A 70,625-nucleotide genomic window follows, 5' to 3' on the forward strand; every position below is an offset into this window, starting at 1 on the left:
TCTTGCTTCTCAAATTTTATTTGTGTAAGAATCATCTGGACCTTTACTGGACATTCACTTTAAGAGTACAGATTCCTGGGTCCCAACTGCGGTAATTAGAAATTCTGATTGTGTCCGACGTGGATGAGGACCAGATAGTCGGCTTCCAGTCAAACCCAACATTAATCTGAAATTAGGTGGTCCATGGAACGCAGTTTGAGAAACAGATTTCCAGTTTAGGGCTAAAAATAATTATGCAGAATAGCCTCTGAATTAATATAGACCATGTCAGTATCTAAAAAAAGTATAAGGTTTATTAGCACGTGTTGACATAAAACCTTTTGTAGTTTTTGTATAATACTTATTGTCTGACTTTTAGTACAAGTGAACGAGAAGGATTCAAGATTTTATCAAGGACATTAATCTTTAAAAAATGAGAACTGGTAGTGTTTTTCAAACTCAGAAAAACATCAAAGAATATCTAAGTCAACGAAAGGAAACCGTATATTAGGTCATCACAAAAGAGCCCTAAAGCAAGGAGGGAAGAGGGTTATTCTAGGTCCTTGAAAAGGCAAGGAGTTAAAGAAACAAGGGTTTTTTTTTTTTCCATTTTTTTTCTTAAGAGGCCATTAAGCATTCTTTCTCTGGTCATCGCACATCTGCCCTGATGACTCAATAATCCAAGTTCCTTCCTGAGTCTGTGAAATCCCTTCTCCAGGACTCAGAGAAAGGCGGAGACATTTGGGCACCCGGGGCTGGAATCTGGTTCACGTTCCCTAGCCGGTGCTGGGTTTCTAACAGCAACACGCTCAAAGTTGTTTTCAGTCATATTTTATATCACATATCCCATAAGCAGCAGATAGATATTTTTGTCCTGTGTTTAAACCTCCCCGAATCAAGTAGGTAGGAACAAGTGACTGAAGTTGCACAGAAGTGGGGTGGGTGGCAATGAGGAGAAGGAACGTGACTCTTCTTACAGTCAAAATAAAACTTACACAGGTGGTTTCTGAGCGACAAAATCCTGACTTACGAAGAAATTTCCTTTCCTCTAAAATCATAACCGCCAACATATGCATACATGCGTATGTACAGCTGGCTTCTCACATATCCTGTCCACCACCTCGTGTCTATGCCCCGGTCACCAGTGTGGCAAATTGCCCAACGGATGGACCTCACCAACTTTCATCCTCATCTGGGGAAGCACCACCCTCCCCTTTGTAACTCAGACAACTACCTACTCGTACTCATGTATCTTTTCAACCTTACCTCCTTCTTCATTTTTCTATTTTCAAATCTTTTGAAAAAATCTCCCACCTTTCTCCTCGCTCTCCAGCCCCTCCACCACCTTCTATCCTCATGTTTTCATTTGCTTGTTCATTTGAAATGGCCTTAGTCATGGTTGGGAAGCAATAGAACAGGGCTGGTGACACATCAGTGCTGGAGAAAGAGGGAAGCAAAACATCTTGAAATGAGGTTGTCATGATAAAGAGCCAGTGCTCAGAAACCACAAAAATCTTTGAAATTGCACCGTCATCTTCTTCAGAATCTACAGTATCTCAATCTCATTACCTTCCTCTAATGAAATCTGCCTTTACCAACCTTTCTGCTGAGACACAACTTCTTATTAAACTTTATTTAGGTATGTTTAGCCTAGTTGCTGGTATTGCTTCCGTGTTTTCTCTCCTGCAACTATATAGCATTTCAGTGACATTATAAAACTTCTGCGGGGGTGACCCAGAAACCCAACAATATAACATTGTTCTAATCAGTTTTCGGGCTGAGAAATGATCTCGCAGGAATATTGAGCTCCATATGTGTCTGCATAGTGCTGGGCACGTATAGGCATTCCACAAGAAGAAGAAGTTATTTCATTGATTTGACAAATTGAGGACAAATGGGAATTGTATGTCACTGAAGCACTCTGTCCCTGAAAGATGTGTTTATGGCAAGAAGCAATGTCACCACTGTGTATGATTATGATTTTCCAGAAAAGCCTCTGCAATTCATCGTCTTTTTTTCTCATCTTAACTCCTCCAGCCGGGAGATGATACCCTTTGCCTCTGCCTAGACGCAACCCACCTGTCCTCCAGGGTGCCCTTCCAGAATGCCTCCCCTGCCGGCTCCAGCCCACAGAACTTTCCATGGTAGGGGCTGCCACTTTCTACATTTTCACTATGTGCCAGGACTATGCTGAGTGCTCAAAAGGCCTTACTTGCCTCCTTCAATTCTCATTTCCTAGGAGGTGAACACTGTCATTATCCCCATTTTGTTAGAGAGGAAATTGAAGTGGACAGAAGTAAAGTAACACATCTAGAAAGTGGCAGAAGTACCCCAAATCGGGATCCACACCTTCTTCCTTGAGCACCTGATCACGCTGCCCTGTCTGCACCGTCTGCCCGGTATGCTTGATGTGCGGTAGATAACGCACACACACACAGCATCAGATTTGATTGTTTCCCTTTTCCAGTGTGTTTAGCTCTTTTGCTCTCTTGGCCTATATACTCTTCCATAGTCAGCGTTAAGGGCAAGGGTCTTTGGCCTGATTCTGCAACTTCTGTGTGCCTCCCTGAGCCCCAGTTCCGGTAGTGAGGATCAAAAGAAAACAATCCTCAGACCGGGGTCGCCCATGGTGACAGTGCAAACAGCTTCATGTGTTAATGCTGTTCTGACACTAAATCCACGGTGTGGCTAAGAGGTTTCCTAAAAATTCTGCTGGGATTCCAGTCTGCTCTGCCATCCATGCTTGCCCCTTGGACTTGACTTAGCCAACACCCTCTCTCTCTCTCCAACTCATCAGCAAACTTGAACGCTTCATGTCTTTTCTCTACTCTCCAAAGTACAAGGACTTTTGCCCCTGAGTGGACCTGGCAGTGGTCTAATCACTGCTGCCAGGGAAACGTGGAGTGGGCTACGAATAATTGTTCATTCTGCTCTGAACTCTCCCTCTGACCTCCTCCTTACTCTTGCCTTTAGGCAAATCCTACTCCTAGCCTCAGTTTCCTCATCTATCACAAGAGAGGATAAACTAACTGGCCTCTAAGTCTCCAGCCTATAGCTAAGGCTCTTAGAGGTCTTTTTTTAAACGAGGAAATCCCAAGCACTAAGCTGTTGTCCCCGGCATTATTTACTGCTCCTCACACCTTCCATGATTGTGTTTTTCTGAAAGTGCGTGTGTATGAGTGTTTGTGTGTGTCTGTGTTGTATGTGTGTCTTTGTGTAAGTGTGAGTGTGTATATGTGTGTGGGTTTGCCTGTGACCGAATGAGGGTGTTTGTATGCATCTGTGTGTGACTGCATATGGGTGTGTTTATGTGCATCTTTGCGTAATTATATACGAGTGTGTATACGAATATTTTTGTTTTGTATGTATCTGTGTGTGTGTGTGTGTGTGTGTGTGGACATTCGCACAGGGTTGAAGCCGCTCAAACCTAAGTGACAGGGAAAGAGAGAGAAGGTCCAGTCACCTGTACCTCTGGGGAGACCCACCCACGCAGGGCCCACCCGAGGCGGGTGAGCTAGGCTCCCTACTAGGGTGCCGCCCTCCCGCGGAGAGAGCCAGAGCCTGGAGGCCGCCTAGCGGGCGGGGCGGGGATATGGGCGGGGCGAAGCAGGGCGGTGGGCGGGGATGTGGGCGGGGCGAGACCGGGCGGCGGGCGGGGGTGTGGGCGGGGCGAGGCCGGGCGGTGGGAGGAGATGTAGGCGGGGCGAGGCCGGGCGGTGGGTGGGGCGGGCGGCGGCGGCGGCTCCGGGCATGCTCCGCCGCGGCGGCTGCAAGCGGGGCGGGTCGCGCTGGTCCCCGGCCGGCCCGAGCGGTGGCGGCGGCGGCGGCGGCGGCGGCGCGGGGCAGCATGAGGGAGCCGCTCGGTAAGTCCCGGTGTGTCTCGCCCCTCCTGACTCCCGCCGCCCATTTGGCCCGTTCCCACGGCGCTACGCGGGCCTCGCCCCCAGCCTCCCGCGCGCGCCCCCAACTTCTCCAGCCCGGACGTTGCTCCGGTGCGAGCCTCCCCCGGCGTTGGGGGGCGTCCGCACCCCCGCCCCGGGCGTCCCACACGGTGCCCGGCCCGGCCGCCGCGGGCCGCACGCCCGCAGCCTCGGGGTGAGGGAGCGTTCGCTTTTGCTGGGAGGGGGCGTCCGCGCCCCTCAGGTGCCCAGCCCGGGTGCGGGACTCGCGGGTCCCGCGCCGAGGGCCGCGGCTGGCGTTAGCGCTCGCTCGGCCCCTTTCGCGGGGAGGGCCCGGAACGGCGGGGGTCGCTGCCTCGGCTCTCGGCGTCCTCCCCGCCGGCCCGGCTCCGGCCAGCCCGCTCTTTCGCCTGCGCGCCCCGACTTCGCGGACAGCACCCCAGGAACTGACAGCCGCTGCTCAGAGTCTCCGAGGTCCTCGGTTCCCACGGTGGCCCCCTACCCGCCCCCCCCCCGCCCCCCCCCCCCGGCAGTCCGGACCTGCCCGCGGGACGTTGGGAGCTCGTTGCCGCGCCCGGCGCTCCCTGCTCGGGTCTCCGCCCGGCCTTCCGCGCCCACCGCTTTGCCGGGTCAGGACCCGGGATTAGGGCGCTAATCGCCGCTGCTTCCCAGCAACTGCCCGGGGCTGCCTGGCCTCCCCGGCTGCTGGTGGTTAAGTTGGGGGTGGAGGGGGGGATAGAAAAGGGTGGGAGAAAGGAAAGAGCCCCGCCTGAGAGTGCTGTAAATCTCGTTAATCAGCTCGTTTATGGGATCTGGAGCCTGCCTGCCTGCGCCGGGTCTTCGCACTTGGATCTCCTGAGTACCCCCACCCCACCCCCGTCGCCATCAGTTCACCCTAGAATGCCCGGGTTTGCCTAGATGCCCTGACCGCAGTGAGGTTCAGCACCGCTCTTGGTCCTTGTCACTGGAGGTAGCAGCCCAGCCCCCTTGGGTTCCTCTGGGGTTTTGAGAAAGGAGCTGTGATTTCACTACTGGAAAAAAGAAAAATGAGAACTCCTCGCCAGCGCGACCTGGTCATGCCCCATTCCTTGCTCATCCGTGCTCTCTAGGAGCAGAGGACTTTGGGGAAATAGCTTAGGCAGATCACCCTCCCTTTCCCCCTCCCAACACACACACCCTGCCACCCTCACGGCCATCCCCGGCATCTCCTCCCTCTACCCCCATGCTCACCTCTCCCTCCCTTAGTCTAGTTGCCTGGCCTGTCTTAGGGAGACGGATGGTGTAATGTGGACCACACAATTTCAAGGGTGTGTGTGTGTGTGTGTGTGTGTGTGTGTGTGTGTGTGTGTTGCATCTTCAGGTCTTCCTTCTCTGGCTTTTTGTCTTTTCAGATTTGCAAAGAACAGACATCTAGGGATTTGAGATGAGGGTTGGAAGATGGGGTGGGAGGGGTCAGGCTGCCCGAAATACTTAGGCAAAAATGGCAGACTCAGTATTCAAAACTGAGTGGTCACAGGCTATGCAGGTAAAACTTCAGGAAAACAGTGCCTTGAGTCAGGCAGTTTTAGAAGTTAAGATGACTGGATTATGGCCCTTTGGCAAGGCAAGCGTGTATAGTGTTTTGGAACTCATATGCGGATTCTATTTCAGGAGAATTGTGATGGTTTTCATGTGAAATTGGGAATTTGGTAAATTCATGTGGTTTTTCATAATGTTGTGTGGGTTTGAACTTTCTATTTACCTTGCTATTAGGTGTCTAATTCTTAGCCACCAACTAAACAGGCATCCTGCAGGTCCCTAACTATTACTCTGGGGAGGCAACTTGTAGCAAACAGTTTTCACTCCCACAAGAGTGGGTGAGCAAATATTTGTTGAACAGAGGCCTTAATCTGCTGGGCCTTCCTCCTGGCAAACTTCACCCTGTGCTCCAGAGAATGGAAGGTCAGGCCCTTGGCAGGCCCAAGAGATTTAAGGGGATTGGGTGGGCGGAGAAAGCCTGTGCCAGGAAAAAGAGAAAAAAAAAAACAAACCAAAATTTTTTTGTCTTTCTACCTCCTTGGGTTATAACTTAAAGTGCCTGAGTGTTCACATGCTCCGGAGGACTTGACAAGCTAATCAGAGTTAGCTAATAACGCATCTGAGTCGTCACAGACTCCAGAGGCATATGGCTTCTTGTTCAATAGCTATAAAATGTAACTGGAGGGGCGCCTGGGTGGCGCAGTCGGTTGGGCGTCCGACTTCAGCCAGGTCACGATCTCGCGCTCCGTGAGTTCGAGCCCCGCGTCGGGCTCTGGGCTGATGGCTCAGAGCCTGGAGCCTGTTTCCGATTCTGTGTCTCCCTCTCTCTCTGCCCCTCCCCCGTTCATGCTCTGTCTCTCTCTGTCCCAAAAATGGATAAACGTTGAAAAAAAAAAATTTAAAAAAAAAATGTAACTGGAGATTGGAGGTACACAAGGAGAGTAAATAAGGACCGGTTTTCCATTTAAAAAAAAAAACACCCAAATCTGAAAAGATCCTTGGACTATAATTTTTTTTAAATGCAGCTTAAAAATAAACTAGAAATGCTATCAGTAAAGACAGCCCAGAAGTCTGTGGTTCCGCCAAGTTCCCATTGTCCTTGTTGGAGAGTCCTGTAGTTTGGGAGGACAGTAAACACCAGTCGTGCTGTAGGAGTCCAGAATTTCTCCCTTAATGAGCTTGGCGGGATTTCACGCTAATTAATCTAGAGAGAGTTTAGAACACAGAGTGTTGCGTTGAAACAATTGTTCTGTTGTGGTTTTGATTTTGATAAGCGAAGACTATGCCTCTGAAATCCTTTAGGTCTATCGTTGATCCCATTACCGCTGTTTCTTTTTATTTATTTATTTACTTACTTTTTTGGTAACAGATGTTGTTTTTCACCTTTTGGATGGGAAGGGTTCTCTCACTCATTAAAACCTTGCTGCTGTGTTTTGTTACAAGAGCTTACCAACTTAAGGAGTGCTGAGGGACACTTACTTGGTAAGGCCAGCAGCCTGGGGCGGGGCGGGGGGGGGGGGCAGATGGGTCTCCAGTACTTTGATATATCCTTTAACCACTAACATTCATGTAAAAAATACAGGAACTGCCCTGATACTGAAACGTCAGTTATCTTGATTTAAATTTGTGGTATCTTGTTTAGAATTTGGACTGTTACCTTTACTTTCTTTAAATATATTCTCCAAAAACTTTCTATAGATAATATAGTTGGGCACAGGCAGCCTAAACTAGTAAAGATTAATTATTAGACCATGAAATATCCTTGTAAGTTGCTGCTTGTTGGTGATCTCTCTGTAGCTTACCTGTAAGCTTGTTTCTTCTGTACGTAAATGAAAGAATGAAGAGACACCAAGATACATTTCGAAGAAGAAGAAGAAAAAAAAAAAAGGAGAGTGAGAAAGCAACTGCATGTATACAAAGAATAGGAGAGATAGAAACCGAACTGTTGGTGGTTATCTCTTGGGCACAGTGGGGTTACTGGGAACTCTTTTTTCTTCAACACTGAATTTTGCAGCGTTTACTTCTAGAATAACTTTACATGACTTTTGCAATTAGAAAATAATTTATGAGTTTTATGAAATGATTTAAACTTTAACATTATTATAAAACCTTGGCTCTTGTGTTCTCAAGATATTTTCAAAGAAAACTAGTGTGTTCTAAGTTTAATAGACTATTCCAGGAATCTTTACATGTGGAGTTTGACATGCATGTTGGTAGTGGGATTAAATTCTAGTCTATTGTAAGTTTTATGGTTATTTTCGCAAATAGCCAGAAATTCCAGAAGATTTAAAAAATCTTATCCAATTTCACTCCTTTTCTTAATGACTACTAATCTTTCAGAAATGTTAATGAGGTACTTAGGGTCTCATAAAAAGGGGGTGGGGTCACCAAAGCAATAATTGTGTGACCGAACATAGAGGTGAAAGAGAAGACGGGAGCTTGTGTGTGTGTGTGTGTGTGTGTGTGTGTGTGTGTGTGTGTTCACTCAGGTCTTGGGGGAAAAGACAAAAAAGAAGTTAGAAGAGATAATATTTATGAAAAAAATAAAGTGCATAACATTTGGTACTTTGTTTCCCTTGTCTCTCTCTGTTTTGGAATCAGTGCCTTAACACCGACCCAACCCAGCAAGATTAGCATTCCAGAAGTCCTTTTGATCTGAGACCCAAGTTTTCCACCTCCTTTTTTTTTTTTTTTTTTTTTTTGTCACCCTAAAGAAACTTAACTCAGGAATGGTTGCCATACTGAAATTATTACTTCACAGATTAAATATGCTTTTTATGTGGAGAAGATTTTAACAACTTGAGTGCCCCGACAAGAGCTGGTCATCACAGTATTGTGGTATGGTAACAACAGCGTGTGAGCACTTCACCGCGCCAGAGCTTACACTGAAACTGTTGAGTTCTTTCTTTCACTAAGATGGAAAAGAGAAATGGCAATCCTATTGTTCATAATAAAGTACATAGAAAGCAGTAAATATCCATGTGTCAGTTAGCAACGTGCTTCATCCTGCTGTTAGGTCTTAGCTATTTACCTCTTGTTTAAAGAAAGTACTTTGTTATATATTAATCATAACATTAGACTGAAAAGTTGTCAGTGGAAGAAGTATTTACAGTGAACTGCCAACAACTTGAGGGACTAATTACATCTTAAATATGGAATGTCAGTGAACACAACTGAGAAGTTTTAGGTTTTCTAGAAGAGTAACAATGTCTAATCAAGACCTTTAGAATGCTGTTTTGTAATCTTGTATTAGATTTTTATCAGCAGAACATGTAACTTTAGGCTTCCTGGAAACAGGTTAAGAAACTCTGTAGCAGATAAGACCCATGTGCCATATACTAGACCCTTAGAACCTTATGTAATGTATTGCTCATTTATTTTTTTCTTCAGTGTTTCTTTTCATTGAGCCTTCCAAATACGTAATATATTTTCACAGATACATTTTCCTAATCCTACCTAAGAAACTGTTCTTAATTGTTCTTCTTTCTATCTGTCCATCTATCCATCTATCTATCAATCAAGTAAACCCTACCCCTAACGTGGGGCTCGAACTCAACAAGCCCAGGATCAAGAGTCACATGCTCTACTGACTGAGCCAGCCAGGCACCCCTAAGTTGTTTTTTTTTTTCTGATGGTGAGATCATATCAAGTTAAAGTACATGAAAGTGTCAGCATGTGGCCATTTTTTCCTTGAAAACGGCATTACTTCATATGGCTCTACCAAATGCATTTCATGACAGGTCACTGTAAAATACAGTAAAATATAAATAAGAACATTAAAAAAAAAAAAAAGCAAACCAGAATAAAACACCACTGTTGACATTTTGATATGTTTCCTTTTGGTGATTTTTCTCCTGTGTGTGTGTGTGTGTGTGTGTGTGTGTGAAATTGCTATTGCACTGAATGTAGGGTTTGTATCCTGTTTTTCTGTTTAACGTGGTACCATGAGCATTTCCCTGTGCCATTGTATATCTGAAAACATAATTTTATACATGTGTGTACATATTCTAGTCTACTGTGTGGATGCATCAGGGTTTTGTTTTGTTTTTTTAACCATATCTCAAGTGGACATTTATTTGGCCTAATTTTTTGTCATCATAATTGAAACTCAGGTAAGTCTCTTTATAGAAGACTTTGTGGGTATCTCTGATTATTTCATTAGGATGGATCCCAGGAAATGAGATTATTAGACTTTCAGGTTTTTGAAGATTTTATAACATATCACTTTTAAGAAAGGAAATACCCATTTACACACAGATACTTCCCCCCTCCCCATTCATACACCCCCACAAATAGGAGAACCCTTACAGCTTACCATGCCCGTACCGACAAATACTGCCTTCTGGAAACTTTGATAATTTGACCAGTGAATAATGGCATTTGGGTTTAATTTACGTATCTTTGATTACTGGTGAGAGTGATCATTTGTTTTACATTAAAAAAAAATTTTTTTTACATTTATTTTTGATAGAGACAGAGCACAAGTGGGGGAGGGGCAGAGAGAAAGAGGAGGAGACACAGAATCCAAAGCAGGCTCCAGGCTCCGAGCTGTCAGCACAGAGCCCGACGCAGGGCTCGAACTCACAAGCCGTGAGATCATGACCTGAGCCGAAGTCGGACACTTAACCGACTGAGCCACCCAGGTTTCCCAATTTGTTTTACATTTTTAATTGGGTATTTGTCTTTTTCCTTTATTTTCAGTGCATGTTCTAGGCAAACTTTAAAAGGAAGAAGAGTTTTGGTTGATCTCATGAGCTTATTAATAGTTTTATTTCATTGTGGTGGGGAGCCTTACAACTGTAAATACGAGAACAAAAACTATTTTTATTTTTAAGGCTGTAGAGGGAGGAGGAACTGGTACCTGTTATGAAATAACATCCATTTGCCAACGTCTATCCTGGTGATGAGCCCCTAATCGACATACTACAACCTAGACCATTGCATCTGCAAGGGAGGGTGTTGGCTGGCCTTGTGTCTTTATGTTCTTTAGTGCAGCCCAGTGCCTAGCACATTCAGTGTAAAACAAGTGTCCTGACCAACCTACGTTGGAATAAGTGTGCAACACCTGCCCTCCGGGACCCCTGGGTGGAGAGTTGCTGGATGGTGTACTCCATGGCCTCAGCCCCCACCCTCTCCTCTTCCTCTTCTTCGTGTGTGACCATTTTGCTCAGCTCTCTTGGTTGGCCTCTATGGGTGCTAATGGGGCCAAGGTCAGAGGTTCTGTCTTCGTGTGACCTATTTAGCTTTGTTCCGTGTCATGGCCACAAGCTGTACCCTTTTTACTGTGGCCAGCTGACTTAGAAACACATGCTGCTCATCACAAGGGTGAATAGGCTAGAGAGACAGACAGATTTCTAGAACGAGAAGGACTCCGAAGAACCTTCAGAGAAGACTGAAGCCCAAAGATGTTCCCTTCTTTTGTGCAGTGTCTCACGCTCAATTCAACACAACAGATACATATTGAACAACATGGAGAAACAGAAATTCATCCCTACAATGAAGGGGTGGACAGCTCTCTGCTTAAATGCTAATGGCTAATATTGAATAGAACTTAGAAATCTACCACAAAATAAGATTAAGTGGTCTCATTCCGGTTTTTTGGACAGGACAAATAATCTGATAAAAATCCACTCAAAAATGATTTGGAGAAAAAAATTTATGGGACTGGGTTGGCTAAATTAAAATCAAATTACCTGTCATCTTCTCCAACTGATAAGTTATTTCTGATTTCCGCATTTCTCTTAAATGACCATTATCTTAGTCACCAAGTAAGACATTGCACTTGTTTTCTTGAAAATTACTTGTATTACTCCTTTTCCCCCATCTCCTCTGCTACCAGCCTTGCATGTTACAAGAGAAGAGACATAACTGCTCGTCTGCACGTCTGTCTGTGTTCTAACCACTTTAGTTGTCCACTTTCCCACCATACTGATTGTCAGGCACACTTTCCCCTGCTCGCCCAGACGCTTTTGTGGTTTCCCCTTGCCCAGATGAAGCCCAAATTCTATCAGTGTTGTAGATAAGAGTGACTATTTCTAGATCGATAGTTTTTGTTTTAGAATTTAGGTGGCTTTTTTTTCCTTGGAGGTTACTCACTCCTCTCCCATTTACCATAGCTGTAGTTTGTCTGCTTCTCCAATTCACACAACAGGTTTCACGATAGCTCTGTAGGAGCCTGAATCCAAAAATGACCAAAGAGGGCTCCTGAAGGTCACAGAGCAATGACGTGATCTATGTGTGAATGAGTCCTATTCCTGGGCATTGAAAATTAATACAAACACTGCCATCGAAACCTTACAGTCAAGTGAGGCATCAGGCCTTGTGGCTGTGTGTGAGTATGTACATATGTGTGTGTGCCCTGGTGTGTATCGGGAAAGAATCCTGTAGAAGAGCCATCTTAACCCAAGAGAAGAAAGGAGATTTTTTTTTTTCCTTTTAAGTATAGTTTTGCACTTAAAAACTTGTTTTTAATGTTTATTTATTTTTGACAGAGCGTGAGTGGGGGAGGGGCAGACAGAGGGAGACAGAGAATCTGAAACAGGCTCCAGGCTCCGAGCTGTCAGCCCAGAGCCCAACGCGGGGCTTGAACTCACAGACCGTGAGGTCATGGCCTGAGCCGAAGTCGGATGCTCAACCGACTGAGCCGCCCAGGCGCCCCTAGTTTTGCACTTTAATGTCACCATGCCTTTCATTTTTCCTTGTTTATATTTATACAGTATTTGGTAAATTAGGAAACTTCTATTGTCATCAAGGAAGGAAATTTAGATGGGTAAGCCTAAAATAGTAGTGAGGGCTTTGAAGCTAGACAGACCTGTGTTTGAACCTCCGATCTGCGCTTACAGGCTCAGGCCCTCAGCCTCAGTGTTCTTGTCTGCAAAATGGAGACATCTGTAGCTACCTTAGGAAGTTTGCTGGGAGCATAAAATGAAATAAAGTGTGCTTTCTCTCTGAACATGTTTGTTCTTATGTTAAATGTTTCATCTGTGTGAATGCTATTTAGATATTCACAGAATGAAAAAAATAAATATTTAAAGTGAGCTCATTTGTCTCTTGTGTCCTGGCCCAGCTGGTGCCAAAAGTCCCCTCCTTCCCTGAGATCTGTCCAGGCACCTGCACTGTCCTGATCCCTCTTCCTAGATGAACAAGGTAATGAACCAAAGTAGGGAAGGAAAACATTTCTTAAATGAACTGGCTGGACAATCACACTTACAGGGTGATCTTACAGTGCAGATCTACCTTGAGGTGGATTTCAGTCTTCCTTCCAGAAGCTTCCTTGACCCCTTGAGACTGGGTTAGGGTCTCTTCTGCCTATTTTCCTGCTGTCTGTACAGCAGGATAGTAAGATTCTCAAGGGCAAAGTATGTGTCTTATTCATTATACTTTGAGTGTCTGGTGGTTTCTAAGCACTCAGGAATTGTGCTTCAATGTTTTGGGCTCTCCAAAGTACCACTTACTCTTCTAAGTGACTTGGATGGAGATCGAAATATCCATTCCCAAAAGATGAGATATGTGGGTGATATAAAGCAGGTTTGGCCTTGGAAATCAAAAGTCAGATCCCAAGGGATACAAGAGGAATTAGGAAATGGTCTAAACTTCATGGCGAAAATTAACTAATATGAAGTCTTTCCATAAGGCAAGTAGTAACCCTTCAGAGACAAACTAGAACCACGGTAGCATGATAAATCCACAATCTTGGATTTACGTGGTGATTTATACTTTTATATATCTTTATTTGGTCCTCAAACAGTCTAGTGGCACGGGCAGATGGGAGCATTGCCATTTCGCAGATCAGGAAACTGAGGTTTGGTATAGTTAGTGACTTATTCCAGGGGTCATAGCTGGGGCTGGGTGCCAGCGGCATTAGCGCTAGGATTAAAAGGATCACCCCTGATACTTTGTTACTTGAGCCATACCCATACCTTTCGAAGTTGTTAAATCCAATGCTATAATAATTTACATTTATGGCAAATTTTGCTGTGTATTTGTAGTTACAGCCACCCTGTGAGTCGGTGGGTGGGTGATCAAGTTAAATACTGTTGATTTAGAATGCTGGGATCTCAGGATCAGAAAGAGACTTTAAAAGGGACAGCTTTTTTCCAGTTCATTGGATGCCTGTCTCCTCAGCAAGCCAGCTCCTCTAACGGTGGCCGCTGTGACTGACGTGTGATGGGGCGCTTGCTACCTCTTGAGGCAGCCCATTCCGTCTGAAGTAGATGAGGATGCTAAAGACAGTAAGCAGAAGGTGACAGGGATTGGAAAACCCATGTAACTGTTCCCAGATCTGTCTCAGGTGGTGTTTAGCATGGGTGGAAATGAGGTGGAGGCCCAGGGGAAGAGTCGGGATGAGAAGGTGAAGAGTGTCAGCCCAAGGAGAGAAGTCCTCGGGGATCGGGTGGTGGCTGGGACCGCCCATTTGGGTTGTGGGGCTTGCGGGTCATGCCCGTTGCTCTTTGTTCTCCCGCACGGCTCTAGGCCCGGTGTCCTGAAGCTGGCGTGCGTTGTAATCCCGCTCCGCAGAGGCAGCTGGCCTCCGTGAGGCAACACAAGTCCGGAGTTTCCAATAACCAGTATGCTTTTGACCTCACACCTGTAAGTTCGAGTTATGGCTCTTACCTTTTGAATCTTTTTGGAAAGAGGTTTATGGGTCGGCCTGGGTCGTCATGCCACTTGAGGGTTTGTTAAACACAATGTCCACGCAGACGTGACCATACCGGACCAACCAGACCATCTCCTTCCCCATTAGGAAGAGGGGCCGCGTGCGTGTTTGGTGAGGGCCCTCTCTCCTTGCACACTGGCAGGGGGCTGTGCCGTGGGCGCTGCCTGCCCCCCCGTGTCCTGCATGGTACACTTGGCTTTTAAAGAGCCTGACACGGTAAGAGAAACTGAGTGTAATCAGACCTACATTCCAGGGCTTACTGTAGTGCCGACTGTATGTGCGACATGAAGCCAGTCAGTGGGGGGGACCCTCCCCGATCTATGGGGGCCCTCCCTGATCTAAATGCTACAATGAGATACTTGCACCCCAGATCTATATACCAATTCCCTCTCTCATACACGCACATGCAGTTTATCTAGTGAACTCCTAATCATTCGTCAAAACCCAGCTCAAATGTCCTTTTCTCCTTTTGTGCATTCATTCCACAGTTATTTATTGAGAGCAGGCTATGTGCTAGATGCCGGGGGTATAGCACCGCACAGAACAGGGAGCCGCCTTCGTGGCCTTGCCTCTGTGTTCCCGTAGCCCTCCCTGTGTTTGTAATGGGATCACTTTCCCCTGTGGACCGTAGTCCAGTGACTTGCAGTGGAATCCAAGAACACATGCTCGCCTCTCTGGTCCTTCCCTTCCTGTGAACAGCCCAAGTGGTACAACCCCTGCGAGCCGTGCAGCAGGAGCGTCAGGAATGGCTTCTGCTACAGTAACCGCCAGGGCCTGTCAGCCTTCCATAAGACGTGGGGGCCTCGTGGGAAGTGATCGACTTCCCGAGTTCGATGCTCTCTGCGCTGATGGCCGGGACTTTTCTGCCACCGTAACGGAGCATGTGGTGAAGAGCGAGGACGCGCCCGGTCAGCAAAATTGTGGGACGGGCCCCCGTAAGAATTCCCCCGACAGGAAGCACATGTGTCTCCCTTTCACCTGCACACAGGCCGGCAGGCATTTCCTGGCCATTGTTCGCGGGGGCTGCCACGGCGCCGTTTCCGTCCACCAGAGAAGTGGGGCCGGCTCTGGCCTAGCTCTTGCAGGCCTGGCCCGCGGCCCAACCTCCGGGGCCGCAGGGCTGCTCCCCACTAGCCGGAAGCCACGGGAAAGAAGATTCCCCTGGGTAAAAACAAACACGGCCCCGCCTGTTTTACACCTGTGCTCATAGGTAGGTTCCTTCTGTTCCCCCGTGGTCCTGCTGCCCTGGGCCGGTTGACTTGGGGAAGTTGCCCAAGTAGAATTCATCTACCACAGTGGGATTGGGCAGTGGCTCCAAGATGGAAGAGCTGCCCCAGGATTTGTTGGCGAGAAATCTGAGTCTTAAAATTTTCACGTCACAGGGGCGCCTGGGTGGCTCAGTCGGTGAAGTGCCCGACTTGGGCTCAGGTCGTGATCTCGCCGTCCGTGAGTTCGAGCCCCGCGTCGGGCTCAGAGCCTGGAGCCTGCTTCGGATTCTGTGTCTCCCTCTTTCTTTCTGCCCCTTCCCCACTCATGCTCTCTCTCTCTCTCTCAAAAAAAAAAGACAAACATAAAAAAAATTAAAAACAATTTCACGTTGGAAGGGAGAAGTTGGGGATTGTGGAGCGTGCTGGGTGTGCGGGCTTGGCCAGCCGGGCCCGTGGTCTCTCACGATGCGCCCAGAGACCTGGGCTCTGCTCGCAGCAGCCCGGTGTGGCCGCCCCCCAGAGCCCCCAGAGCGCCAGGGTGGATCACAGCTCTGTGCTGATGAGAGATCCGGCTCTGCCCTTTGAGAGCAAAAGGTATGGCTGCAAGATGACAAGTATAATAAGGTAAAGCCGGACACTGGCAGTTTCTCATTTTAGAAACTCAACGTGGTAATTGCAGCTTCCGCATCTGTATTTATTTTGCCTTCACTGCTCGTGCCCGTTGTTTTTGGATGCCCGGGGCAAGGGAATGGTGGACACTGTTAGTCATTTCATTGCTTCAACGCTAGTCCAGACTCTTCTGCAAGAGGCAGCCGGCACAGGGTGGGGTCCCCAGGTTTCCCTCCTCATCCTGCAGAGCCCGTGCCACGTGCACCATCCCCAGTGAGTTAGACGGGACAGAATTTTAGGGGGAGCGATCCCCATTCCTTCATTCGTTCCCAACTGGGGACGAGTTTGGTGGGAGCGAGGGGAGGAGGACGTGTCAGCCGCAGCTCCGGGGAGAGTCGGGCACCCCTCACGAACCCTCTCTGTTGTCCCTTCAGGGTGGGTCCTGCCAACGCGACGGTCCCGGCGGCCGAGCTCCCATGAAGCCAGCGCATTATGTACAGCGTAGAGGACCTCCTGATTTCTCATGGATACAAGCTGTCAAGAGGCATCCCGGCGCCACACGACGGTGACCGCGAGGGCCGCCGGCACGCCAGGCCCCGCACGCGAGCTGGCCAGGGCCTGCTGAATGGGTGCGAGGATGGCCCCGCGGGTCCCCCCCCCAGTAAGCCGTCCCTGGGGAAGGGCCACGTGAGCGCCTCGGAAGACAGCCACCACCTACGGAGAGCCCTCGGGGAGCCCCAGAGCGCTTCTGCTTCTAGAGCTCGTGAGGCGGGGTAAGCTCCCACAAGAGCCCGCCGTTTTCTTTTGTCTCGGGGACTTGGCGGCAGGTGTGCAAGACCGATCCTTCAGAGAGAGGTGGGGAAGGGTGAGAGGGGCGCTTCGTTCCATGGGTTGGGGGGGGGTGCAGGGTTCGCCGCACTGAGCACAGGGCCTGGCCACGGGAGGCCTTCGATGAACAGTGGTCAGCAGGTGAATTCTGTCATGGGAAACCCACGGCATTTTAATACCCACCCTCTGTTTTCCCTTAGAATCTCCTCACGTTGCCTTCGCTAGGAATCATTTAAAAACCCTGGAGAAGCTAGTTTCTGTCAGGCACACATTCCTAGTGCACCAGGCTTCCTTAGTAATTAGTATGTTTCAATATTGCGTACATTACAGAGTTGGAATAGGTGTATGTCCCCCTCCGTGTATGAAGAAGAAAACCTTTCTTCTTGTACATTTGTGTAATTTCGTTGGCTTCCAACCCATCTTTCCCTTGCACACACTGGCCCTAATGTGGGTATCCCATCTGAATACAGCTGCAATCTGTGGGTGTTTTCCTACAACAAAGAAGAGGGCGGGTTGGCTGGGGGGCCGGCGGGGGGGTAAAAAAGAGGGAATTTGGGCAGCTTGCCACAGAGCCGCATGAGAGGGGAGCCCTGTAGCCCTCATGCACCTAGAGGAGTTTCCACCTCATGCACCTAGGGTTTCCACCTAGAGGAGACCCTTGTCATCACTTCATAAAAGTGCGTTTGTCTCCAGGGCTGCGTTAGGACCAGGCTCAGTCTGGAGGAGGAGGGTTCTGCCTCTGTAGAGCAGGTTATGTAATTGTGCATAACCGGCAAGAAAGGGACCAAAGCAACCAGTGGAAGCAGAGGCCTATCTTCAAGGGAAACAAACAAACAAAAAGCCAAGCAAACTTAAAAGGGGAGTGAGTTCGGTCTAAAGGGAAAGAAGCAGGCTTCCATGGTGAAAACTCACCTTTTCCCAGAAAGGATTTTCCATGTGGGTTGACGGCTTTCAGGTGAAGAAGGGAGAGGGTTCATTCTTAAAATTTAGAGCGTTCAGCCCCGTCGTTATCGAGTAAAAGCCAAGGTGATTGCCTTCCACGTGCGCGGTGCAGTGAAAGCAGGCTTATGTTGCCACGTCAGAACCATTTCTCTGGTTAGGGGCAAGGGTTAGTGGCCAGGTTCAGGACGACACCCACAATGGAAAGGGACGTAAAACTGCTTTTATTTAACCTTGCCCTTCAGACTCACACTTGTGTCCACTACTGTCTTGGGCCTAAGTCTCTTTTTGGCCACGTTCCCTGAAAAACACGCCCGCCCTGGATTTTGGAAGAGGCTGCTTTCGGATGAGTTGGCTGAGAATTAGAGAATTAGTGTAATTACCACTACACAAACTTGTGCTGGACTTTGTCCTGCCCTCTGTTGCTTCTAGCTCTGTGCTGAGTATATCTGTACCTTCCACCTTGGATTTCGGGGCCCTGAGGCTGTACCTTGTCTCCCCTTCTTGTGTGTTTCCTACGGAGTTTGTTATGGTTGCTGGATACACAGTGTGTTTAATATGTGCTCGTGGATTCAGTTCTTTCTTCCACTGTTGAGGGGCAGAAGTCCTCAACTTGTAACGAGGTAAAGACTGGGGCAGTGGAATCCCTACAAATGGCCCTTGGAGGCTGTGTGGGGGCTCCCTCAATCTCAGAGGGCTGGATCAGAGATCAGAGTTGGGTCCCACAGTGGGAGGCAGTAAAATCCCCTCTAGAATGCTGTGTGGGCCATGTGGCCCCCACGCTCGTCTACAACTTGCTCAGGACTTTCTAGCCCCTTTGTGCTAACAGGTTTTTGGGGACCCCAGGCACTCACAGCCCAGCCCCTAGGTAGGTAGGCATAATCGGATCTGTAGGCAGTCTTTCTTTCTGTCATGAAAAGTGCTCAGTTCAGTGGCTTCGTGTAGCACTGGGATGTCTTCATACAGACGACCGTGTTCTCGGCAGATCTGGCCATGTCCCCCCAGTTCTGAGGGGGGCTGATTACCTTCTGAGATGTATCTTAGCTGTCAGACTGAAGGTTGCCTTGTAGGGTAAAAACAGAATATGCATACGTGTTCGCAGAAATCCATGCCAGTGCCCAAAGCCTCCGAGACCAGCTGCAAGCCTTCCTGGGTTGAAGTGAAAAGATGTTTTCTTTCTTTAGTAGCTTATAGAGACCTGAAAACAGGAGGCAAACAGAAAAGCAAACAGAAAGGTAGGCAGGAGAATGCGTTTTCAGGAGAAAAAAAAAAAGTGCCTTGAGAGGAAATAAAGAGGTGCTAATCGTTAAAGCCTGAAAACTGAAGAAAAAGCAAACCCAACAATACTTTGGCTTCTGTGAACTCTGAATCTGGATGAGCAAATGGTGCTTTGCCAAATCCTAGCCTCCAGGCTGCCGACCAGGGCAGCTGTGGTCCTGCTGCATGCCCGTCCCACACGGCGACTCTTCTGGGCTGGGCTCCAGGTCTGGAGGGGCAGGGGGGCCCGGGAAGGGCAGGTGGGGCCCCCAACTCCACGCCATCAGGGTGGCTGGGAAGCATCACGAGGGTACCCTCTTGCACTCTCTTAGGAGGGTTGAGGTTTGCCTTAGAGAGTATCCCCCCCACCCCAGGCCAGTCCTCAGGGCCTCATGGACTTCCCAGAGAAGGCGGTGGTCAAAGTGGTTTCCAAGGCCACGGGGGCCAAAGAAGCCTGGTTTGTTTTATTCTGTTAGGAGAGCACGTTAGCAGAGTCATATTTTATAGCCAAAGGACATGAAGCCCAGAGGTCCTCGGTGACTCTGTAAGGGCCACTCGGAAGGAAGCCTGGCTTGGGCCCCAGGCTCCGGGCTGCCAGGCAGGCCAGCGTCTGCTGCTCCATAGCGGTGTCGGGCCCGGATCAGCTCTCCCCAGGTGGGGCCTGTCCCTGCTTGAGAGGGGCCTGCATTTCTCCAAGCTCCTTTCACAGCTGCCTTGTGGCGGACTGGCCTCTCTCACTTCCTTGTCCTCCGCCCTCTCTATGGGCACGAGGGGATGTGCGGGGATGTGCGGTGGCTCCTAGGGCACAGCTGTGTCCCTTTCCTGTCTGGGGAGCTGCCTAAGGAATGCATCCTGTCGTATCTAATCTAATCTAATCTAATCTAATCTAATCTCCTAGATTAGATACGTGTGCACAACGTGGCTTCTCTCTGTGATATTGTCTGTCATCTGGGGTGTGGCTTAAACATCAAGACTGCCTTGGGAGCATGATCGCGCTTCTTCCTTTCCCTCGCGAATTAACATCATCTTACAACAGAGTTTCTTATGTAAGGGCTGGTTATAGCCAGTAACATGAAGAAAAAAGAAAAAAAGAAAAACCACAAATATGGAGCCTTGACTAGATTTCCAAACATGCAGGATGCATGTTTCCCAACTTGGCCGAAGAGGCTGTGCTTTGAGCTTGCACTGTTACCGCAACAAGTGACACGGAGATCCCGACACGGGCAGAGCATGACAGTTGTGTCATGTGGGGAGCTGAAGGAGCTGCTGGCTTGCTGAGAAGCTCTTGTACTCAGGTGGTGCAGACGGGCCCAAGAGTCACTTCCTGCTGGTACACACGTATCCGAATTAGTGAGGAGAGAGCTCCCTTCCAAAGCTACGTGCAGGGTGTTGCACTGGGTCCTTGACCCCCTTCGCCTGCAGCGTCACCCCCCATCTCCGTATGGCCCTGCAGGCCTCCTTCTCCACGCCTGACCTGCCTGCCCTGTGCCTTCTCGTGCTTTCAGGGTGCCAAGCGCGCGGGGCCACCGTGTGTTCCCCAGCACTAAGCCCTGCCTAGAAGCACCCGGGGCCCTCCTCCCACTCCCCTTGGAAGCCCCACCCATCAGTTTGGTGGCTTCTTCAGCTCTCCCAGTCGGAATGACTGGCTCCCCGGTGCTCCTCCAGGGTTGCCACCAGCTTCCTGAAAGCTGACCTCATTTCTGATTCACCTCTGGTTTTGCTAAAGCCTATTAAGGAATTTTGCACTTATTAAAACACTCAGAAAAACTTCTTTTGATAAATTGGATGAAACCTAGTGCTTTCCACGCCAAGGCAGTTGTGGAAGTGCTGAGCATTTCGGAACATTGGGATAAAGCGGGATGGGAAACGGAGGAGGTTTTTCCAGCGGGAGGACCTGTGTGAGGCTGGGGGTGGGGAGGAAGGTTCCACTGTGACAGGGAGGGGCACTGGCTTTCCGCGCCGGGCAGCTGAGGTAGCAGTTTTGACGGCTTTGTCCACATGCCAACTCCTGGGGGATGAACAGGGAGGGAGGGAGAAGGAAATGCGAGTCACAGACTCGGCCAAACTCCCACTAGGCCGAACGGCCTCGGTGGTAAAATTCCCCTCCTTTGTAGATTCTGTGGGTGCAAGAATCTACAATCTAGCCCACTTGAGTGAGACGGGGCAAGTTTTCGTGAGGCCGTACTGGGGCGGCTCAGGGCCCACAGCAGGGAGGAAATGGAGCCTGGCTGGGCCTTGCCGAGGTGGGAATGAGAAAACTAGGAGCCAAGGCTGGTAGTCAGGTGACTTCTCTCAGGGTTGTGAGTTGTTCCCCTGGGGGGCGCTTTCACACTGGGTCCCACCTTGTCTCCTGTCTCTGCATCTCCCCGCGCTTCTGCTCCCTCCTTTGCAGACCGGACTCTTCCCTTCACTGATGGTCCCTGCTTTCCAGTAACTGGCTCACAGTGACTTTTGTTCCGCTCTTGCCTCTATGTGACGGTTTAGCTCCAGACGGCCCTGGTGACTGCCACCCATGTCTCTTACGTTTTTGAGACAAGGAATCAGTATTTGGCCTTGGTTGGCACATCTCAGCCCTGTCCCATCCATGGGGACAGGGAGCAGGGGCTGATTAGGGGAAGGCAGGGTGGACGGGGAGGAGGGGATAACCAAATGTGGATGTCTGACCTTTACCTGCCCTCGATGATGGGGCTACGGATGAGGGAGGTGAGTGCTGACCGTGTACCCCAAACCTGTTCTCTCTTCACAGGCCATTCATTTAGTAACTCTAGAGATTTGGCATTTCCCCCTTAAGTCGGGTACTCCAGAGACCTTCCCCTAATGCTAAACCACTCCTGAGTGGTCTCAGTTGGCAGATTGTGACGATGGAGATGCCGCAGGCTTTGCACGGACGTCACTCCCGTGGTACAGGAAGAACCTCACAGGCAGCGTCAGGTGTCCCTGCAGAACTGATAGGTTCATAGCTGGAAAACCAGGAATGTCCTAAAACTGCACAGACTGTCAGCATTCCACTTATCAAATGACTTGGTGCCAGATTTTTCTTGTATCCTAATTTTTGCCATCTAACCAATGACAGATACTTCTAGAGCACGTCCTACGTGGCATCTCTGTCCTCCCTCTGGCAATATGGAAAGGATGCTTCTGAAAGCTTACATTTACATCGGTGTTCAGAGACCATAAAGAGAAATATTCTCTAGTTCGTCAGTTTGCACGCACTTTAGCTATTTGTGCACCTACTGTGTTCCAAGCCTCGCTTGCCAACACACGCACACGCGTGCGCACACCCGGGCACAGACACGCGCACGCACGCCCGCACCTGCCAAGATTAAGGAGAGAATAGAGGAAGTGGGCACGGGAGAAAGGCTGGCCGTTATCTATACGTGGAGGAAACTGCGTGCTTAAAATGTAAGTAGCCATAATTGAATAATACTTAGCTACCTTTAAAATATGTAAAAGACTGTTATCAGGCATTCACGGTTTCCTTACTGTGTTTCCTCTGAGAGACTATAATCAGAGGAAGCTGTAAAATAACTTAACGTAGCAGAAGTTTGGATCTGAAAGCCATACCATAATAGGTTCTTCTCTGCTCAGCCCCAGGAATTCTGGTAAAGATGTTTGTCAGTTAACCCTGAGAATAACTTGTAATTCTCTCTTGTCATCAGCAGCAGTCATAACCGTGTAGAGACATAGCAATCTAGAAGAGCCTCTGATGTGGCGGTCGGGGGCCTCATCTCGGGAGGTTTATATTTGATTAGCAAACGTCCGTTCTAGATGGTGCTCCTGGGTATGGCAAACAGTCACTTTTCAGAGGCTTTCTAAGCTGCTGTCCAATCATATCCTGCTTATAATGGTTTCCCAAGAAGGAATGCTTCAAGTTTAACGTCTGTTTCTATATCTCTCTTTGTCTTTATGAAATTACATTTCCACAAACGTTATTTGTCTTTTAGCTGCTTGCTTCGCATCCTAATTATTAGGTGTTGTTGTTTTGACCTCTTCACAGAGAAAAGTGCCAGCCGTTTGAGCTGGTGAGCTCATGAACACACGTGAAGAGGCAGACCCCTGGTTTTTCCCATGGTCTTTTCAAGAACAAACCCTTCTTCTGGGGTGCTTTGTTCTTGTTGTTAGGCAGTGCAACCTTTCGGAAGTGCCTGGAGCCGGCCCCCTCTCCTGCAGACACTCTCAGGGTGCTTTCCCGTCCGCAGTTCTTCCCAATAAAAAGCAGGAGAGGAGACTTGTGGAAGAACAGAGACGAGGATGAGGAGGTGCCTCTAGAAGAAATGGGAAGACTCCAGAAGCACAGTCTAGAACTTCATTTGTCTTGGTAGCTGGGCCTCCATCGAGAGAATTGTGAGTTGCGTTTCTTCGTCAGGTGGAGAACCGGGTTCGTAAGGAAGCCAGGACATTTCCAAGTGAGAGGCACTGGATGGTAAGGATGTGAAACCTGGGTCCAAGAAAGCACTGAAGTTGGGTCTTCAGTTCTGGTTCACTTTGTTTCAGAGATGATGATGCCTCTGAGTTCTTGACGAAGAACAAAGAGCCTTAGACCAGAGTCTAGCTGAGGTACTGACAAGTACTTGATGTACATGACTGTGGGATCAGTGTCCTTATCTGTCTGCACAGAGAGCCGACTGCTTCCTCCTAGCTCCTTCTGGCTCCGGTTTACCTTCCTTGGTGGCTGCCTCCCTCACTCTTCACTGTCGTAAGCTTCGCTTCTGAGGCACAGAGTGCTCCATAGACCGCCACGTGAGCGTGGGGGTGCCGACAGACTCGTGAAAGGGAAGTGAGGAACTCGGAGTGGTTTGTTTCATTTCATTGTCGATGGCGGCAGTGTGTGGATTGCGCCAGTGAAGACATTTTACCTTGGTGAAAGAATATCCCTGTTAAAGAGAAAATAGGAAAATACTGAGCCAGTCTGCTTCACCTATTGGAGTTATGTGCAAAAAAAGGGATCAGAGCTTGCTCTTCCTGCTTTGTTGTAATAAACTAAATATTGGTTTTGTTCGACATCATCATTGTGGAAACGGGTGTAGCTTCTTCCTTAGAGACCAGCCATCACCGGAGGGGCAGAGTCTTGTTATGACAGTCAGCTATATCATTATTTCCTGTTATTGTGAAGGCCCATTGATTACAACTTCAAAAAAGACAATACGGGCCGAAAATAATCATCACATAAGACAAACACTCAGTTCTTTCTCTCTTTCCTTTGTGCCCCTTACCTCCTTCCTTGATGTGAGGAAAAGAATTTCAAAATTATCTACTCTGCTGAGAATTTATTTTAATTGGGTTAATAATAGTAGTGATTGTTTAAAAAAAAAACCAAGGTCTTATTGTGTGTCAGGCACTCTGCTAAACAGTTTAAATGCATTATCTCATTAAGCCCTCCCAACAAACCCAAAAAGGAAGGAACTACTCCCGTCCCTTGAGTATAAATGAAGAATGAGAGGCAAAAGCCAAGCGAAGTATCTTGCCGAAGGCTCTGATTGGAAAGCCCGCGCCCGGGCCGGGGGCTCACGCTCCCTGGCGGCTTGCCTCACTCTCCCCATTGGCGTACTGAGAAGTCCAAAGCCACCGACGCTCCCGTCAGCCCTGTCGACTCCGAGTAGCCCTCCCTGGGGGGCAGGCACGGGTACACTGGGCTCCCTCCGGCCTGACTGCAGGCCCCATCTCTTTCCCCTCTGCTCTGCCTAAGCCCTGTCTTCCGGAAGCTCAGACACGCATCAGAAGGTGATTAGGAACCAGCAGTAAATGCAGCCTACCATTCTTGCTGAGACTGAATTTTTGCTAAATAGTGATATGCACCCATAGTGTTTCCAGAACAGCCTCGTCTTTCCTGACTGATCTTTACGGTAACCTTCGTAGGTTAGGCTTAATCTTCTCCTGACTCCTATTTCCCCTTTCCAAAATTACCTTTTTATTACCCTGTGTCAGAGGGTTACTTACCCAGTATAGTGTATCGAATATACCAAGGCACACTGAAAAATAAAATTGCAGGCTTCCGGGCCCAGAGAGCATTAAGAGCAAATTCTGTAGCAGCAGATGGCTGACCCTCTCACGGAAACATGGCAAACACCTCACACGGGGCTGGTGAATATGAGTCACTCTGAAGAGATGCCCCAACGCCTCTGCCAATCTCCAAAGAGAAGAGCTTCTCCCTTGAGGAGTATGAGGCTCCTTAAATGACCCGTTCCACCTTTATGCTCAGACTGTGCATCTGGACTAGGGCATGGCTTTTGAAGGGACAGAATTGGCACAGCTGTCCCCTGGTCCAGGACATGCCCACTGGTGTGGGAAGGCGGTCGGCCATACTGGCATCTGCTAGGCCAGCGGGCGGGCTTGCTAACTGGAAGAAATCACTGGACCAGGAGACCACTTGGGTGGAACCTCCCACCCTCCATGCAGGCCTCCGAGGGAAGCCCAGTTGGCTAGACTTTGGGGGCTGCTCATGGGGAACCAGGTTCGGGATTTTGTTCACGGAGGAGGGAGGGCATCTCTCCCACGCCCTCCCGTATCGACACAGAGCTAGGCTGTAGTGTGCCTGGATGGTAACAAGTTGGTGCAGCTGAGGACCGTGGGGTCAGAAGGTTATCCTGGAACGTGTGAAACCATGGTTGAAAGTCATGTCAGAGGGGCGACCTGGTGGTTCGGTTGCTTAAGCGTCCAACTCTTGATTTTGGCTCAGGTCACGATCTCACGGTCTGTGAGTTCGAGCGCCGCGTCGGGCACTGTGCTGGCAGCCTGGAGCCTGCTTGGGATTCTCTTTCTTGCTCTCTCTCTGCCCCTCCCCAACTTGTGTGCATGCTCTCTCTCTCTCTCTCTCTCTCTCTCTCAAAATGAATAAATAAACTTACAAAAAGTCATGTCAAATATTGCCAATCTATGTAGGCTTTTACTTTTTTTAAAAGAAGGACAGTATTTTCTGTTGTGGTTGAAAAGGAGTCCTGAGAGCACTAATAGAAATGTCTCCGGAGGTTTTTCATCATTAGCTTTTATTACTTCAGTGAATGGGTTTGCCTGTTTTCCTTTAGACATGTTGTTTTTCACATGTTCACATTTCAGATATGTCCCAAGCAGTTTCTTATCAGTTGTTTCGTTGCTATCATGTCTCTTTTCTGTGATAAGGCATGGAGCTGTTAGCAAGTGTAACTTCTGTCTCACCTCGGTCCTGTTTTCCCAGGGGCTCTGTATAAAGACCCTGCTTGTCTCGTTGAACTTGTCCACACAATTTATTTGAGCTCTCACATTCCTCTTTGTTTTTCTTATCTTTTTCCCACCCTGTATTAATGTGTTCAGCATGTTTTTGTAAAACGTCCCATTGTTAACTTTTTTAAGATGTAAATTATTAGGTCTCATTTTTTTAAAAAGACAAATTTGATCTCATCTTATTTCCTCAAAGGTATTAGAAAACATATTCTTGGCCTTGAAGCCATGTGAGGGAGGACACAATTGAGCCAGGAATGGACATCATGCATGGTAGCCAGTAGATATCCAGGCTGATAACTTGTCCGAGGGAGAAATTTACAAAACTGCCACCATGTGGGGTCCACTCACGCCTGTCAGACTCAGGCTTATACTGGGTACAGAATAGATGTTTGTTAAATAAGGTCTTTAGCACTATATCCTATGGCTTAATTTTAAAATAGATTATTTAAGGGGCACCTGGGTGGCTCCGTCTGTTAAGCATCCAACTTCAGCTCAGGTCATGATCTTGCGGTCTGTGAGTTTGAGCCCTGCATCGGGCTCTGTGCTGACCGCTCCAAGCCTGGAGCCTGCTTCGGATTCTGTGTCTCCCTCTGTCTCTCCGCCCCACCCCCTCCCCCCCAAAAAATAAGCAATTAAAAAAACAGATTATAAAAGATTTCCCAGATGACCTGTGTTTACCTTAAATTGGGATTTTGGTGTATTGTACAAAGGAAGAAAGGTTAATCCAGAATGCTTAGCCATTTGGGTTAGTCAGGGCAGATTTGACAAAGGTTATAGAGTGTAACCTTTTTAGGTGGGCAGGGAAGAAAACAGACTGCATTACTTGTGTAGGTAGTTAGGGTCTGATTATATTCTTGCCCTATTTATGTCATTTTTTATTTGTCTTCTGATGGTGCTCATGGCACTTACATAGACAAATAGCACCTCGGGAGTCCAGCTACCTCTTGGCACTTAAGCACGCCACATGTTTACTGAGAAACCAGAATTTCCATTGGGAAAATGGGCAAAAGCAACAGTGTGGATTTTTCCCCTAAAGTCGGTGTCCCGGCAACATGTTTATGGGACTGTAAGTATCATGTGTGAGTGGTGCTGATTAAAGCCATTAAAGCCATGTGGTATCCACTCCCCGTCAGCTGAGGAATCAAGGCAGGAGAGGGGATTCTGAAGCAAGGCATTAGCCACACGCATCAATTATTCGTTTTACTCTCTCTTAATCGGGGCTGTGACAACTGTCACGCCAGAAGCGGTTCATCCCCTAGCGTTTCTTGGCACATCTGTGATGGACGGGCGGTCATGGAGGAGTTCGTAAGGGAAGGGCCCGTGGCCTCTGGGGTTCAGGAGGGTGGTTCCTTGGCTCACCAGGGTGGGGACAGGAGATGTGCACGCAGGGCTGAGGGTGGTGGCTTCCACGGGAACCATCATTATGGAACCCGACCCGAGAGGTGTTCTGTTACGCATTCAAAGCCTGAGTGCTCAAAACGTGATTTTGATAACAACGAAAGCCTCGAAGACGTTGACCTTCAGCCACGCCCAGGGTTAACACAGCTGTCACTACGTGTAAGAAGTAAAGGCAGAAGCACTTAGGCTGCGCAGTGGCAAATGCTTTACCTCAAATTGATCTGAAATCTTTTCTACTTTTTCAACCCTTTCATTCAGTGGCTGCTTAAAACGTTATCTGGGAGTGGGAGTGGGGGCAGGACTTGAAGAGCGACCCTCACTTACTAAGGCAAGGAAGTAATTCCAAGACACTACTGCTACTACTATTAATAATGATGGCATGCCTTGGAGATATTTTGGGTTGGGTTATGGAGTTTTTGGTTTTCTGATGCATATTAAAGCAACGTGTACACCATACTATAGTCTATTAAGTGTGCAACAGTGTTACATTTGAAAAAGCAGAGTATATACCTTAATTTAAAATATTACTAGGGGCGCCTGGGTGGATCAGTCAGTTGAGCGTCCAAGTTTTGATTTGGGCTCAGGTCAAGTTCCCAGGGTCGTGGGACTGAGCCCCGTGTCAGGCTCTGTGCTGAGCATGGAATCCACTTAAGATTCTCTCTCTTTCCCCCTCTACCCCACTCATGCTCTCTCTCCACAATAAAAAAAAAAGCAAAAAAACATATTGCTGAATTGGGGTGCCTGGCTGGCTCTGTCAGTAGAACATACAACTTAAAAAAATTTTTTTTTAATGTTTATTTCTGAGAGAGAGAGAAAGAGTGCAAGGGAGGAGGGGCAGAGATATATGGAGACACAGAATCCGAAGCAGGCTCCAGGCTCTGAGCTGTCAGCACAGATCCCAACATGGGGCTCGAACTCATGAACCACGAGATCATGACCTGAGCCAAAGTCAGACGTCCAACCGACTGAGCCACCCAGGCACCCCCAGAACATGTAACTTTTTATCTCAGGGTTGTGAGCTCGAGCCTCATGTTGGGTGTAGAGATTACTTAAAGAAAATAAAATAAAGCATTAAAATATTGCTGAAAATGCTGACCATCATCTGAGCTTTCAGTGAATCGTCCTTTTGCTGGTGGAGGGTCTTGCCTCGAGGTTGATGGCTGCTGACTGATCAGGGCGCTGGCTGCTGAAGGCAGGGGTGGCTGTAGTTTCTAGAAATAAGACAACAGTGAAGTTTGCCACATTATTGACTCTTTCTTTCGCAATTGGTCTGTAAGATGCGATACTGTTTGATAGCACTCGACCCGCAGTGGAACTTCTTTCACTATTGGACTGAATCCGCCCAGACCCTGCCTCTGCCTTATCAGCTGAATTTATGGCATATTCTCCATGTTTTGCTGTCATTTCAACAGTCTTCACCAGGAGTAGACCCCATCTCAGGAAACCACTTTCTCTACTCATCCATAGGAAGCAACTTCTCATCCATTGAGCTTTGATCACAAGGTGGCAGCAATTCAGCCCCATCTTCAGGCTCCGCTTGTAATTCCAGTTCTCCTGTTGTTTCCAGCCCATCTGCAGGGACTTCCTCCACTCAAGGCTTGAATGCTCAATTTGTAAAAAAAAAACAAAAACAAAAAACGTAGTATCTGTGAAGCACGATAAAGCGAGGTATGCCCGTGATCGTAATGATGGATGTTTACTATGCATTTACCATCCGTATTTACCATCCTGGCTCCCGCAGAGCGGCAGCCTCCTCCTGTGTGTTGGGCGTGGTCCCCCTTCAGCCAGTCCCCACCGTTGTCCCCTCCAAGGCCTTCCCCTGCTGTCGCCCGGACTCCTCCCTGTTCACACCGTCCTCTCTCTACCACCTGTCGGCTGCAAAGTGGGCTGTGTTGTAGAAGTCGTTTGGAACCACAAATGACACCTAAGCACATGGAAAAAAAAAAAAAGGTAACCTCACAAGTAATCAAGGAAATGCAAATTAAAACCAATCAGGAGTTACTTGCACTTCTATAATAAGGAAACAAATTGACTGGAAAAACCAGAGATGGAAAAAATCAGCAAGACTGGTGCCCTGCACTGCAGGTGGGAGAGTAAATTGGAACCGAGGGCAGATCTGACGATATAGACAACATAATGCCCCCAACCCACTAATTCCTTTTCTAAGGATTTATTCTACGTAACCTGAGACACGCTCAGTGTTTGTGAATGACAGTGTTTCTCAAAGCATTTAGAATATAATCTACGTAGATGCCCAGCAGTGGTTAAGTGAGTCATGTGCATATGACACAATACTCTTCAACTGTTAAAATTATGCACTTGAGGAATTTTTCATTACATTAGGAGAAGTAAAACGGAGTGGCTAACTGAATGGGCTTCATGGAGGGTCACACTTCCTGGGTTTGAATCTTTCCCTGTTACTTACAAGCTGTACCACTTGAGAGAGCTGTCAAAAGCTCTCTGTGCCTCGGTTTCCTTATCTGTAAAAGGGAGAGAGAACAGTGGTTATAAAATTTAAAGGAAATAATTCGTCACACAGGGCCAGAACTTACAGCGTAAGCGCCCAAGTGCATGTGAATGTTACATTACTTCTGTACCTCAGTTTCCTCCTCTGTCAATGGGAATGACATCAGTTCCTATCTCCCGAGGGGTGCGGGTGCGCAAATGTACTGAAAGCACTAAGCATGGGCTGAGCACAGAGTAACCGCCACGCAAGTGACAGCTGCTGTTTGCGCTGTGAGTGCAGGGAAAGGTTCGCAGAAAACCAGATCCCTCGTAGAGAACCAAGACTACTTGAGAACCCACATCTTCACCCACACAAAGACTGGAAGATATATATCAAGATAACTATCTCTGGGGGGAAAGATTCCATGGCGGTTTTGTTTTTTGTTCTTTCCTCTATTTTTCTGAATTTTCAACAACAGCTACATATTACTTTTATAATTTACAAAACGAATAGCAGTTTTGGAGCTGGAACATTGTCCGTGTAGCCCATGGTTAATCAGAGTAGGGGAGTGTGCCAAAGATTCCTTCCAGTTGATGGTTTTTCTGTGTTAGGGTCCTGGTCTCTGGTCACTTGTACACAGAGCTGACTGTCGTAGACAGTGTAACAGTTGTTTGGATTTTGTTTTCTCCAGCTGCATTAGAGCAGTGATTCCAAACTCTGGCTGATGCTACTAGAATCGCTTGAGGAGATTTTGAAATATACTGGTGGCTGCTGGCTGGTCTGATTAGATCAAGATATTTGGGGGGGGTGGGCCTTAGGCATTAGCATTTCGCAAAGGCTCTCAAGGACATTTCTGCTGTGCAGCCTGGTGATGGGGGGCGACCTAGAAGTAGGCTGGCGTTTGCCACACCCTGTCCCACCTGGCAGGGGGTTCTGCCACATGGACAGAGCCCCCCTTCTTCTGGTCAGAGTCGGCCCGAGCCGTATTCCCACATCGCCTAAGTTAAGACTCGCCTGGAGGGCTCATTACAAAAATGTGGGCACCTGGACTCTAATCCACACCTACTGAATCTGAACTTCGACAGGAGTGACGTGGTCGTGTGTGTATTTCCTGAGCCCACTGGGTGATTCTTGCCATCAGGAAAGTGTGGGAACCCGGCTGCAGTCCTGGTTCCATCTCAGCTGCACACTGGGAATATCAGGGGCGCCTAGAAACGTGCCGATGCTGGGTGTCCCTCCTGCCTCCACAATTCTGACGCAGTGGAGCTGGGACACTGTCTGGGCCTCGGGACTTGTGAAGTCATGGTTCCCAACAACTAGCAGTGATGGTTCTCACAGTGGGGTGCTGGGGCCCCATCGCTTGGGCACATGTTAGAAATGCACATTGGGGAGGGGCACCTGAGTGGCTCAGTCAGTTAAGCGTCCAGCTCTTGATTTTGGCTCGGGTCATGATCTCACGGTTTGTGGGATCGAGCCCCACGTTGAGCTCAGCACTGACAGCATGGAGCCTGCTTGGGATTCTCTCCCCTCCACTCTCTCTGTGCCCCCAACCTCAAAAAAAAAAAAAAAAAATCAAAACTTTAAAAAAAAAGAAATGCAAATTGTAGAGTTCCCCGCCCCCCCCCCCCCCGAAGCTGCTGAAGCAGAAACTGGGGATAGGACACAGCAGTCTGTGTCCTTAGCAGCCCTCTCATGATTCCTGCTCATGCTGACGAACCACCACTCTAGGGTGGGGCTGTGAGAAGCAGGTTCCCAGACCGACTCCTGAGAGAACTCAGTGGTCTGGCCTCCGTGGGGTGTGGACTCCCAGTGGCCCATGACCACACTTGAGAAATACTACTTGCGAGTTTACCCTTGCTCCCTTGGGCATTTCAAACTTGTAAGGGCCTTGACATCTGTCAAGTACCACCAGTGGCCTGATGCTCTTGTGGGAAGCCTGCTGCTAAGACTCCTAGGCCCTCGGTGGCAAAACACGTGGCTGCCTTCCAACCATAATTAGTTGGGACGTGTTTTCTTTAAAGTCAGTAAGTGCTCTGGTTAGGAATACACTTTTCAGAAGTACTGACCTGAGTTTGACTCAGAAGCAGACACATCCACATTTCTTCCGTGTGGTTCTTCCCCTGGTATAACTTCCACGCCTCTCTGTTTTGTAGGTTTTATCATCAGCCCGTGCTGAGGTGGTCCTCTCAGCCCCAGACCGCTCACGACCACGCCTACTGGAGAAGAAAAGGACAGGAGGTCGGTGGCTTGCTGGGGCCAAGGGCCCGAGAAGACCCAGAGGTCAGAGGGATGGCCCAAGCCCACAGTCTGCCCGTTCACATGAGGGAGGGCCCATGGGAAGTTGGAGGAAGGACAGAGAACGTGATGAAGAAGGCAGTTTGGGAAGAAGAGCTGAGAATGGCAGGACCTGCCAAGTGGCAGAATATAAGCCTGGAGAGCTGGAACCAGCCAAGGAAATTAGGGAGGCAAATGTCTGATGGTGATGGGGAGAGACTGTTTCAAGATCTGTACCCATTCGTGCAAGGAGAACATGTGCTGAATTCCCAAAGCAAAGGGAAATCCCAGTCATTGCCCAGGGTTCTTTCCCCCGAGGGCCTGAGTTGCATGGAAATTCCCATTCCATTAAATGACGGACATTTTCCAGGTGTTCCTAAAATGCCATTTTATCCCCCAAATTGTGCGCCAAATTTGGAATCCAAAAGGAACCCCGAGAAGGGGGGTTCCTCGGTCCCTTTCCCCCGGCCTAAGTTTGGGAGACCCCTCAAGCCTCCACCTTACGACTCCCACCAACACTCCAGGGCGGGCGTGGAGGCCAGTGACTCTCTGGACAGTCAGCAGGTGGACTTGTGCGTCTCCTACTTGACCAAATCCAGCGAGCCCCGGCTGGAGCTGTGCGCGCCCGACTCTAGTTTGGAGCCTCCCGTGTACGTGCCTCCGCCATCGTACAGGTCGCCGCCCCAGCACATCGCAAACCCCTACGTGGAGGACACAGTGCCTGGGCCCGTGTGTGGTCCCCGTCAGCAGCAGCATCCGTTGGAGCCGGCCGGTCCCCCTGGCACCGGGAATGAGTATGGTGTAAGCCCACGCTCTCCTCGCGGGGTCCCTCAGCAGCCCCGGCCGACCACCGCGTATGACGGCTCCGTTCTGTATATTCCCTTTGACGACCCACGGATACGGCATTTTAAACTGGCCCGCCCCCGGGGTTTCTGTCAAGAAACAACAGCCAACGAGAAGTCCTACAACTCTAGTCCCAGCACTGCCCCGGCCCCCGCTCATGGAAACGGTCAACACGATGGTGCCGTTTTGAGCCCACAGAGTGTGAGAACCTCGCCGGGGGGTGTGAGCGGCCCGGCCGCTGCTGATCCCAGTCCCTGGTGGCTGTGGGACCAGCTCCCCAGGGATGCGGAAAATGGCGCTCCTGACCAAAGAGCCCACGGTGCCGTGGGGGGACAGTGGCCTGCCCTGGACGGCGGCCGGGGCGGGCACACGGAAGGCCTCGTCTCCCCCCCAAGCCCACAGGGCGAGAGTACCTGTGAAACTCGAACCAAGCTCAAGAAGTTCGAAACTGGGATTCGGACCAAGAAAAGTTCAAAGAAGAAAATGAACGAGACAATATTTTGTTTGGTTTCCATCCCAGTTAAATCAGAATCACATCTGCCAGATATAGATACGAACAACAATGACTTAAAACAGGGCACTGATAAAAGGAATGGGCTTGATAAGAGCGCAGCTTTGCAGGAACAAAGTCTGCTGAGCATGTCTTCCACCGACCTGGAGCTGCAGGCACTCACAGGAAGCATGGTGGGGAGAACAGAGTTCCAGAAACAAGATCGGGGGGAACCAGAAGAAGGCAAACAAACAAATGACCTCAGATTCATCCACCCTGCACAACACAGAGGGCTCAAGTATTCTGGCTCGTGGCCAGGGCACCAGTACAGAGATCAGCAAACCCAAACCACTTTTGCAGAGGAGTCCAGAAGCGCGCTGCCCCTCCCCGGTCAGAAGCCGGGAGGCTCACCAAAAGCAGTGCTGACTCCAAAATACTCAGACCCTCTCGTCTCTGAGGCTCACGCGCCCACGGAGTTAGCTCCCGGCGACCGAAACCAGAGGCCAAGTGCTCATCACCCGAAAGGCCAGATGTCCCTCAGCCCCTCCAGCAACAGTGCTTTCTCAAGGACTTCCTCCTGCGTAAGCCAGGCACCTGTTTCAAAAGCCGGGCCCAGTCAGGCCTGCGCCGAGGGCCGTGGCCGCAGAGCCAGCCCCGTGCCCAGGGGCGACGTGGTGAAGGGGGAGACCACCGGCCCGTGCAACAGCAAACAGCTGTTTGGTCAGTTTCTCCTGAAGCCAGTCAGCCGCCGTCCCTGGGATTTGATTAGCCAGCTAGAGAGTTTTAACAAGGAGCTTCAGGAAGAGGAAGAGAGCAGTCCTAGCGGCAGCGACAGCGACAGCAGCAGCGAGGACAGTGACACAGAGTGGCAGCCCGAAGGCCGTGCTGAGGCCACGGGCAAGCACTGGGGCTGTGGGGGAGACGGCCAGGCGTGGAAGGTTGAGGAGCCCGGGGCCAGGCCGGGAAGAGCCAAGAGTAAGTCCGAAAGCTGGAGTGAGGGGCAGAAGCCTGGCTGGCCTGGCACCCGTGCTCAGTGCCCGGGCCCCACGGAGGTGGAAGGAGGCCGGGGGGCGGCGGTGGCGGCACACGGAGGCCTGATCGCCGACGAGGGAAACCAGGAGGTGGAGCGCGCCCTGAACACCGAGCCAGCCGTCAGCCCAGGTCCTGTGAAGAGAGCGGCTTCCTCCAGGTCAGGTGACACAAAACCAGTGCCCTCGTCGGATCCAGCCTCGCTGAGGCAGCCCCCGGGAAGCCAGGCACTGCCCCGTGTTCCCATTTCTGCCGAGCTGAGCCCAGCGACCCCTCGGAAGGCCGGTGGCGAGGAGGGGAGGAGCCTGCCGGTCCCGCTCGCTCTCGCCAGCAAACCCCGAGGGCTCTCGGCGCCGGACTTGAGGTCTGTGGGACTGACGCGGGCACAGGAGCAGAGCGCCGGGAAGTCAGATGCGTCTTCAGGTGAAGCCAGTGCGATAGAAATCCCCCCAAATGAGTCCCTTCAAGCAAGGGCTGCGAGGATCCTGGGCATCGAGGTGGCCGTGGAGTCCCTGCTGCCAGGCACCAGGAGAACGGGACAGGACCAGCACCCCGAGCCTGACGGAGGTGGCCGCGGGCCCGAGGCCCCCAGGGAGGAGCCTGGGTCCGGTTCACAGCTGGATGACCCCGCAGCGTCCCCTGACGCCTTTTACGGCAGGAGAAAGTGCGGCTGGACCCAAAGCCCTCTCTTTGTAGGGGAAAGGGACAGCGCCCGTCGCGCTGCCCTGGCCGCTGAGCCCTCGGGTGCGGACGGGACTGTCCCCAGCAAGGCCCCCAGCCCCGAGCCTCAGTACAGTCCCCAAGAGTCCAGGTCCTTCAATCCCAAGGACATGGGGACAAAACCACCCTTCAAGTCCACCCTGTTCCATTTTATAGAAAGGACCCCAAATATGCCAGGCTCAGAAAAGAGGCTCAGAAGCACTTCCAAAGTGATTGAAAGTTTACAAGAAAAACTGGCTTCGCCCCCTAGGAGAGCAGACCCCAGCCGCTTGATGAGGATGAAGGAGGTGAGCTCCGTGTCCCGGATGAGGCTCCTGACCTCCCAGAGCGCTGACTCCACGGAGGAGGCCGAGGAACCGAAGGCCGAGAGGGACGCCGGGATGCAGCCCGGAGGCCCGGTGTCTCTGAATGCCGGGGACCTGGCTCGGAAGGCCGGGCTCCCGCTCGTGGTCTCCAAGGGCGCCCTCCCGCCGGAAGAAGACGGTCGTCCAATGGCACACGGGGAGAAGAAGACCGTCCATCAGGATTTCTGGTGCCCAGGTGAGGAGTCAGTGTGCAGGCAGGCGTTACAGAGTATTAGTGTGGTGCTCTGAGCGTGTCACGCCAGGCTGGTGGATGATGCCAGTCCTGCGCTGGTGAAGCTGATACTGTGCATTGTTGCCCCGAAAGATTCTCCACTGTCCAAAGAATTATCCGGAGGCTTTCCTTAAAAATCAAGATCCGGTAGTGTATCGTAAATGGTTGTATATTTACGGAAATTCCTTATGCAAACAGCTATATATAGGTATCTATGCAGACGTATTTTGGGCCCCGTACCGTGCAGAGGTAAATCAGTAAAGTACTCGAACTGTGCTGCTGTACCGCGAAGAATCTTGTAGGAGGCGACAGTGTGTGCTCTGCACCCTCCCCGAAAACAAGCGCTCCCCCCAGACCCCCCACATGCTCTTTGTACCAACCTAATCATATGATTATGTAAACTACGCAGCCCAGGATGCTGTCTTACATTGTACCTTCCAAAATCCTTTGACCCTCATTTTATGTTTTTGCTACCGGCCATTTATGAAACTTTAAAAAGCTTTAGTAAACAAAAGGAGCACTTTGCACTGTGTCAACACCCTAAACAGGGGGGCTCTGTTGGTTAAGTGTCCGACTTCGGCTCACATGATGATCTCACAGTTCGTGGGTTCAAGGCCCACGTCGGACTCTCTGCCGTCAGCACAGAGCCACTTCGGATCCTCTGTCTCCCTCTGTCTCTACCCTTCCCCTTTTCACGTTCTCTCTCTCCAAATAATTAAATACTAAAAAAAAAAAAAAAAAAAAAAAAAAAAAAAGTTCACCCACCAGCCATGTCCCATAAGGTCCCCTATGGTCTTATGCACTAAAGCCCAGGACAGAGAACTTAGGCAGCAGGGCCTGGCACGCCTCTGGGCCCTCTCCCTTCTGTCCCCTTCACACCTTCAGAGCTGCTCTGGTTCAAACCACAAGGCGGGTTCCCAGTGGTGGCAACGTGGATTTTCCCCAAACACAGTCTCAGCCTCAGCTCTGACACAAACAGGGATCTCTGTTTCTGGCGTTTTCTTCAGGGCTGGGGAATTATCAATTATGTATCCTAGAACTGATTCGAAGAAGAGTTGTACATGTCAGAAGGCCCACATGCAAACCGCAGACAGAAGAGACCATGAATCATTCACACCTTTTTACAGCGAGGCGAATCCGTTCCCTTGTGTGCGGGACAGCAGGGACCCTGGGTCCCAGGCCCACCTCCGGAGCCCAGCCCTCTAGTCTTCCTGAACACCCCCTTTCTCTGCTTCCTGTGGTGAAATCCAAGGATTTAAAAGTCAGTGGACAAGCTCGCTTGTTTTCAGCTAGAAAAATCCAGAATTTTTGTTTCATGAAATGCCTACTTGGCACTTTAAAAATTTTCCCACAAATGCAGTATGATTCTTAGGAGTGTTAGATGGTGTTGCTTGGTTCCTTATACAAAATACATTATTGAAACAAGCCATTTGTCAGGGCTCTGTCAGATCATCTGACTTAACAAAGTTGGTCTTTTCTGAGAAAGAGAACACTAGGATGTGGAACCGTTGCCATAGGGCGGAAAAAGCGTTACACGGCCCATGTTTTAAGCTGTTGGGATTTATTAGGTTTCTCCTCCTCTCTTGGTCCCCCCGCCCCCACCTCCCCAAATATGCCCACTTGCTTTTCAGTACGAGTTAAAATGAGTTTCTTTATCAGTCCTGTCTCATCCTGAGAATTGTAAGAATTTTAAAATAAGACAAATCCAGGGCTCCTGGGTGGCTCAGTGGGTTAAGCGTCCGACTCTTGATTTCGGCTCAGGTCGTGATCTCATAGTTCGTGAGATCGAGCCCCACATCAGGCTCTGCACTGACATCATGGAGCCTGCTTGGGATTCTCTATCTCCCCTCCCCCCACTCTCTCTCTCTCTCTCTCTCTCTGCCCCTTCTCTGCTCATATGTTCTCTCTCTCTCTTTCTCAAAATAAATAAATAAACATTTTTAAAAAATAAAATAAGACAAATCCTGCTATAATAAAACACCAGGGTATAAAGATTTCTATGTCTCAGTCCATGGGCACATATTCTGGGCAGTATTTTGTAACACAGAAGTTTTAGTTCAGTCAAGTGCCCCTCAATTTTTAGCGTGATCCCTTGGCATGTGAATGAGGTTGGAGAGGTATCTGAAAACATGTAGATCGTGCCAATTTTAGTGTTAGCTAGCTATCTAAAACACCTCTTCCATGACCTTATTTTTTTTTAACCATAGTGACTAACAAGTAGAATTTTTTTTCCTCCTCCCCACCTGATGCATTTGTTAATAAATAACGAAATGACCCAAAATCTAAAGGCAGAGAGATACTCATGATGCCACACAGCTACCGGTGGCATTCTTAAGCAATTGCATAGCAGGACACCCCGAAGGACGGTTTCATACCCACATAGGGGCTCGGGTGAACCTCCGTCAGTCCTTCATGGCATGGTCACCAGGCCTACACAAAATCAATCGTCTGGAGAGGAATGTGGATCATGTGACTGAGATAGTCAAACTCTGAGATATGTTCACTTTTCCACTCGTCGTTTTACAAGTTAGAGTAAAGCCTTACTGCGTTTTCACAGATGGACTTCTTGGACTTTGTTTTCCTTTTGATACATTTTATCATTTTATGCGCAAGAATCGTCTCCGCCCCCACCCCTCCCCTGCCCCCCTCAGCCCAGTGTGCAGGAACCACTTCACTGCTCCTGAATTCACAGCCCACTTAGATTCGGATTTTGTTCTGGAATTTTAAAATAAAACTATAGTGTGAGTATCTGTAACCTCCTCCCGCCCCCGCCAACCCACACACATGCACACACCCTTCTAGAACTTAATGATCTGTGTTGTGATGGAGCGCCTACTGTATCATAAAGTATCTTCACGCCGTTGAAAGACGGTCCTTTCAGCTGACATCTTTTTAGTGGTCTTTTGGGGCTCTGGCCAAGAAGTCAGCACCTCAAAACTAACTCAGGTGACAGCAGTCCATCCCTTCTGGGTGGATTGTGTTCCAATTCGGAAGTGTAATCCCAGGCACTGGCAGTGCTCAGAACGTGCTGGCTCTATCAGCTTTGGTGGCACACTCCATCCGTATCGGTGCGGGAGGGAACAAGGAGAGACCAGCCAGGGAGGGTGTGATGGAGCCGTCTGTCGGAAGGCTGGATGTCAGCACGATGTCAAGGGCAGTAGCCCTCGAGGGTGTTAATACACAAAATATCCACAAGGGTTGGGCCTTACTGAAGTGTCTTCACCTGAAATATTGCCCACCAGAACCAGGATTCTAACTACTCGGTAACCTGTCTGTCTTCTAGACCTGCTAGCTCCTTATTACATGTGGGTCCTTGAGCGTTTGAAATGTGGCTCATCCGAACTGAGATGTGCTGTACGTGTAAAATACATGCCAGAATTCAGAGACTTAGCAGATAGAAAAGTTTAAATTTCTCAACAATTCTTATGTTGATTACCTGTTGAAATGATCGTGTTTTTGATAGATTTGGTGAAATGGGATATATTATTAAAATCAATTTCACCCGTTTCCTTCCATTTGCCTTAACACAGCTTGTAGAAAATTTTAAGTAATGTTATGTGGCTCACGTCATATTTTTATTGGACCTACATGCTCCACAATCTGAAGAAGGAGCCCATTGTTCTCCAGAGTTCTGGCCCCAGTTCCCTGGCTCCAGGCCCTCAGCTTCATCAGTGGGGTTCGGGGGTACACGCACGGTCTGTGGAGGTGTCTCCCGGTGCCTGGCCCGAGGTGAGCTGCTCAGCGCCCACTGTCTGTGTACTCAAGGCTCAGTGGATGCTCAGCCTCCTGGCCTGTCACCAGCTGAAAGCGTGCCCTTCCTACCGTGCCATCCCTTAGTGACCGCTCCCCTCATTCTCGGTGGAGAAGAAGATATTTTTGCTCAGAGGAGGCCCCCCATTCAGAAGCAGCCCCACTCAGAGGCTGACTGAGCACCGAAGTGTAGCGCTCAGCTGTTCACACCCTGTGTCGTCACACTGGGCGTCGTTCAGCGTAACATGTCAGAAGGCAGCCGACCCACCTGGACTCCACTTGCTTTCAGCCCAGTGGTGCGGTAAATCACGTTCGAGGAGGAGCAGACTGCTCTTCCTAAACGCAGACGCTTTGTCCTATCTGGCTTGTGATGTCGGGCTCAAAGCGCCGTAGGCACGCTCTTAGCGTCACGGTTGTCTTACGTGCGGTAAACATATGGTGGCTATGCCGAGAAGGTGTGAGGAGACGTGGTAGCACATTTTGTGGCTAGAAAAATTGGGATGTACGTGGCCTTCGTGATGTACGGGTGTCCAGATGGGTTTGGGAAGAGATCGGTCTGCCACCGTTTTTACAACCATCAAATTGTACCAATCCTCCTAGATTTCCTAAGCGTTTTCTCTTAAATAAAAGTCAGGACGCCTTTGAGCTTCTGTGGCAGGAAATTCTGGCCGTAGGAGGCACGCGTGTGGCCTTGGGGCTTATGTGGGTCCTGGAGGACTGTGAATCCCGGGGTGGTCAGATCAGAATCACCCAGCTGTAGGACTAATGGCAGCTTTGGACCATCGTTCTGTATGGCGGCCCATTTTGGAAACGCAGCTCACTCGGGCCCAGGCTGGGATTTTCCAGTTGTGGGCTGTAGAACGGGTCAGTGTGGTGGCCCAGGCTCCTACACCCCTGTGCGTGGGAAAGGCCTAGAAGAGTGTGTGAACAGGCCTGTGTCCAGGCCTGGGCCTGTCTGCTGGCTGATGGCGGCCGGAGACAAGAGGCCTCTCATTGCTGGCCAAGCAGTCAAGATTTCAGGGTCCTCAAGCCTTCCAGGGACAGCATCTGATCACAAAGATGCATTTTTTAAAGCAAGATTTCAGTGGAGTTGTAATTTATAAGAAACAAAAACAAAACAAACAAGCAAACAAAATCCTTGGTATCAGCCAAGCATGCCTTTGCTGGTTTATGTGTTGTATTTAAAGTTAATGTTGTTCCACTGTGGACAACAGGAAAAGATTATCAGAAATTAAGCAACTAACATTTTTCTATCTATGATTAGGTAATGATCATACGTGTCCTTTTAAAATAGCCTTTGTAAGAATTTTTTGATTTTTTAGTTTTAGAGAGAGAGCTCGTGCTGGCTGGGGAGAGGGGCGGGGGAGAGAGAGAGAGAGAGAGAAAGAGAGAGAGATAAAGGAAAGAAAGAAAAGAAAAGAGAAAAGAAGAAAAGAAAAAAAAAAAAAGAAAAGAGAAAAGGAAAGAAAAGAGAAAAGAAAAGATCCCAGGCAGGGATCGTGACCTCCGTTGAAATCAAGAGTCTGACGCTCAACACTGAGCCACCCAGGCGCCCCGAAACAGCCTTTTGGTGATAAGTTTTTTTTGCCTCTCAGTGAAAATAATATTGTTTAAATATTGAAGCATCAACTCTACACTTGTGGATTTTGCTCCCTAAACATACTTATTTATGGTCTGAGGATTAAACCAAAACACGCAAATTGAATATACTACTAATTTTATTCTTTTTTTTTTTTTTTTTTTCTTTTATACAGATTCATACGACCCTAGCAGAGTGGAGAGGGTGTGAGGAGACGCCAGTTGAGCACGGGACCGCCAGAGTTTACTAACTGAGTGTTCTCTCGTTTAGCCCGACTTGCCCGTGTGTAAGCTGGAGACTACTGGCCCTTCGTGTACCAAATAACATCCTTTACCACTGCCACCGAGAACTTCGTCATCCCCACGGAATCGCTGTGTGGAAATAAAGCATTAGTCCGTTGAAACCATCTGTTTTTATAATATAAAGAGTGAATGCCTGTATTTGGAAGGGAGTCACATAAACTCTCCTTCATGACGGGTTTCGCCAAGCTGGTAGATAGTTTGGTGTTAATCTGGTTCTATGTGAAAATTCAAACGTGAATGATTTTAAAAGGACTGTGAATGTCGTAAATTCCCCTCTGCATCTCCACGGCCTGTGGTCCGCGCTTGCGTTAAGAAGTTTGGGACGTGGGCCAACTGCCCAGCGTCCCGGCGCTTTGAGTTTAGGGGAGACGTGATGAATACATCTGACCCATTTCTAAGCAATTTGGCCTTCTGCTGCTGCAAGTAACTCTGTTTATAAGTAGCTTGCCATCAGAGGATAAGAGCGATACCTTTTAAGTTTCTAAAAGATTAAAACTTGTACCATAATGTACTCAGAGCATTATTTATCTGGCAGTGAAATTCTTCGATCACTCGCAAACATGCCACTGTCTGCTTTGCACTCCGTACTATTTTTATGTTCTGTATGGATGTTTAGAAATCCTTTATATGAGAAATGACTGCTGGTTTAAAATAGACCATTTTAACAAAGTAACTCTATTTCTTTTTACAAAAATGCTATTTTTCTATGATGTAAACAATTGTGAGGTGGCAGATTTTTAAGGAAGTATTATTTTATTTAAGAGTCTGTATCCCTTTGTGTGAGAGGAGCCCCCCAAAGGGCTCGGATTTTGCTTTAAAGCACACGTCCCTTGCCCACTCACACCTCAGCCACTTTTATTTTATCTTAGAGATGTCACTATAGACAGTTTACAGGGTTAATAAACTTTTCACGAAGATGCTTTTGCAAATGTAGCTGTAAGGTTATATTTGAAAATAATCCTCTTAAAACCAGCCAACATCCTTACAACTATTTTTGCTGCCATATCCTCTAGGATTACCAAAAAAACATGGTTTCATCTTGATAGGTCCCAGGATCAACCGTGGGACCAAACTTTCCTCCCCCTTCCCCCTGCCCCTCTATGAAATATGTATTTTTATCTGGGATGGTCGTTAATTATTAGTCTCGGCATATTTTTTAAAAGTGCTAGAGACATCATATATATGCCATCACTGAAGTATTACGAGGCCTATGCATTCTGCTGTGTTTACCGTTGCAGTAACGTGCACAGAGTTAATGGGTCTTCACGCTTCTGCCCCTCCTTTCTAAGTAAGGTGTTCTCGTTAGCGAACACTTCCTGAATGGGTTCTTGTCGCCTTCCTTCCTCCTTCCCTTTCCTGTCCTTCCTTCCCCCTCTCTCTCTTTCTCTCTCTGTCTCTCTCTCTCTTTTTTTTTTTTTTTTTTGAGAAACCACCTTATCTATTTTTAGACATTTTAAATTCCTAAAATGTGAACTGTTGGGTGGTCTGCAATTTGGCCCGAAAACACCTCCGACCGGGCTTTCATGGCCCATTTTTATCTGTACCATCTGATCTGATTTCCTAAGAACTTCATGCATTTGGACTGTAATAAACAATACAGAACCGAAGTCGTCCTGAGCAGTCGTCTCAAATACGCTTCTCTGCAGTCTTGGTCCTTACCCGTTACCCCGAGTCTTCTACTTCCTTCCAGATTTTGGCTCCTGTGAAAAGTTGTCGTGGGCTCTTGCTTTCCCCGCAAAGGACATGGGCCAAGTCTCCGCGTTAGGAGTGGCAGAAACTTCTTCCCGGGAAAAGTTTTAATGGGGAAGAGGTCAGTTACTCTGTTACAGTTGGTGAATCGCTCAAGTCATCTGAGAACTAATTGAGGGGGGCCACAGGGAGGTCTTTGTGGGGGGTTCTTCCCTCTGCATTGCAGATGGAAGAAGGTATACGTGTATATATATACGTCCACATATAGGCACATACATATATCCATATGTATTCACTCTGCTCTGACTTCCTCCTAAATTTGCTGATCCCATCTAAAAACTTCTTGTAATCAAAATAATTTGAGATTTAGCTGACTCCTCAAGAGAAAGAAAAGGATCCTGAAGAGAAAAAATTATAGTAACCTATGTAGATCACAAAGCAAAATTTCTTTCAGTTTCTATTTGAAATTGTATCATCTTTCTGAAACCATTCTGAATTTAGCCACAATTATCAATATTTATACTTTGAACCTTAATTTCTGGATTCCAGCCTGTATATAAATCTTTGGTGTGTGGTGAGGAGGATAACTTGGACAATTTGACTTTTAAACTTGCATATTCTGAAGTAAAACATTATCTAATCCAAAATAGCTTTCCTGGCAGTTTTGAACTTAATGCTGATTATTCTCTTATTATTACTGTTTCTCATACATATATAACTCTCCATTATTATTTGTGGCTGGAAAAAACAAGTGTTCCTATTTTGTGTTTGTCATTGTTTTCTCGCACGGATGCTAACTGGTCGTGTCTCGTACTTTGGGGCTTATAAAATTAAAAGCTATAATTTTGACCATTTGGACTAAACGTTACATGCGGCATTGCATATGAAACGTATTTGTCTTTTTTGATGTGCAGAGCAAGGGAAAGAATGTTGGTAATACAGCTCGAGTTCCTTTTTTTTTAAGGCAATTTCTAAATTATCGAAAACCAAGTATCTTCATTTTCCCATTCAACCTTACGTTTCTGCAGACCGCAGAAAGCCTCCCGCTAATGGGGCACAGCTCCTGTGTCTTCAGAATTCTTTTCCATGCCGCTTGAAACATGGAATTCTTTAGAAGTCCCTTAAAACGCATCTACTCTCTGAGATGCTGGTTTCCTCACTGAAGTCGTAGGTTAAGGTTTGGACCCACGTGCAAATTCGAAGTAGAACTTTTTCTGTTCTGTCGCACTGTTGGTGAAGTGTTGTTAACGTGGAGCTCAAATGTGTAATAACGTGGATGGCTCCGGAACCAGACCCTGACCGCCTCCTGCAGCCACAGAATGACTTCCTGTGATGGCAGCTCGGCCTCGGGCTCCCGAGAAGGAAGGGCGAAGCCGATCCGCTGTGGACACAACTGCTTCCCAGCTCTGAGCAGAAACGACTGATGGAAAATCTGATTCAGCCACCACTTCATCCATGACCCCCTCTCCTGCCCCCTCCCCGCCCCAGAGATTGTGTTTGTGTGTTTTGGCTATTTTGCTTTGTTTTGTTTTGTTTAAAATGATTAAGCAGTACACAATGAAGTGTCAGGTTAGCAGCTCTTGGAAAGTGACCAGCACAGCAGAACTCCCACCGTCTAAATATCTGAGCTTTAGAGAAACACTCCCAGCTTCCCAAGTTCTTGTGAGCAGTGACTTTTGTGTCTGGACCATTTTCTGCCAGATCCATCTGTGCTTAGGGGACGGAATGAAGGGCGGGAGTGCGTCTCAGGCAGGGCTCGTAGGCCTGGGGGAGTTCTGCGTTTTCTTTTGCTTTTGTTTTTAACAGCAGATTCTGTACATCTGTTTGTGGGAGGAGAGTTGCTACTCAGGACAGGATTTAAGAGACAGATTCCAAGTGACCTTTAAGAGTCTGCGTGGTGGGAGGCCCTTTTCCAGGAGTGGGGGTTGGCCCACTTTGGGACCCACCAAGTGAAGAAGGAGGGGGATGATAAAGAATAACATTAAAGAAAGAACACCCCACCTCCTAGCCTGCACGCTTTGTTTCAAAAAAAAAAAAAAAAAAAGAGGGTTAAGACTACAATTCGGATTGAGACCTCTTAGAAAGGTCGATACGGTCTAGCAATCTGCCCATTGAAACAGTCCTTGGGTTCATCAGCAGTGCGGAGAGGCGGGTGGAGTGCCTGCAGATTCCTGGCTTTGACTTCCGAGAGCCCCTAACACAGTTGTGTTTGTTATAGAAGACAGGGAGGTCCTGGTTCTATGGCCTCTGCTCAGTGACTGAAACCTGAACCCGAAGGCAAGTCCAGATTGTCCAACCATTCGTGGCATTGCCTTGACTGGGAGTGAGGAGGAAACACTCGTCATAAGATCACCTGTCCTCTTTTCCATACCGAAGTCAGGTCTGCTGGGGCCTGTGGCTAAGCCGAAGGAGCAACACATCTCTCTCCTACTACCCTTCACTCCACCCTGTAGCAGGGCCAACATGCGTGACACTCACTGTCACGGAGCAAGAGAGAGACAAGAGCAAGTTCAAGTTGAGAAGCATATGGCAGAAATTAGAAATGAAAACCATATGTCGGAGCCAGGGAGAAAAGCAGTAACCTACGGATTATAAAAATCAATGAATTACTCCCCACTTGGGTCAGCTGAAATTTGAGCCCTCACACTCAGGCCTGTCAGGAATGCTAAGCAGAAGCATCTCAAAAAAAAAAAAAAAAAGAAAGAAAACTCCCGAAACTTGGTGAAAACAAGGCTCTGTAACCCCACAGAAACTTTGTATCTGCTCATCATTTCTTTGGGCACCATTAATAACGTAAGGCAGGTAGAGAGGGTTCCAGGAGAAGACGCAACTGGTAATGGCCAATCGCCGGTTGCTGGTCATCGCCCCCAGTTCAGGCAGCACCAGAGGCCTTAAGGTGATGAGGGGTGGAGGTGGGTGAAGAGTAACGCCAGCAGAGCACAGATGAATGTCTCCCAGGAGCTTCTGTATCCGCACAATGTAAAGACTTGCTCTTTCAGGATGGCTGGCCTGCACCATAGCACACGTATTCCAAATAAACATTTTGCATGAAAGGACCTCTGTCCATTGTCTTTGGCTGTGGGTGCACGTGCTGCCCTGAAAGCCTTTAAGGCTGGTCTTCGGACGGCAGCAGGCTGAACAGGGTGCAGCTCGGGTGGTATCGTAATACAGGGACGGGTGGCCCAAGGGGCTCCGGCACCTTTTGGCATTCACCGAGTATCGCCCGGGTGGGTGTTCAAGGTCCTCTTGGATCTCCCGCAAGGACTCGCTGACGCGGTGGAAAAGAGGCCTGTGGTCAATTTGGGGACTAGGTTTGAACTTGGGCTTCATTATGAGCCACATGGTCTTGCACATGTCCCTTCCTGGCTTCTGTTGCCCCACCTGCCCCTCTTATTCCTTGACTATAAGGACCAAACATACAGAGAAGCCCACGTCGTGGGTGTGCAATGAATGGAAAACGGATATAGACCTGGACCTTACGAGGGATGGGGAAAATGCTTGTCTGGGAACTCGCAGGTTTTAGAATCCAGGCCTTGGTCCCCTTCTAGGGATTCACTCCTTGTTTTTAGAATCCCAGCTCTGGAAGCACATGCAAACTCCCAAACTGATGCTCTCAATTTGTTTCCAGTAGCCCAGGAAACTTATAAGCTGGTGTTTCTGAGTTTAAAAAGAAATGATTTGGTCCCTCTTTCCAACTTAAGCTCCTTCTTTTTTCCCCTTCGCGTCTGTAGATTTGTCCTCACTCCTTCTGTGTCTCTGCCTGTGTGGGGCTCCATGCTCGAGGGTTCCAGGGCCCTCTCACTAGTCTGACATCTCGGATCATGTTCAAATGCGGGTATGAAAGAGCTATTCCCAGTTGGGTGATGAATGAATCCACGTAAGAAAATAAAACTGAAAAAGAAGTCCCTCGTCCAAAGTAATGCTGTACGATGAAATACGTAACCTAGGAATCGGGGGACCCAACCCGGGCAGTAACTAGCTACGACTCTGGCCACCTCCCCTACTCTCTCCGGAACACTTCACAAGTAGAGAAAGTGGGATTGGACTAAATTAACTGGTTTCTTCCAACGCTAAGATTATATAGTTATTTTTTGGCAAAATTGGAAGTCCATGGGGTCTTTGCCCTGCCAGAAGGGTCCGAGAGTAAAATAACTTGAAAACTACGGCCATACATGACTGAGGACCGGGTCATCGCCAGGGTAGGGAGCGCTGCCATTTTTCTTTCACCAGGGTGGTCCATTTCTCCATTCCAACAACTTATCATACTTCTCTCCGCCTTGCCGTAGTCTGGAACCAGCCAAGAGACTGACAATATTGAATTCTCCCGAACATATTTTTCTTATGTTAGAGCAGGGCACTGGGCGTTTATGAGCCTGGCTGGCAGCCCAAGACATTAATCTGCAGCGTCTGTAGAGAGTGCTTTTCTCACAATTTGCCTGCTTGGGGTTCTTTTAAATGCACTGAGGTTTGGAGATGTTTGTGTCTCCCCAGCAAAGTTGGCCTTTCTGCTACTACCCCACGCGTAAATCTTTCCCCAGGTTGTGTTTCGCAGGCTGGAAATGCTGTGAGTCACCCCACCGCTCAGCATTTTGGGGACGATGGCTCCAGGGAAAACCGGGGGGCATCGGCGCTCCCGGGTGCAGTGGGCCTCTGGTTTGGCTTCGGCTGGAAGGGAGCGTCTAGCTCTTCTTTGAACAAGAGGAGGTCTGTGCCAGATCACGTGCAGCATCCATTTGCTTCTTCTCTTGGTTACCTCCCTCCGTCCTGCGCGCCCGCTGTGTTAACCGTGGCTGTTTCTCCCCAGCCCGACCCTACTGGTGTTTCCCCAGTTACGATGGCAGGGTCAGCTTGTGGAGACATGAAGTCAAATGTGCGTTCACCTAGAGCCTTTTCTGAGTCCCTAAAATGTTCAACATGGGGATGAGGGGGCGACAAGGAAAGTAACGTTGTTGGGTCCCCACTGTGGACCAGGTACGTTGCATGCATTGATTAATCTAATGCATGTCACTTGACAAAAGCCAAAAGGGTACAGGGAGGAGACGATAAAAAATTGCAGCCTGCAGCTAGCAGGAGAGGAGAGACTCAAACCTATTTCTATACCCCAAAGTCCATGCTGTTCGTCTTAGCTTGCTGTATCCTGGGAGGATGAGACAAGGATCCTCCAGGTAAGAAACTCAAAAGTCACAGCTTAACGATACTAACTGCATTTGTCAGGATCAGATTCAGCTGCTTACATCAGAGAATTAGAAACAACAGTGGCTTAAATGAGATGGAAGCGTATTTCTCTCGTGTTTCAAAGGAGTCCGGAGGCAGGTGGTCCGGGACTAGCGTGTCACCACCATGGCAACGGGGGAGCCAGGCCCCCTGTCCCTTCTGCTCCAGCCTCTTCACGTGGTGGCTTCCATCCTCAGGGTAACTTTCTGGTCCGTGGTGGCTACTAGGGTGCCAGCCATCTTGAACGCCTTCCAGGTAGCTGACAGGAGAAAGAATTCTCCTTCCAAACGAGTCACCTTCCTTTAGAAGAGACGTCCAGGCCATTTGACACCCTTCTGCTTACATTCCATTGGCTGGAACTCAGTCACATGGTCAAGCTAGCTGCAGGGGAGGCTGGGAAATGTGGTTCTTTTTAACCTGGGCACTCTCAAGGGTCTGCATAGAATCAAAGTTCTATTAGAAATCAAGAGAGGAATAATAGTCAATAACTATAGGCAACCACCAAGCAGCCTCTGTGGCATTAAATTACTGACAGGCATTAGCCCCAGGGCGGACAGGTGCCCACCAGCCACAAAACAGAGCAGTCCGTGTGCCTTCCACGTCTCTGTAGAACGTTCACGACAGAACTCCACAAGCAACACTGAAGATTCTGGCTCATGAAAGATTAAAGAGGTTGCTTCAAACGGAGAGTTTTTAATGGTGCCTTTACCCCAAGGAAGAAGCCACCGTGAAGCCAACAGGGCGAGCTGTAGGCAGCCCCCCTGCAGTCCAGCCTTCGAGTCTGACAATGTCCCTTGCTTTCTAGGACATGCACTGTCCGGCGAAGGAAAATGATGTTGCCACGTCAGTGCTGACGAGGAAGTGTGAGGCAAGGTGACCGGCGCACAAGGGAGCGGAGATGCCGCATTTGCGGGTTCTGAGGACCACAGACTGTGTCCAGCCGCCTCCAGGCTCCGGGGGCCACTCATCACACCTTCTGCCCAGAGGCCCGGGCTGACCTCTGGACTGTCTTCACAGAGGTCCCAACAGTCCTCAGGAGAAAGTCCCCAGGGTGGGTGGGGGAGGGGCAGCTGGTGGGTGAGCCCGCGGTGGAAGGGGGCTGGCGTGGGGACAGCCACCGCGGAGATGGATGAAGCAGCGTCTCCTCCTGCCTCCTCGCTGGAAAGGTCTTGAGAGGGGGGCTTATGCCAGTGCCTTCCTGCCCAAGATGGACGCTTTCAGCCTTAGTCCTGCAGTTGACCACAAGGGAACCGGACCAGAACTCTGAGCAGGTCAGATAGCACGTTTGACAGTAGAATATTCTGCCTCTCCAATTAATGATCTCAGCTGGTAAACGATGCAAGGGAAAGTCCCTGAACCCCCTTCCTGGTCATGGAGATTTGTATTTATAGACACATTTCTACTGAAGCAGATGTGCCCCAGAAACTCTTTATTTTATTTTATTTTTTTTGGCAGACATCATGACTAAAGGCAAAAATGAAACAGGAGCCATGAGAAAACGTTTAAAGATGTCCAGGGTGTGGGGAAAAGTTGTGACAGGTAGCACTGTTCATGCAGTCTAACAGCATGCTCTGGAATATTCCGAAGGGCGTAGAATACTCTCCCCGGAAGGTCTCCCCAAGAGGAGCGGGAGAGTTGAGCTCCAGTCGGGTGGGCGCGCTATGCTAAACAAGGGAGGAGAGGCTCGGGGAGTCGGGAAAGATGACCACCATATTTTCACAAACCTGGGAGACATGCCATTATTTGTTCGGAAGCAAATGCTGTCGGTTAAATGATTAGTTGCCTTTGACTCTAAGTCCATCCCGATTTCAGAGATGTTAAGATGTGAGACAGGGACGTGCCCATGCAGTTGATGACATGCAGGAACTGACCTTCACTCCCTCTCCCAGTCTGCACGAACACGTCTCTCCCTTGCTGGGGTGCTGCGGGGCTGGTTCTGGAATGACCAGCCTGGATGCCAGGAGCGCCAGGCCGTCCCCACAAGCAGCGGCCCCAGGGCTGTGGCTTGCAAACTTGGGTGTGTATCCTGTTTCCTGGAACTTGTTAAAAGAGAAAAAGAGGCGGATCCAGTGTATCTGGCGTGAAAACTAGGACACTTCTTTTTTAACTAGTAGGCATGTGACTTCCACGTCCGTCGTCCCGTAGACATTTGAGGAAACTCTTCTGGAGACAAGGCCGGAGGGGCACCTGGGAGCCTCAGTCAGTTGAGCCTCGGAGTCTTGATTTCAGCTCAGGTCATGATCCCATGGTCATGGGATTGAGCCCTACACTGGGCTCCATGCCAACGGGCACAGAGCCTGCTTGGGATTCTCTCTTTCTCTGTCCCTCTGCCCCTCCCCTGCTCATTCTCTCTCTCTCTCTCTCTCTCTCTCTCTCTCACTGCCTCTCTCTCTCTGTCTCTCAAATAAAAACAAAATTAAAAAATAAAACAAGCCTGGAAGTGTTTTCACCAAGATGTCAACAATTGTTATCTCTGGGGTCGGGATCATGGGTATGGATGTAAGCGTGCATACATCCTTTCACTGTGTTTTCTATAGGAAATCGCTGTTGCATGGACCAAGAGGAAAGAGTTTAAAGAGAGACAGGAGAAAAACCAGCCAGTGAATCGAACTGGATCCTGAGTTAACACAGGGTAGTTGGGATTTGAATGGGTCAAGGGCGGGGGGGCTCGGTGGGGAGGCAGACTCAGGGCTGTGGAATCTTAGCCACACACAGGAGGTCCTGGCTCTGTCGTTGGAGTTCAGGGGAGGTGGGCGGAGGGCGTGAGCAGGCATGGGTGGGAGGAGAGCAGGACGCACCCTCCCCCTCCCGCTCTGTCTTCCCCACACAGCCTGGGCTGGCCCTCCCCTGTCTTTTTTCTTTTTTAAAGTTTTTATTCATTTTGAGAGAGACAGAGACAGAGGGCCTGAGTATGGGAAGAGCAGAGACAGAGACAGAGAGAAAGAGAATCCCAAGCAGGTTCCTCACTGTCAGCATGGAACCTGACGAAGGGCTTGATCTCTCACGAACCATGAGATCAAGACCCGAGCCAAAACCCAGAGTTGGAAGCTTAACTGACTGAGCCACCCTGACGCCCCTGGCCCTCCCCTGTCTTGATGGTGGGTCCTGTGGATGCCGAAGGAAGGACCCCTCCCCCCACTGCAGAAAGCCCACAGATCCCGCACGGCCTCTTTACCCTATTCACTCTTCCCAGGGCCGTCCGTTCCCCTCACATCAGACCTCAGGTAAACCAGCAGGTGACGGCAGGGGTGCACCCCCATTCCTCCTGGTGCGTGCCTCCTCCATACTTTCAGCGTGGGACGACGCCTTTTATTACAACTCGGCATAAGATCAGGCGCTGGTTGATGGATTGTTGCCTGATATTCACTCCGAAATCTAGCCACTCGATCAGCCGGTGCCAGTGACTGATTTCAGATTGATTTCCATTTCCGTAGGAGAAAGGGATTTCTGTTTAAAAGGCCCCTGACCCTGAGCTGGAGGCCTGGTAGCCAGCCTCACAAAATGGACCCTGTAACCCTTGCTCTGTGGTTTGCACGTGCTTACGGAATCTTCTCCCACATCGAGGAAGGCGGAACTTTGTACCCAACGGCAGCTTGCAAAAACGACGGTGCGTGAATTCTGAAGCTCGATCGTTAAACACACACACACACACACACACACCACTGGGGTGTCCAGCTTGCTGTCTTGGGTACCTCACTTTGAGGGAAGCCTGCCTTCACGTCAGGATGTGCTCCTGCAGCCCGGGGGAGGGCGCCACGAGGTGGGGAGTTGAGGCCCTCGCTGCCAGCCAGCGCCAGCCCCCCACCAGGCCCTGCGAGCCAGCCGCGGAGGAGGCAGGCCTTCTCGCCCCCGTGGAGGCTTCCAGAGTCTCCCGCTGACATCTCCAGGGCGGCCTCAAGGGACACCTCGCGCCACCAAGCCCGGCTGCTCCCACATGCCTGCGGAAATGATGTGGAATAATGAACGTGTCCCGTTGTTCTCAGCTGCGGTGTTTGGAGGGGATCCGTTGCGCAGAACTAGGAAACTGATTCTTGATGTTTGACCTTGAGCCCGAGCAAGGAAGTCAGAAAGCAGAGGGAAACGTGTGGTCGCCATCAGGGAAAAGGAGAAGAAACAGAAGACCAGGGGGCTGGGAGGATTCATTCCGACAGCTTCATAATTTTGCCACGGGGTCTGTTCTGGAAGAACAAATGATACAAGCTGTCAGGAGAGTCACTTCCGCCTTTGGGAAGCCCCGCGTGCATGAGCTTGGACGGAACGCAGTGCTCGGATCACACGGGTGTGCCGCGGGGTCCCTACCACGATGTTAAAATGATTATCTTTATCATGAAGGTCTGTTACACAGAAGATGCCCTGTCAGAGTTAAAATCGCGCCCATATTATATTTGGTTGAGATCCGTCCCACGTACGTAAGGTCGTACCATGAGGAAAAATAAGCTGAAGTCTGCAGAATTCATTTCGTTTACGACAGAGCATCTTTATTCAGTTTAGGGACCTCCAGTGGACGGTCTCTGTGGAGGGTTTCAGTTTTTTTTCTTAATCCAGAGAAGTTTCAAGTCCCAGAACCATCGCATAGATCCCACACAATAGAGAGAAAACGTCTTGTGCAAACAACATGTGGTTTCCCAGTGCAGATTTCTCCATCATGTCTTGTTGGAGACAAGTGTTAGAGACACTGTGCCAGGCCACCCGTTTCAAGGCGTGAGCGCTGGCCTGAGAACCAGGAGTCCCACGGAGGAACGTCTCCACGGGCAACTCCACACTGACCAGCTTGAAGACCCGCCTGGGTGGAGAATTCTCAGCCCGAGGAAGCTGGACCGTCACAGGGCCTTTACCAAGCTGGCCTGCAGAGTTTTGTCTATTCTTGAGTGGTTTTTGTGAAGAGTAGTGATGGCTCATAAATAAGGCCTCCTGTGTGGGAATAGGTCACCCATCCGAGAGTCAGCCCAGCATCTGCTTCTACATGGTTCTGTGTATCCCACCCACTGATTAAGTCAAAGGCACACGAGGGTCCAAAGGGGTGTAATTGTTTGGATTACAGCTGAACAAACGTTTAGTCTCCAATCTCCACTCCCCCCTCCTCGGTGCACACATGGAGGGCGGAGAATCAATTCCTGCCCATTGAGCTGGGGCTTGGCCACACAGCCTGCTTTAGCCAACGATGCATCAGCAGACGGGATGTGAGCAAAGGCTGGAAATGTGTTCACATTGTTGGGCTTTCCCTCTTGTGCTTCTCTCATTGCCGTAAGAATATGCCCTAGGCAGCCCCTCATTCCAGGAAAATAAGAGACACAGAGAGGCAGACCACCCCAGTCAACCTGAAGACCCATAGCTTGACAAGGGTCAGCTAACCCACAGATGCATGAGGAAAACAACCCTGAAATCTTTCTGGTTGCTTGTTACGCAGCATTACAATGGCAATGGCTGCTGACTGAGACATACGCTAATTCCATTTTTTATGTATATGCTATTACATTCAAAGGGAGAATTGTGCCTGAGGTCAAGGCCTTCAGGAATATCAAGAATTTCCTGGAGAGGGAGTGTACTCAAGAGATTGTCTCTCTGCCCTTTGACCCTGCACCTGACCCGGAAATATCAGTGCTCGATTAACCTAGGACTGGTGCCTTGGGAAATCTCACCATGCAGGCTCACCCCCATTTATTCCTGGTGGTCAAGTTGAACTCAGGCTTTTCCTCTCACACTTCTTCAAAGGGTAATAATGATCTAATGATTTTTAATCATCAGAGGGCTCCTCTGCTTTTTGTACATTCAAAACATTTTTCTAAAATCCTAACGTGAGGAGTTGCTTTGCTCCTTAGTGTACAGATTATTTTCTTCGGACCTAGGTTTCTAAAGAGACGGTGACATGGTAAAAAATAAAGCGGGGGGGGGGGGGGCGGCGCCTGGGTGGCTCAGTCAGTTAAGCCTCTGACTTAGGCTCAGGTCATGATCTCGCAGTTCGTGAGTCCGAGCCCCGCGTCCGGCTCTGTGCTGACAGCTCAGAGCCTGGAGCCTGCTTCGGATTCTGTGTCTCCCTCTCTCTCTCTGCCCCTCGCCTGCTCATGCTCTGTCTCTCTCTGTCTCTCAAAGATGAATAAACGTTAAAAAAAAAAAAAAAGAGAGAGAGAGAGAGAGAGACGGCGACATGGGAGAGAATGGGAAATAGATCTGAGGTTTGTGGAATCCGAGCTGAAAATAGTTCCGTATCAACACTCGCCATTTGGGAGGTGACTGTAGCCAACGGTGTACAAAAGTCCCCCTCAGAGTCAAACAAAACTCCCTTCTTGTAGAGCTGAGCTTGCGGGGGTCCTGGCAGCCCCACGTGGCACACGGATGCTGGGGATTTTCACACGGGGGGCCTCGCTGTCCGTGTGGGAGAGCCCGCCGGGAAGAGGCCCATTCTTCAGAGTGGGAAAATGTGGGCTCCGTGCCGCGCTTCAAGAAAAGACGAGGGGCCGCCACCCTGCGCGTCCTGAACCAAGGAAGTGTCCTGCCGCTCTTTGGACACTAGAGGGCAGCGTATGCTCATGCCACTAGAGGACAGAGTGCCTCAGCGCCCGGGGCCCAGCTGGATGGGACAACAGCCGCAGCTTTTCCTGCGGAGCCCACGGGGTAGCTTCTGTAGAGATCTAGGCTGAGGGACTTGGCTGCAACGGGCTGGCACAGAAGAAAGGCTTTTAAGGGATTCTGCTCCTGGACCCCTACCTGATTTGTGGAGATGTGCAGATAACCCACGAGCCCTTGGCTGGAAGCACACAGGATGGGCCTTCGGTGAATTGCGGTTCGGTTACTTACCTGTGCGACTGGAGCATGTCACCGTAGGAATGCATCTTGTGAGGATTAAATAAGGTCATGCCTGCTACGGGCTTGTCACAGCACCGTTCAACCAGTGTTAACAGGCAGCCAAACTGGTGGCTTGGAAAGGGGCCCCCCCGTTGGGCATGAGCCCCCTGAAGAGACCCAGCAGGCAGGCTGCTGCTTCTGCACAAACCCCTGCCCCTTGGTGGGGGTGAGGGGGGAAGTGCCACCATATTTGTTGAAGCAGAGACCTCAGTCCCAGGCCATGTGACCTCTTGAGGCTGGCAACCTTCCGCTGCTGCACAGGAAGAACCCCTCAGGGCAAGACCCCTGGGGACAGAGCAGCAATGGGCGGGCAGGCGTGAGGCATTGGCTGGCCTCCACCCCCGAAGGCCTGCTCCTCCTGCCCCTCCCAGGCAGCTCCTGGATCAGGAGGCTCACAGAGGCCGATCCCCTGTGGCGCCCGATTGCTCCTGGGTGTCGCTGAGCTCTTCCCTATCCCTCCCTCCAGACATCCAAGTTGGCAGGTCAGGACAGCCCCTGGAATCATTTTGATAACACAGAGCCTAGTTATTCAGCGTCCATATCACCTGTTTTCAAATGAGCTCAGCCTTGGAAGCTTTAGAAGATTCTAAAGGCAGTGAGTGCTGAGTGCCCCCCGGGTGTTACAATCTGTAGATTGTAGTGGAGATGAATGAGTGAGAGATCATCTTGCCAGTGGCCTGGAGTCTAGACTTCTCAGTGTTAGACATGGCAGTTCACCAAGCGGCTGGGTGGCCGTAGGCAAATACTTAACCTCTTCCTACCCCAGGCTCCCGATCCACCTAAGCGACAAAATGGTAACTTCTGCTTCTCCCTCCTCATGGGGCAATTGTCAGAATACGTGAAGTTGGATGCCCTGCATGTGCACAGTGTGCACCCTTTATACAGCACTTCTGTGGGGAGATAATTCTCCATGGGTCTCCCACGTGCCCACAGAAGAGCTGACTGCTTTTGTTCTGGACTTTGCTCAGGACCAGCTTGCCAAGGGTGTCTGTAGAGCGAACAGCCTGGGAAGACAGAGGCAGTGCTGTCTCCACAGCAAAGGCAGGTCTGTTCACTGCCCAGTAGAATGAGGAGAATGTGTCTCTGTGGGGCAGAGCTCACACCAGCTCACCACCCGTTCTAAATGCCGTGGGCTTCCTGAGTGCAGGGTTCCTGTCCCGCATGGGGGTCTTATGTTGCCCCGTGAACTGGGTTTTAGGTTGGTGCAAGAAATGCTGCCACCCGGCTTGCCGCTATAGCTGTGAGGAGTAGAGTCCTTCATCTCTGACCCAAGAGTCTCGTGTCTTCCACCACCACCCGCGAAATTGGCCGACTTACTGGCTAGTTTACAAGGAAGGCGGCCGTGCCCAACCCCTCGTCGAGCTGAACAAAAGTTTGAGCCAATGTCTCCTTTCTGGCCTCCTCAACCCCCTGAGAGCCAGACACGGCAGTATTTTCATTCCCATTTTGCAGGTGAGGCAACAGACGATCAGGAAGTTTAGGGACATTTCCAAGGTCAGCTAATACCTTGGCAGAGGAGACGTGTCTGGACAGTAAGTGGAAACGATATTTCCTCCAAACCTCTCTTCTCTTCCCAAACCTGGATGGGGTAACTAGGAGTTACATGTGTGCTTGCTATTAAACTAATTTCTGGTTCCCTACAGAGAGCGAGTGGTACCGATGGGATTTTGCTTTATTATCCTCTTGCTCAAGGGACCAAAGTACATGGGGGTTTCCCTCGGCCATTCCTCCTGCGTCTGTCTCCCTGGAGCCTCAACAGTCACATACCTGGACACCTGGGCCAGGGGGCAGCTGGTGGCCTCCAGGTGATCCCCTCAGGAAAGCATCAAGCCACACCCATCAGCCAGGCTCTCTCAGCCAAGGAAATGCTGAAATGCCCGCAGGCAGGGAGCCCTGAAAGTCCCCACCTCGCCTCACCCCAGCCTGTGGGCGCAGGGAGGGGGCGGGCGGAGGCTGAGCTCCTAGGAGAGGAAAGGGCTGTGACTGCTGGGACTTGCGGCTTCCTCAGCAACAAAGGCGTTGGCACTGTGCGCCTGGAAGGAAGGTGATAAGAGGCGGCCAGCACTGGAGCAGAGGAGGGGCCGTCCCGGCCTCACTGCGGAGGGCAGTACTGAGCTCTCTGAGGGGACTTCAGCCGAAGCCACGGGGCCCCCAGAACGGGGGCTGGAGTCCAGCTATGAAGAAATGCACGAGTGCGACTCTCTCTTCCATCCCTTTGGGTTGTGTTTTATTAATATATTTTAAGTTTATTTATTTTTGAGAAAGTGCGCGTGAGCAGGGCAGGGGCAGAGAGCGAGGGGGACAGAGGATCCAAAGCAGGCTCTGCACGGGCCGCAGTGAGGGGCTTGAGCCCGCGAACTGTGAGATCACGTCCTGAGGCGAAGTCGGACATTTCACCAACAGCCACCCAGGCGCCCCTGTTTTGTGTTTTCTGATAAAAGGCAACTCTAATAAACCTCTAACATTGGGTTCCAAACATCGTGCGTGTGTACCTGCCTGTGTATATGCTTTTGTGTGTGTGTGCGTGTGCGCGTGTGTGTGTATTTGCATGTGTGTGTTTGTGTGCATATGTATGCATACGTGTATATCTTCTGTGTGTCTATCTCTGTGTGTATTTGTGCATGTATATATTTGTATGGGTCTGTGTCTTTGTGTATCTGTGTGTGTGTGTGTAGAGTAGGATGAGGGTACACACTACACAAGGGGAAAGAAAGGGCTAGGCTGCCATTTGATATTTGGTGACAACCTCAGGCTCCTGATACTCCTGATATCAGGCTCCCGACCTGAGCTGAAACCAAGATTCGGGCCCTAACCGACTGAGCCACCCGGTCACCCCCTGGGTGATTTTTTTTTTTTTTAATTTTTTTTTAACGTTTATTTATTTTTGAGACAGAGAGAGACAGAGCATGAACAGGGGAGGGGCAGAGAGAGAGGGAGACACAGAATCGGAAACAGGCTCCAGGCTCTGAGCTGTCAGCACAGAGCCCGACGCGGGGCCCGAACTCATGGACCTTGAGATCATGACCTGAGCCGAAGTCGGACGCTTAACCGACCAAGCCACCCAGGCGCCCCTGGGTGATTTTTTTTTTTAATAGCTCCCCAGATGACTCCGATGCACTGCAAAGACTCGGGCCACTCCGTCTCGCACGGAGCACCCGGGACGCGGCCTGTCTGGAACGAGACACATCGTAAGTGGAAAGAAACTGCACCCCAGTTTGAAGGCTCCGTGCAGCACAAATGTAAAATAGCCCAACATTTGTGTATTAGACGTTGAAATAGCATTTTGATATATTGGGTTACAGTAAATACATTGTGAAAAATAATTTTACCCGTCTCTTTTATTCAAAGGTGCTACTAGAGAATTTAAAGCCCCCAGTGTGGCTTCATTGGCAGCTCGCGCTGTATTTCTATCGGGTGCTGCGGCTCTAGCAGCCGCTTCGTGTTCCAGAAACGGGGCAGGGATGAAGTGGCCTGCCTGCCCTCACGGACCTGTTGAGCCCAGGGCTGGATCTAAGGCAGCGACTCTACTCCCCACGCCTGCCTCAGAGCCAGGAGGCCCCACGCTGGCTCCGGGTGCAGCCCCGCCGGGGACAGTGTCAGAAGGAAGCTTGGTCTGGAAGCAGAAGGCATTCCGGTGGTTTTCACTGCCGGCCCCCTGCAGCACCCGGCAAAATGCCTGGCACCACGTAAGCAATCGACTGAGGCAGCCCGGGAAGTTGGTCCTCTGTGAGTATTGCTTCTGGATGCAAAGTCCTCGCCCTCCAAAGCCTTTGCCATGCTGTCCCCTGCTGGCTGGTCATCGCAAATGCTCTGTGAGGTCCCTCGGAAGCAACCTGCATGTGAGTGTGAGTGCACGCGTGTGTACCGTGAGTCACAGCCGCGTGTGTGACATGTGCGTGCGCTGTGTGTGACGTGCATGTGTTGCATGAGCGTGTTATGTGCACTGTAGGAGTTGCATGAGCGTGTGTTACAGGTGCACGTGCAGAGTGTTGTGTGCGCACGTGTTGTGTACGTATCGCATAGCGTGTGACGTGCACCGCGTGTCGCACAAGCGTGTGTTGCATGCACACGCGCGGTGTCGTGTGCGCGCGCGCTGTGTGTGTGTATCGCATGAGTGCGTTACATGCGTTCCGTGTTGCATGAGCGTGTGTTGAAAGAACATGTATTGTCCACGCACGCTGCACGAGCGTGTGTTACCTGTGCAGGTGCTGCGGCTGTTGCGGCGGGCGTGTGTTGCGTCGGTGGGCGTGATGATGCGCGTGCGCACTTGCGCTTGCTCTAACACTCCCAAAGCGACAGTGTTCCTTATCTTACCTCTTCCCCCCATCCCCTGTAGCGGCAGTTGCTGGGGCCAGACATCCTCGGTGGTTGTGGGAAGAGACCTCTGTTTACACGTCAGGGTCCCCAGACTTCAGGAAGGTCCTGCTGCCGTGCTGGGTCAACACAAAATGGTTTCCATAATTGTACACAGATGTCCCCCCCGCTGGCCACAAGAAGTCTCAAGTAGGACATTCTAGTTCAAACCTGTTTTGTGGTTCAGATGTCCCCTGCTTTGCACTCCACAGCTTGCTTTCAGGCTGGTATCTTCCTGGGGGAGGGGGCGGTGGGGGGTTGAGAGCAGTGGGGGCAGACTTGGAATCTCCAGAGTGGAGAGACCCTTGCTGATGCCAGACAAGAAGAAAGAACAAGGCACAAATGTCTAATGGAGGTGCTTCCCAGGAGACCAAAAGCACGTGGCACAAAATTCACACATCGGCAACGTGTAAACGAGTGACTCGCTCTCACGCACGCAGGCTCATCGGAGCGCTGCACATGAAGAACGCAGGTGGGGCCCTGGGGACGCAGGTGGCTTCCTCTCGGTCACTTTTGCAAGAGTAAAACTGAATCACGTTATCGCTACAGACCGCACAGGCAGGGGCATCCTGTAAATCCACTCTGAAAAACATTCTCTCTTTTCCTCCAAGGGGCAGTTCAATTGTGGTTTCTGGCCAAGAATCAAATGACTAGTCCGCTGGCGATCTCACTTTCAACATGGTTTCCTCATCCATAAAACGGCCCAACTTTTCTCAGTGGGGTGACAGAGGCTCTCTGGAGGTTCTGTATGCCCGCAGCTCTCGGTCCTGGCTGCGCTGAGAATGACCGCGGTCCATGTCTCCATGCAGACCCATTCTGTCGGAACTTCTGGGTGTCGGGGTTGGGGGGCGCCTGGATGGCTCAGTCGGTTAAGCATCCGACTCTCGATTTCGGCTCAGGTCAGGATCTCATGGTTTTGTGGATTCGAGCCCTGCCTCGGGCTCTGCGCTGGTTGGCGTGGAGCCTGCTTGGGATTTTCTCTCTCCTTCTCCCTCTGTCCCTCCCCCAGTGTTGCTGTCTCTGTCTCTCTCAAAATAAATAAATTTAAAACTAAAAAGGAAAAAAAAAGAACGTCTGGGTGTCTGGATTGGGCATCGATGCTTGCTCTGGCCGGGCCAGGCTTGTGTCTGTCCCATGATGGACACGTCTGTCCTACTGTGCTCTCGGTGCTCCCCATGGCAGGTGACATGGCGAAAGATGGCTTTGGGAGCAGGCTCGCTCACATTTAACCTAATCTGGCCGAAGGGAATCTTGACTGGGGGTGGGATCAGGACCCACTTTCTGCAAAGGAAATAAAGTCAGGGCCAGGCTTCCAGCCCCGGGCTTCTCTGGGCTTTTAGGTTCCGCTGTCTCCCTCCACCTCACCTCTGTCCTCTGCTCCTGCACAAACCCCTTCCTCTGGTTACTCTTCCCGGGGTTGCCCAGGAGGTGAGGGGAGGGCTCATTTCTGTCCCTGTCTCCAGCCCAGCCAGGTGTAGGTCTCTGGACTGTGCTCACATGCCTGGACCAAAAACCCAGGGCAAGGGAAGGCCTTTTATTCATTTTTATTATTTTTCCCGGGCCTTTGCGTTATGCACAGTTAGCTCTGACTAACCGTCAGAGATGGAAAGAGGATAAATTGGGAAGATAATTAATTCCCTCAGCATAGAAATTCTGCAGGGAAGTAGGAAAAATGTCAGGGTGCCCATTGTTGGCGTAACCCCAGCCCCAGGCCTTCAGTGTCACTAGGGAGGGCCCTAAACCCACCAAGCTGGCGTTCCCTCATCTTCTCTCAAATAACTCGTGCCCTCAGAAGGCTTACTGTCTCTTCCCCGAGGCCTATGTTTGGGGGAAAGGCAGATGCCTGTCTTTAAACAATCTTTGGTCCCAAATCAAGGAGCATGTGGGAAGTTTAAGGGGTCAAGTATAATCTAGACAGATTATAAAATTCCTTGGAGCGCCTGGGTGGTTCAGTCAGTTGAACGTCCAACTCTTGATTTTGGCTCAGGTCATGATCTCACAGTTCATGAGTTCGAGCCCCAGTTCGGGCTCTGCACTCATAGTGCAGAATCGGCTTGGGATTCTCTCTCTCCCTCTCTTTCTGCCCCTCCCTCTCTCTCTCTGTCTCTGTCTCTCTCTCAAAATAAATAAATACGCTTAAAAAACACACACACACATTAATCCTTTTTTGAAGGGATTCCAGAATTTGAACTGGAATTCTTCATTTGGCAGATGCTGGTCAGAGTTCTCCCAGCCCTGATCTTCCTTTCTTCCTTCCTCCCTTTCTTCCTTTCATAGGACCACAAAACTCAAGTCATTTATACACATCGCTGCCTTCCTTGTGGCTGGGTGTGGCCACATAGCTCGTTGTCACCCATGGAATGTGAACAGAAGAGGTATGCGCCACTCCCGCCTCACTTGCCACAGACGGAATTTGCTGCCCTGGACTCTCTTTCCCCTTCAGTGACATCTCACGGCCTGGCTTCGGTCTGGCGGCCAAGGACAGTACCCTAGGAGATGGTGGAGTCATAAGATGGACGTCTGGGTCCTTGCCAATAAAGGTCAAAGCTCTCGTTTTTAGCAGAGCTGATCCTCCAGTATGGGGAGCATTAATGAGTGGGAAAATAAGCATCTGCCTTTCTTAAGGCACCGATTTTGGGGCTGTTTGTTACCGAAATGCACTCCCTCCGCTGTGGAAGTTTCAAGGACCACATCCCCTGCATCTAGGTTCAGTCCTCACGTGGCTATTCACGCCTATCTTCCCAAGAATGGCAACTTGCACGCCTCTATTTGCAAAATGCCTTGAATTCCATCCACCTTTCTTATAATCCCAGGTGCAGCAGAGGGTCCTCACAATGGAGTACCCTCCGACTTAGAGGTTGGGGTCTAACGTTAGAGCATGAAGTGCAGATCGTGGACCAAGTACTCCTTGAAGAGTCTTGTAGTGTTCCTCCACGTCAAGAGCATTCCTCAGGAAGCCCACGACGGGCCAGCTTTTCATCTATCCCGGATAAAATGTTTGAGTTGTATTCACAAGTTAAGTAGTAGAAGAAATGTCTTTGCATATGTCTTTATATTCTCTTTTTCGTTTCCTTTTTGAGTAATCTCTACACCCGACGTGGGGCGTGAGCCCGTGACCCCAAGATCAAGAGTCACATGCTCTTGCAACCGAGTCAGCCAGGCGCCCCCTGGAAACTTGAAAGTGTTTATTGTGGCAAGGTACTCACAATACAGTAAGGTCTTGGGTTCTGAGCACGTTCTCACGCTCACTTTCTCTAGGGCGCTGGTTCCCAATCAGAGGTGCGTTCGTCCCTGAGGGGCACATCTGGCGATGTCTGGAGACCTTTTTGATTGTTATGGTTGGGAAGGGGGTGCTACTGGCATCTGGCGGGCAGAGGCAGAAATGCCATTAAAACGTCTTACAATGCGCAGGACAGCCCCTATAGAAAAGAATTCTCTGGCCCCCAGTGTCTATAGTTCTGAGGTTGAGAAACCCTGCCGTAAGGCATAGGCTTGTTGAAAGGCATGGGAGGTTAAGTTGTACATGCACTTTCCAGAGCTCCCCCCAGGCCCTTCCCTGACTTGCACATGCTTACTCTAGTTTCAATTTGAGTAAGTTACATACACCGTTGCTGTTGTTCCTCTGGGCCAGACAGGACACAGATGGCAGGATCATGGATCCTTGGCAATTTCCTTGAGGTACTAGTGTTCTAGAGACCAAAGATGTCCTATTTGGTTCGATCCCTGGCTGGTTCAGGAAGTTTCACCTACAATAATTAATAGTACTCTATCTGTTCTAATTTTTTTTTTTTTTTTTGCTTTCTAAGTGACAGAGGCTCCAACTCTCCTGTTGAAAAAAAAAACACAACTCTGCTGACCTGCTGTTTTTTGTCAGGGACACCCCACAACAGCCAGTCTTAGGTTGTCTCCCCTTGGTTTTATCCTGGAGCATTTCAAGAAACACTCTCGTCGTGCTAGGCTCACACCACATTAATAGTTGCTCTCCCGTGGCGTCTTCTGCTCTCAGTGGTCCTTTCTCCAGCCACGCCTTGTAAACCGGCCTGTCAACTGTCCTCACTGGAGCCAGAGCTCTTCTCTGAACCCCTCCAGTGGTCCCGCACCATGTTGGTGATGAGGTGCCAGATGTGAATGGACAGCACCTGTGTGATCTGCGGGAGTCTCTCCAGCCCTGCTCTGGGAGGCACACAGGGTGACAGCCGCTGTGGGGGCAAGCAGGGACACTTCAGAAGGCTTTAGTGCCTCAAGAGCTAAAACAGGCACCTCAATTCACAGTTCTTGTGGGTGCCTTTGCTGGTGGATGGCCCCAGGTATGCCCTCCGTAACTGGGCACGTGAATGTGACCTACAGACGAGCCACCTGGCAGGTCACACAGTCAGAACGATGACAAAAAACAAAAAAAAAACCCAGCAACCATTCATGAGGTTCTGTTGTGCGTCGGGCATAGTGCCTGCTGCTTTACATACATTATCTCATTTAACCCCACAGCCTCGGGACCGTGACTCTAGGTATCAGTTCTGGGCACCGGGGAAACAACAGGGAATAGAGCAGACAAAATCCCAGCTCTTAGAAGGGCTGCATTCTACCCTTGGGTACCCAAGCCACCTCGGGTGGCTCAGTGGTGAAGCGTCCAGCTTTTGATTTCAGCCCAGGTCATGATCTCACAGTTTGTGAGTCTGAGACCCCCATTGGACTCTGCACTGACAGTGTAGATCCCACTTGGGATTCTCTCTCTCTCTCCCTCTCTCTCCCTGCCCCACCCCCACTTGTGCTCTTGCTCTCTCAAGATAGACAAACTTAGGGGCGCCTGGGTGGCGCAGTCGGTTAAGCGTCCGACTTCAGCCAGGTCACGATCTCGCGGTCCGTGAGTTCGAGCCCCGCGTCGGGCTCTGGGCTGATGGCTCGGAGCCTGGAGCCTGTTTCCGATTCTGTGTCTCCCTCTCTCTCTGCCCCTCCCCCGTTCATGCTCTTTCTCTCTCTGTCCCAAAATAAATAAACGTTGAAAAAAAAAATTAAAAAAAAAAAAGATAGACAAACTTAAAAAAAAGAGAGAGAAGGGCTGAATTCTAGTGAAGAAAATAAACGAAAATAAGCAAAATGCGTAGTTCTTTGATTGAATCCTCATCTGTGATAAATAGAAAATTAGAAGTAGAACTTTCTTAATAGGCTAAAGGGGAACTCTAAAAATACCACCAGCAAGCATCCCAATCAATGATCATCTGGTCATTGAAGGCTTTCCCTCTGACATGAGGAAGGAAACAAAGAAGCCTGCTCTTACCACATTTTTTTATGTTTATTTTTTATTTTGAGAGAGAGAGAGCCAGACACCGTGAGAGAGGCAGAGAGAGAGAATCCCACGCAGGCTCCACAATCAGCATGGAGCCTGGTGTGGGACTTGATCTCACAACCAGGATATCATGACCTGAGCTGAAATCAAGAGTTGGATGCTTAACCAACTGTGCCACCAGGCTCCCCTGCTCTCACCACTTACTATTCATTCTGTGACAGGAGGTCTTAGCTGGTGCAATAAAGCAAGAAAAATAAATTGATAAATAAATAACTTTTATAAGAAACGATACTGTTATATTGTCAGGCACAATGATTTTGAACTTAGCAGTTAAACTTTTAGGGTAAATAAGTGAATTTCTGAAGGTTACTGGATTTCAAGGTTGTTTTTTTTTTTAATTTTTTTTTCAACGTTTATTTATTTTTGGGACAGAGAGAGACAGAGCATGAACGGGGGAGGGGCAGAGAGAGAGGGAGACACAGAATCGGAAACGGGCTCCAGGCTCCGAGCCATCAGCCCAGAGCCCGACGCGGGGCTTGAACTCCCGGACCGCGAGATCGTGACCTGGCTGAAGTCGGACGCTTAACCGACTGCGCCACCCAGGCGCCCCGCGGATTCTAAATTTTATATGGAAGGGCAAAGGGAGAAGAATAGCAAAGACAGTTTTGAAGAACAGAGTTGGAAAATATGCACTGTCAGAAATCAAGTTTATTACAATGCTACATAATTAAGAAAATGTGGTGTCGGCCCAAGAAGAAAGAATAGACCAGAGAAAACGAATGGGAAGTCCAGAAACACATCATCCCCTACGTGGTCGCTTGACTTAGGACACTTCAGTGGCAAAGGATGGATGTTCTATTCAATCAATTGTGCCTGGAGGTATTGGATATTCATATAAGAGAGAAATCAACTGCATCCCTCCCTTATGCTAGCAATAAAACCAATCCCAGTTGGATTTTAGATCTATGATAGGGAAAGCATAAAGTTCTACAAGCTAATACAGAAGAATGTCTTCATGACTTTGGCTAGGCAGAGTATTCTTAAGCATACACACAAAAATGGACTTAAAATTTTTAAAAATTTGACTATATTAAAATTAAGAATTTCTGTCGATTAAAAGCTACCACTAAGAAAAAGAAAAGACAAGGCACAATGTGGGAGAATGTATTTGCAACTCACGTTCCAACAAAAAAACCTCAGATTTAGAATAAGAATTCTTTCTTTTTATTAAAAAAAATTTTTTTTAACGTTTATTTATTTTTGAGACAGAGAGAGACAGAGCATGAACAGGGGAGGGGCAGAGAGAGAGGGAGACACAGAATCGGAAGCAGGCTCCAGGCTCTGAGCCATCAGCCCAGAGCCCGACGCGGGGCTCGAACTCACGGACCGCGAGATCATGACCTGAGCCAAAGTCGGACGCTTAACCGACTGAGCCATCCAGGAGCCCCAGAATAAGAATTCTTATAAGTCAATAAGAAAAGGCAGATAGCTCAAGAGAAATATTACAAAAATACTGAATGTATACTAGAGGAAAATATCCAAATGGTCATCAACATATGAAAAGGTGTTCAATCGCATTAGTCATTAAAGAAATGCAAATTAAAGGGCATTTAGGTGGCTCAGTCAGTAAAGCAGTTAAGTGTTAAGCATTGGACCCTTGATTTTGGCTCATGTCAGGATCTCAAGGTTCTAGTTCCTGAGTTCGAGCTCCACAGCTCTGTGTTGACAGCGTGGAGCCTGTTTGGGATTCTCTCTCTCTTTCTCTCTCTCTCTCCCTCTCTCCCTCTCTCTCTCTCTGCCCCGTCCCACTCATGCACTCTCTCTGTCTCTCAGAATAAGGAAATAAACATTAATAAAAATAAAAATGCAAATTAAAACCACAGTGTAGTTAGTATCTGTACACTCACATCAGAATGGCACAAATTTTTTAAAAGATTGACAATATACAATGTTGGTGAGATATGGAGCAAAGCACACTACCCGCTCTGCCCGTCGTCACATAAACTGCTGCAACCACCTTGGAAAACTGACCGGGAGCGTCTATTAAAACAACATACATGGGGCGCCTGGGTGGCGTAGTCGGTTAAGCGTCCGACTTCAGCCAGGTCACGATCTCGCGGTCCGTGAGTTCGAGCCCCGCGTCAGGCTCTGGGCTGATGGCTCGGAGCCTGGAGCCCGTTTCCGATTCTGTGTCTCCCTCTCTCTCTGCCCCTCCCCCGTTCATGCTCTGTCTCTCTCTGTCCCCCCCAAAAAATAAATAAACGTTGAACAAAAAAAAAAAAAAAAACATACATGAATCCTATCACCCAGCAATTCCATTCGTCAGTCGCTACCCAATATGTTGATCGAAAGATGTGCAAGAATCGCTCCGAACTAGAAACACTGCAAACGGATAACTAAACTATGGTATATCCATGCCATGAAATAAACACAGCATTGAAACTGAACAGGCAGCTCAGTCCCGTGACATGAATGCATCTGACACGCAAGAGTAAATGAGAGAAACCAGACACGAAGAGGACGGACTTTCCAGCTCCATTTATATAAAGTTAAGAAATAGGCAAACCTAATCTATAATGACAGAAGTCCAGGTAATGTACACTTGGGGAGACAGCTTGTGACTGTGGAGGGCTTCTGGGGTGCTGGAAATGTCCCATGTGTAGGTCTGGTGGTCATTACAGATCAATGACATACGTAAAACACATCAAGCTGCACACTTACGCATAGGGCGGATTACATACTTTACTGTAATCATTGAGTTCAATTTAAATAATTAACCCGTTAAATGAAGTCACAGTGTTAAAAAAAAAAAAACCCTCCGATTTATTCTTTGTGCAAATGGCGTGTGGGGGTGCAACGGGTACAGAACAAGGGGCTGGCGGCATGGGTCTAGAAGCTGAAGAGCCGGGTTTTTTGTAACCACTCACACAGTCTCCTCTCCTGTCTCTTGAGGGAAGGGAGTTAAGCCTGATGATGACTTTAAAAGTTGCTCTGCTAACCAAAATTTCTACAACTGACCGTATGCAGTTATTTTGGGGGGGGGGCAATCGATACTCCCATACACGGATGACGAGAGCGTAAATTGGAGGCAATGTGGCAGCTATCGATCACAGGTTTTAGGACACACAATGTTTCATCCAGCAACTGCAGTTCTAGGAGTGTGTACTTGCCTACACAGACCCACGAACCTGGATGGAGGGGGTTTATTGCTGCCTCCTGAGAGAAAAAGCAACAATCTAAAGGTCAATAGGAAACGATTACGTAAAACACAGAGCACACGCAGAAGGGAATTTTATGCATGGCGCGGCCGTTTAAAAGGATGAGATGAACAGACATGGAAATGTATTTACAAAAGACATTTTTAAACACAAAATAAGTTCAAGAACCAACAGGAGAGCTGGTCTGACTTGGTCATAGGCAAGAGTTCTACAACCAGACAGCCGGGGCTCAGAGCCTGGCTCTGTCATTTCCCAGCAAGCCACTGACTCTCGGCATGCCTTTTCCCCCCTCTCTGTGTAATGGAGGTGTAGACAGTACTTACAAGGCTCTTCTGAGACTTAAGTTCTGCACGTTAAGGACTCAGGGTACCGGTGTCGAGCAAATACCTCCAAAATGTTACTTGTTACTATACATGTAGTGTGATCCCATTTATGAAAATCAAGACAATAGCCAATGGATAGGCATCTCGATAAATATGTGCAGATACACTTAAAGAGGAGCTATATCATAGTTTCCTCTCTATATGTATTAGTGATGTAATATTTTTACTGGTGCATTTCAAAAAGGCCACATTCTCTCAACCAGTCAAGCTGTATAAAGCAGAGAAATAGCTCCCAGCCCCGTCAACCCGGTTTTAGGATTCAGTCTGCCGAATGTTCAGACCCTCTCTCCCGTTTCTGAAGACGCAGCCTTCTTCACACCCGCCCCACCCCTTCAACCCCACCTTCTGCAGCCCCACCCCCATCCGGTCCGTTTCCTCTTTCTTTTTTCTTCTTTCCACCTCTAATCAGGAAAACATTCATCGGATATTGCAAGAGAGCATCATAAAGAAGCAGAACTGATTTTAAATAAAAAAGTATCATTTCTTAACCAGTTCTATCAAACCAACATGCTGTTCTGGAAGGGACCACTTTCTCCAATAATGCTGGAATTTTCTGGAAGTCTTAGAGGCTAAGGAGCGTAAACTCGTACCAAAGGCTCAGACAGGACTATCAAAGTAACTCCTTTAGACACAAATGATGCTCCCTTGAATGTTCATCTTTCACACATAACTGCAGGAATGTCTATTACTTGAGTTTGACTCGCTTCAGGTTCAAGGCCGGAGTGTGAGAAAGTTTTTAAGAAACTTAACAATCTAGTTTCCATAAAGTTTTTAATAGGGTACCACAAATATGGCAGGAGATGCTAACAGTCGGTGCGGCTGGGATGGAAGAGAGAACAGTTAGAGACATCCGGGAGGAAATGGTACTTCTGTGTTGTCTTGAAAGCTAGATAACATCGGATCAACAAAAAGCTGTTAAGCCTCGTGAGGAAAGATGGGAAGAAGAAATGCACAGAGCCTCCAGGGAAGCCTTTCTCCATGGGCTGGGTTTCTATTTTCATCTCCAGTGGAATAGTCCATTGGATTGATGGCAGGAAGCGGGGAGGAGTTTGGAGCCTAAGCTATCAAAGAAGAAAGTTACCAAAAATACATTGAGCTAATGTTGTTCCCAGTACAGTGTGGTTTTATACTGAAGCAGCAAGTGGCCATGGAAGACTATTATTATTATTATTATTATTTTCATTGCGATAAGTGTACTCTTTAATCCCCATCACCTATTTCACCCATCTCCCCCTGCCCACCTCCTTATCCATGAGCACTTGGACGGCTTCCCTATCTCAGGTATTGAAAATAACGCTGCTATAAACATGGCGGTGCACACATCCCTTTGATTTAGTGTTTTTGTTTTTGCGAGGTAAATACCCGGTAGTGAGATACGCTGGATCATACAGGAGCTCTATTTTAAATTGTTTGATGAAACACAATACTGTTTTCCAGAGTGGCTGCACCAGCTTGCATTCCCACCGACAGTACACAAGGGTTCCTTTGTCTCCACATCCTTGCCAACGTTTGTTGTTTCTCTGTGGAAGATTTTTGAACAAGTGAATGACTAGATCAAAATAACATTTGAAAATTACTAGTCAAGGGGCGCCTGGGTGGCTCCGTTGGTTAAACGGCCAACTCTTGATTTTGGCTCAGGTCGTGATCTCATGGTTCACGAGTTCAAGCCCTGCATCAGGTTCCACTAAGCAGTATGGAGTCTGCTCAGTATTCTTTCTCTGCCCCTCCTCCACTCATGCACATGTGCACTCTCTCTCTCTCTCAGAATAAATAAAACTTAAAAAAAAAAGAAAAGAAAAATACTAGTCAAGCAACAAGGAAAAGTCCTTCTATGAGTCAATGGCCAATGGAATCCACTTTCTTTTCTCATTCAAACTTCTGCCTCTGGGTAGATTAGCCTGCTGTGCACACAGCCTTTCCTCCTGCAAGCTTGGGGCCCCCAGTGCTCCGTGTTGGGCCACGAACACACGAAGTTTCTGGGGAGAGGTTGGCAAACACCATTTCCAGTTGTTTTGCTATAGGTGTCATGGGTTTAATGCCAAGACCTCTCACCTGTGCCATCTAGACTCTTGCTACTTCAAAAACGGTTTAGTGACCAGCAGCACTAATGTCACCTGGGAACGTGTTAGAAAGTTTCTCTGGCT

General features: G+C 49.2%; 1 protein-coding gene across 3 annotated transcripts; it reads left to right on the forward strand.

Annotated features, from left to right (window-relative positions):
• Positions 1-3,780: 3,780 nt before the first annotated feature.
• On the forward strand, positions 3,781-44,068 carry JCAD (junctional cadherin 5 associated). Of its 3 annotated transcripts, XM_047065596.1 has the most exons (5): positions 3,812-3,842; positions 13,869-13,985; positions 16,304-16,642; positions 32,088-35,830; positions 41,371-44,068. In XM_047065596.1, exons 3-5 carry the CDS (start codon positions 16,362-16,364, stop codon positions 41,403-41,405), a joined length of 4,059 nt encoding a protein of 1,352 aa, XP_046921552.1. In that variant the 5' UTR covers positions 3,812-3,842; positions 13,869-13,985; positions 16,304-16,361; the 3' UTR covers positions 41,406-44,068. The 3 variants fall into 3 exon arrangements, with proteins under 3 accessions (XP_046921553.1, XP_046921552.1, XP_046921554.1); XM_047065597.1 differs by lacking the exon at positions 13,869-13,985 and having other exon boundaries at positions 3,781-3,842; XM_047065598.1 differs by lacking the exons at positions 3,812-3,842; positions 13,869-13,985 and adding an exon at positions 14,881-15,262.
• Positions 44,069-70,625: the final 26,557 nt, after the last annotated feature.

This window comes from Lynx rufus, unplaced genomic scaffold (genome assembly GCF_022079265.1).
Source record: "Lynx rufus isolate CCGP_SWC_20201006 ecotype Redwood Valley unplaced genomic scaffold, mLynRuf1.p SCAF_7, whole genome shotgun sequence".
In the NCBI taxonomy this organism is placed as follows: domain Eukaryota; kingdom Metazoa; phylum Chordata; class Mammalia; order Carnivora; family Felidae; genus Lynx; species Lynx rufus.

Coding starts and splice junctions, on each gene's coding strand:
- JCAD (XM_047065597.1), top strand. CDS start 16,362: ATGTACAGCGTAGAGGACCTCCTGATTTCTCATGGATACAAGCTGTCA. Junction 16,643..32,087: donor TCTAGAGCTCGTGAGGCGGG/GTAAGCTCCCAC, acceptor TCTGTTTTGTAG/GTTTTATCATCAGCCCGTGC. Junction 35,831..41,370: donor TCAGGATTTCTGGTGCCCAG/GTGAGGAGTCAG, acceptor TCTTTTATACAG/ATTCATACGACCCTAGCAGA.